We start from the raw sequence: 72089 nt of genomic DNA, 5'->3' as shown, positions 1-72089 counted from the left end.
TGATCAAGTTTCATTATATTATACTAATTCATGCATCAGTTCCCAACACTGCTTCAGAACATTCCTATTTTAAACTCGAAGGTTTTAGAACTTAAAAACTAACACAGTTTCTTTTATATTGTAACGCAGATATTACGGAGGAATAAATGATTTCAGATAAGGATAGCTGTGAAAACATCTTCAGAAATATTGAGGATATTTATAATGAAAGATATGATAATATCTTGGAATTTCTAATGTCGAAGGATGATGATGAAGATTGACCCGTAAGGGTTTAGATTCGTAAGCAAAGTGTTCACTAAAGATTTCATTAGAAACAGATTCATCTGGATTCCTTAAATACCGAGTTTGGTCCTTGTATTTGTTCTTGGTCTCTTTCATGGTTAGCTCAATCCGATTTTCAATACCAAATTTTCCATCGGGTGTTTCCAACACCTCCTTCTTAATCATCAACTTTTGGTCATTAAGACCATCTACAACATGCTGCTTCGTCAGCATTTTCAAAGTTAACGAATTTGGGTCATTGGTTTTCAAACCGAGGTGATTTTAAGAGATTTGTGTTTTTAGATGATTAAACGCGGATGGTAGTATGGTGGAAAAAGGTTCTCCAGTAACGACAGCAAAAGGATACGTATTTATATCGAGATGATAATAAGACTAGTTTTACTGAGAAGTCAAAGTGGAGCTGTGATAAAAGTGGTTAATTTGGAAAGAAATTACAAAGTTATTTTGGGTAATAATAACACTAAAGGAATTTACACTGCTACGTGTTGACTCAGTTTCCGAGAGTTTTCAGGTGTATAACCATATGCAGGAATCTTTCTTCCGTAGACGAGGTGCGACTGGTTCAACTTCTCGATCGAGGCGTTTTCAAGAATCGTGAAAAGTTATGAATACGAACTGTAATCACCAAGATACGAATGAGGTTTAGATAGAATCAAGTGGCAAACTTGAAGATTAGTTTAGTTTCATATGTTATAATCAATATTTTAATTCATTTTACTTGTCCATAGTTAGCAGTCTATTGTTCGATTGTCCAATGGTCCAATAACAGTTCAATATATTCATATATAATTTAATATACATAATTAATACGTATCGTGACCCGTGTACCGGTCTCAGTGTCGATCACAACTCAAAGTATATATATATTTTGGAATCAACTCCGACCCTGTATAGCCAACTCCCACCTTCACATATAGAGTGTCTATGGTTGTTCTGAAATATATATATAGATGGGTCGATATGATAAGTCGAAACCTTGCATACGTGTCCCGTTATTTAAAGTGCATAAAATAAATAAATATATATCATGACCCATTATACAACGTGTTGTCTCAGAATTAATCCGACGTATTGTTGTACATGTGTCCCGACAGTATGTACAGTGCAGAAATTTAAAATTTCGAGAATGTAAATTGCGATAAATTAAATGTTAATCAGTTAGCTGGGAACAGTTAGCCGGAACAGTTAGCGTGGAATCCTTAACAGATTTTTAATTAGTTAATTCGTGTGTTTCTAACAATTTTTAATTTGTCCAATATTTCTTCTTTATGCCACTTGTTGGATTCGGGTAGGTAAAATCCAAATATGAAATTTAAATGGAAATGATTAATCTGGAATGAATGGATACGTATATCGGCGATTGCAAATAGGATAGCAAATGACCGTTGAATCAGATTCGAAAAATGTACAGTGTAACTTATTAATGTGAAATCCAAATATTCCTCGGGTACTACCCACCCATTAAAATATTTTCATCATTAACAGTTTGTACGAGAGAATTTTTAATCACAATCTTTATGAAAATATACTTGCATATATATTTTCATCGAATGTAATCTTGGATTTAATGAGTCAATAAGATATTAAACTCATTTGTTTTATCGTTAATACTGGATTACATGATCTCTAAAACATTAGAGATTTCATAATCACTATGTCGAACGAAGATATATGAGGTAGAACGTTACGTAAAGCGAAGGTAATCGATGTAGAACGATATATAGAACGAAGATTATACTTGAAGTACAGATGATGATATTGAGGCATATGATGTTGATATCCGAGGTACAGATCATGACGTTGAGATTTATGACGTTATTGTGGTTGGTGTGATAAGAGTATTGTCGGCGTTGATGATGGTGGTACGGTTTATGCTGCTGGTACTGCTGCTGGTGTTTGTAACCTCCGCACCAGATTTTCCAAAGCCATTACTCGAGCACGTTGTTCGTTAACTTCTTTTATTATGTCGAGATGATTGTCGATTGAAACGAGCGGGTGAGTAAGATTCAAAATGTGGAATAGTATATAACCGTGACGAGCTATTTTAAAGAAATGAGAGAGAAAGTGGTTTCTCGAACAGGTTTGCCGGTAAGTGCTTCAGGTTCATTGTCAAAAGAATAATTTGGTGGATGGAATGAATCTTCGATGTGAGATAATTTTCGAATAGAGGATGATATTCTAACTTCATAGAATATCTATATATAATACTAAAGATTTCGTAGACTACAGAGGAACCTACGCCATATGTCAAGCAAGTCTACAGATGCGCTAAGATATGAATTTTGTCCATACACTATCGATGCACTATATGCAGTAAGACGTGTCTAGACTTAAGAATGATAAGCAGGCAATTTCCTAAGGATGATAAGCAGATGATTTCCGACTAGAGATGATAAGCAAAACTTTTGACAGGCAGACACGGTCAAAGTCCAGACTCACTAATGTATCCTAACAACTACCAGTTAGACACACTAATGGGAGACCTGGTTCGCTAAGACCAACGCTCTGATACCAACTGAAACGTCCGCGACTAATCCTCTCGGACGGAATCTTCAACAGTTGGTCCCATCGCGATGATCGAATCCAAGTAATGTCCTTAACATGAGCTTATGCACAGCGGAAGACTTAATTCATACCTGAGAATAACATGCTTTAAAACGTCAACATAAAGTTGGTGAGATATATAGGTTTGATGCTAGCAGCGTTATAACAATGGACCACAAGATTTCAAATTTATACATAATACACTCCTCGTGTATGAAAAGTTGTTGAGCACTTGGTAACCATACTTAACATTTAAATCACAGTAGCATATTCTTAAATAAACCCTACACCGTACCAAGTGTAGTAACGAAACGAAGTACTGTGCAACCGTTAAAAACTGGTCGTCCAGCCCGGTTGGGGTTGTCAAGCCCAATAGATCTATCAACAGGATTCGCGTTTACGCTCCTCACGTAAATATTAGCTACCAAGTATAAAGAAATATGCCATGGTACAACTCAACGTAGAATTTATTTTTGATCACTTGTGTCCATAACGTAAATCATTTATAAAAACAGCGCATGTATTCTCATCCCAAAAATATTTAAAGTTCAAAAAGGGAACTATATACTCACCTAATGTATTTTGTAGTAAAAATACATATAACATCATTGAACAAATGTGCGGTTGGCCTCGGATTCACGAACCTATATAATTTGTATATATATATTAAAATATATAATGGAAATTACATAATTTTATTTATTAATATGTATTATTTATTTACATTTGTAGTTATATAGGATTTATATAAAAAATATACTTATATTATATCCTATGTTATATATATATATTTATTATCATGTTTGAAATTTACTAGTTGGTTACATGTAATTATTTATCTAGGTAGGGTTAATATATAGTTATATGAAATATTAAAATAGTTGTAGTATATGTACTAAATACATTTTATACATAAGATATATTATTTGGAAAAATAAATTGATAGTTTTTGATATTAGTTTAGTGAGTTACTAACAATAATAGTTTTATTTATAATGATTATACTAATACTTATAATTCGATACCAATACTAATATTAATGATATTTATGTTAGTTTGTATTATTTTTATGATAACAATGATTATAATAATAACCATAATACACCTATTTTAATAATAATAATAATAATAATAATAATAATAATAATAATAATAATAATAATAAATAAAGAAGTAATTAAAAGGCTACCTTAAAGGAAATTGGCCCAAAAATTTAATATCACGAGAGGGACTCGAACCCTAGACCTCTCGTATACCCGCACCAACGTTTAACCATTACTCTGCTGCTATCTTTTCTGATTTAATTCGTAACATAATTTATCTAATCCCGTTTTCTTTTATTCTGTTTCTATATTTCTTCATGGCCCGGCTGGAATTTCAACAAAATATACGGCCCAATATTTTAAATAAGCCCAACAACTGAGATCCTAACCCAACTCCATAGAACAAGCCCAATCGTTAACAGATTAAGTTTAAGAAAGAAAAAGGGAGACGGAAAAAGAAAAAGAAAAAAAAAAGTATTTGGTTGTCATTAAAATAAAAAATAAGTAGCAGCAACAGCATAGTATTAACAAACCCAGTTCATCGTCTTTTTTTTTTTTTCATGTTTACTCTGTAAATCATAAACCAAAGTAAACAGATTTCTGTGACTTCGATTATGACTTGCGAATAATAATAAAATCATAAAATATAATCTTGAAAAAAAAAAAAAAAAAAAACAGCAAAAAGCTGCTGTCGCTGCTTGTTTTGAAAAAAAAAAATATATGATTTAACTTATGAGAACGTTTTAGATCCAACTCAAAACATGAAATAGTTTATAAATGAATCCTACAAACTTCCTCGATCGTTATTGGCTCCATTTATTCAGAAACGAATTCGAATTTTTGACTAGAACACTCGGGTTGACTTTTTCAATAAAACTTTGACTTCAAGAATTGGTAATCGATAAAACGAATTGGAAGTTCTAATTTTTACAGAAAGATATAGTAATACACTCCTAACGATACCTCATTTACACATTTTGAAATGGTTTGCTAAATCGAATTTTTGTGAAAAAGTTCAAGAACAGGGACGGTTCCCCTTTTTTTTTACTTCCTTCGGTTTTTAATAATCAATCACGCAAAACTTGTGTTGGGTTTTAATTTGATTGATAAGTGTTAGAAGATTTTCAGAGTTGAGTGAATACGTGGTTGTTTTATAGCCAAAATTCCCTCAGACAATAAAATCACGGGTATATAGAAGACAAAGAAAAAAAATCCCATGACAGTGATGGCTATAAATTTATATATTTATATAACTTATATCTTTATTTATAATTTATATATTTTATATCATTAAAATATATATATAACTAATAATGATAATTCTAGTTAATAAAAATGATATTAATATCACTTATTATTAGTTATAGAACTATAAATACCTAATAATAATAATAATAATAATAATAATAATAATAATAATAATAATAATAATAATAATAATAATAATAATAATAATAATAATAATAATAGAAATTCTTATAAAAATAAATATTATAACAATACAATGATATTAATAATATCAATAATGATGATTTTAATGATAATGATAATATTAACAACAATAATCCAATAATTTATACATATCCGATTTCATAATTATATCATACAATTATTAATTCTGGTATTAATATTAGTATACTTATTTTAATTATAACACGAAAAATAATAATATTATATCAACTATATTTTAACTTGTACTTAATACTATACATTATTATTTAGGTTATATTTACTAATTATATAATATATTTATTTTATTAGTAACCTAATTATTTTCAATTCAATTTAATTGATTTGTTTGTATTTAATTTAAGTTAATATGTACACTTATAATTATATTTATATATATACACATATCTATATACACATAAATGTTCGTGAATTGTCGAGCATAATCAAAGGGTAATTAATTACTTGAATATAGTTTCTAAACTGTTTGAGACTCAACATTACAAATTTTGCTTATCGTGTCGGAAACATATAAAGATTAAGGTTTAAATTTGGTCGGAAATTTCCGGGTCGTTACAGATTGAGCTAACCATGAAAGAGACCAAGGACAAATACAAGGACCAAACTCTGTATTTAAAGAATCCAGATGATTCTGTTTCTAATGAAATCTTTAGTGAACACCTTGCTTCCGAATCTAAACCCTTACGGGTCAATCTTCATCATCATCCTTCGACATTAGAAATTCCAAGATATTATCATATCTTTCATTATAAATATCCTCAATATTTCTGAAGATGTTTTCACAGCTAACCTTATCTGAAATCATTTATTCCTCCGTAATATCTGCGTTACAATATAAAAGAAACTGTGTTAGTTTCTAAGTTCTAAAACCTTTGAGTTTAAAATAGGAATGTTCTGAAGCAGTGTTGGGAACTGATGCATGAATTAGTATAATATAATGAAACTTGATCAACTTCATTATATTACAATAAGTCATGTTAAGTTTCTAATGAAATGTGATGATTCACAGTACCGTCATCATGTGCCATGTTACACGACTCTTACATTCTATTCAATCTCTAAACATATTAAGAACATATTGTCTTGATAGTTCGATCTTTTCCAGGATATTCTGGTAATTTGACAAATCAAAATCGTGCCATAACCATTTTTTTTCTAAGAGCATTAGCTATGTTCATACCTACGAATTTCGGAGCATTACTCGCTTGACTTGAGGACGGGAAGAAGAAACGAAGGGACAATATCCCGAAATAGAAATTGGAGTATAAATCGCAGCAAATAGAAGAGAGTATTAACTGTGGATGACAATGATTATAGAAGACAGAAGCAGGAACATCGAAGTATAAGGGAAGATATCAAACTCAACAACCACTCAGAAATTACAAACCGTGTATATCAATACGTAATGCAACGTAAAGACACGGGAGAATTAGAAACATTATAATTCCAAGGAAATCATAAAAGTGAATAGATTCTTCTGGCGGCAGATGAAAGAGAAGAATGAAAGATATGAAAGTTAGAAGTATAATAAGAATCAGGATTGGATGAAGCATATCAAGGAATGAGTAGAGGAAGAAAGAATAAAAGGTGTGGAGAATAAAGAAACGGAGGAGGTAGATTTATAGTGAAATAACCGACAGAGAAATCAAAACAGATTGCCACATTAAATCAAAGAAGATTCTGATCCCTAAAGAGCCAAATCTTGTTACATAAGATTTTCTTTAAATCCCTTAAATTCTGAAAATCAATCCTAATCACGTCATCGGTTAAAACAATTCAATATTCACTCATTTCATTCTTTTGTGATAGCTTCACTCGTGCGCTTCACATGATCGAATCGTTTTATCCATATCTTCCAATAATGATAAAACTCTATTATTACCTCATATTCGTCATGAAAACATTCCTATTGTTATTTATGACAACCTCTACCAAATTTCGGGGACGAAATTTCTTTAACGGGTGGGTACTGTAACGACCCGGAAATTTCCGACCAAATTTAAACTCTAATCTCCATATGTTTCCGACACGATAAGCAAAAACCTTAATGTTGAGTCTAGAAAGTTTGAAATCTATATTTGGATGATTAGTTACCCTATTGACCAAGTCTGGCGATTCACGAACAGTTATGTGTATGTGTAATATATACTTATTTATTGTTAACGATAACAAAGTATTAGATATACAATATTAGGTTTTGATATAAGATTATTATATTCATCGGCGAGAGTATAAGATATTAGAATTTTATAAATATTTGAATTTTTTTTTGTTAAACTATTAATGAGTCATTTTAATAAAATAAAGCTTTTAACGTTTTCTTAAAAGTCGGAGTTTTTCTAGAAACCTTTTGACAAATTGTAAGTGTTAATGGTCTGGGTATTTAATAAAAATGAATATCTAATAAAATGTGTACATTTAAGTATTTTACAAAAGATTGAATGTATTGTTTAAATTAAATATAAAACGTTTTGAATTTAAATATACTTTAAAAATTAACGAGACTTTAATTTACAAAAGTAAATGACCACAACACTCAAAATATTATGTTATATTTTCTGTGGGATTGTTTTTATAATTTAAAAGTCATTATTTTAATAAAGGTACGAGTTCCAAATCGTAAAATGTTAATTTTCTTAGCGTTCGAAACGTTGTCTGAAAAACTGGAACCGGGACTTTAGTCGCGTGACAAAGTAAAAGTACTTTTTGTAAAAATTATATTTTTACCCTAAACGTAAATAAAATATAATATTTAAATAATTATATAAATTTAATATTAATTAATATATTATATTAATTAAATCTGTCGGCAAAGGAATTTAGTGGGATACAGCTGTCAGCCAGAGGCCGCGAGTCGCGGTCCAATTATGCACAACATCCCGCGAGTCGCGGGGCACGAATTTACAAAAAAATGGCTATAAAGCCTGCGATTTTCTGCACTCTGGTACACTTTCATATTACTCCGTTTAACTTAATACACTCCGTATATATTATACCAATACTATTATTATAATTATTATTAAAATTATTATTAATATTAAGATTATAATTATCATTATCTTAGAATTATTATTAGATATAAGATCAACACCAAGTGTATCAATATTAATATTAGTGTTATTTGGAAAGAATATTAGTAAAACTCTATGACTGGGTTCTGCCCAAGTGTTCCCAAAACAAATTTCATGAGTGGGATAAAATTTAGGAGATTATGGGTCATAGCTATGGAAGTTATGGGTATGGATCGGGGGTTTTGCTCGTGAGCTAAACTAGTATTTATCGCCTTCGGGGTGTTTATATACCTTCCTGCAATATTGAATCTCAATATTGATACGTGAGCACTCAAAACTTAACTTTAATTTATTATTAGTGCATCCCTGACTAGTGCTCGAGAAATTAGGATTATGCAGGCTTTTATATTTATTTTTGTGAAAATATATTTTAGGATAGAATCTGAATTAGTTACTCCTGCGGTTAAGATAAGTTATATGATATATATGTTTTTGGAAAGGTGGCGAAAAACTATAAACTTTTCATTTAGATGTCGAATGGATTCGACGGACGGATTTAAAGTCATAGTCAATTGAACTTTTGTACAAATTATTAAAAATGATTATTTTTATTACGACGTCGTTAAAATCATCGTTATTATTATTAGTATCATTATTATTATCAAAATAATTATTATTATCATTATTATTATTATTATTCTCAAGATAATTATTATTATTATTATTATGATTATTATGTTAATCAAAAATAAATAATATTTTTGTCAAAAACTATAAAATTATTATTTTGATCGTTATAATTAATAAAACTATCAATTCATTATTTTTGGTTAACATTATTAACATTAAAATTATTAGTTTGAGTAAAAGAATTATTTTTGGAAAAGAATACTATTATTATTATTAAAAACTATCATTTAACATTTTAAAGTATTTTTATAAAAATTAATATATTAAAAATATTATGGAAATATTATTGTTAACATAAAAATATTATTTTAACATTTAGTATATTTATAAATACATAATATGTTTTATTTGTTAATAAATGAATTACGAAATCATTTATTATAATAAACTTTTGTAAAAAAAAAATATATATTTTAAAACTATAAAATTTGTTATATTTAAATATATGTAAACGGTTATAATTTTGTAAAGATTTTTGGAAGTCTTTTTGAGTCAAACAAAATTTTTATTAACTTTTATATATTAGTCTCGAGCATTAGGATTGTGTTACACTGTAAATTGACTTTATTTGTTAATTAGATATTAATCAATATATAAATATATAATTAATTAGGTTCGTGAATCGAAGGCCAACCTTATAAGTTATCAATGGTGTTATATGTATTTTTACTACAAAATAAATTAGGTGAGTATATAGTCCCTTTTAAACTCTAAATATTTTGGGATGAGAATACATGCATTTTATGATTTACGTTATGGACACAAGTGACTAAAAATATATATTCTACGTTGAGTTGTACCACTGGCATATTTCCCTGTAGCTTGGTAACTAATATTTACATGGGTATTGTAAACGCGAATCATGTTGATAGATCTATCGGGCCTGACAACCCCAACCGGACTGGACGACCAGTATTTAACGGTTGCACAGTACTTCGTTTCATTACTACACTTGGTACGGTGTAGGGAGATTTCATAATAAAGGGAATATGCGACGTTGATTAAATGTTAAGTATGGTTACCAAGTGCTCAACAACTTAAAATATTTTTATTAAAATGTTGATGAATATGAAATCTTGTGGTCTATATTTATAACGCTGCTAGCATCAAACCTATATATCTCACCAACTTTATGTTGACGTTTTAAAGCATGTTATTCTCAGGTACGAATTAAGTCTTCCGCTGTGCACTAGCTCAAATTAAGAATATTACTTGGGACCATTTTAGCCATGAATCAAAGACGTTGCATTCGAGTCATTGAAGTTCAATAGAGATTATTATTAAGTAAATCGCAGATTAGGTCATTTGGATATTGTGAAATGTTAGGCATATATATCAATTTTCGATGTAATGTTAGATTGTCTTTTAAAAATAAATGCAACGTTTGTAAAATGATTCATTTAGAGGTCTATACCTCGCGATGTTATCACATGTTATTGTATTCGTTTCTATGGATTGGGTTGGGTCGTCTCATCTACTCCCTTGATTGTCAGCATTACAATAAGGTGACTTCGCGATGACTTTTCATTATTTGAGGCCGACCGAACAGACCTAGAATCATTAAAATGTCAATCATTATATATATATATATATATATATATATATATATATATATATATATATATATATATATATATATATATATGTGTGTGTGTGTGTGTGTGTGTGTGTGTGTGTGTGTGTGTGTGTATTAACAATAACAATCGGGAATTGGATCAGTAAATACTAACCTCTTGGTCTTGGCTAGGATGTAAGTCACTTCTTGTGCACTTTTAACCAGGAGTCTGTTGACATCGGATAGTATGACGAAACCGTCATCGTCAATCTTCAACATAGGCTTTTTCTTCATTTGAACCTTTACAGTGGTTCGAGGAGGGGAAATCACAGGATTTTTCTTGAGTTGATACTTTACAGTGGTTCGAAGAGGGGAAATCATTGAAGCACCATGATGCAATTTTAGTTCTGTACGCCTCCGCTTTTCTGCACTAATCGGGCCACTTTTGGTTTTATCTCTGAGTGGGGATACAGAAGATTCAGCCAGTAAATCCACTATCTTTTCATTGTAGATCTCGTAAATAGTCAGCTGTATTAAAAAAAACATACAATATAATACATGTAAAACAATATAATAAGTATTAATAACTAAATCAATATAATATATGTTAGAAAATCAAATAGAAAAGTATATGATTCGTTTGGACCTATTTGACCCATTTGACCAATTACCCGTTTCGACCATTTACCCAAACCGACCCAAAACTGTACATATTCGAATTCAGTCATATGAAGTACTAGTAATTAACATTACCTTAATGTCATACTTGTCGCCACTGGTTTGGAAGATTTGCTCGAGAGACCGTGGTATGAGCCCGGGATCCTTATCGCTTCCTATCATAGTATGCGTCTTACCACTTCCAGATTGCCAGGCGAAAATGCACACTTTGTGTCCACGTAAGGCGCTGTGGACGAGCTCTGATGTTTCTTGGAAGATGGACTGCGTAATGGCATCGGTACCGAACACTCTGTCAAACATAAACTCTCTTTTTGAATAGCCTACACAAAGTTGAATAAATTTTTGGTGTCAGATTTTTAAGCCTTCAATCAAAAAATAGATATATTTTACAAATTAAAATTTTATTGTTGGACCAATCTTGACATAATGTAATAGTTAGAGGTTTGTTTTTATTTTAGGAAAGTATATCTCAGAAGGATTTGAGATTATTCTAGATTTGGTCAACTTTGATGGACAAGGTTAATCTAACTATAAAATAGGGATGGTTGTTTCTGTAATAGATGGATTGATTAAGAGTTTTTCTATCAATTGGAGAAGGAAAGGATTTCCAAAACATTATTATTCTCATATTTTTATTATTATTATTATTATTCTGTTTTCAAAAAAAATCTGGTACCAAATTCTTCAATTGGCATCAGGGCTGAGTTACAAGAGGGGTCGTGTTATTGATCAACAGGCCTATAGATCAATCACCAGATTCGAAGACAGAGGGGAAAAAAATAGGAGTGTCAATCGAAGACCAGATTCATGGGGGGACACAAAAATAATCGATACCTCAGCTGTAATCAAGGATACTAACCATCTTACGTTCAAGTGCCCTATCCTAACTGCGACCAATTATCCCATCTGGTAGCTCAGGATCAAAGCTATTTTTAAGGCACGTGGAATCTGGGAATCAATTGGACCTGGAACTTATGTTGATCAGAAAGAGGATAATCCGAAGGAAATCTGGGATGCAATCAAGAGCCGTGAACTTGGAGTTGAACAGGGTAATGGAGGCTAGGCTTCATACTCTGTATAAGCTGAAATTTGAAGCAGCAAGGATGAAAAATAGCGAAGAAAAAAAAAACTGATGATTTTGGAGCCAAACTTTCTGGAATTGACTCAAAATCAGCGGCACTTGGAACCGTCATTGAGGAAATCACATTGGTGAGAAAAATATTAACTGCTATTCCAGAAAAAAAAAAATCTTAAATATGGCATGGAAGCCACTGTTGAACAACTAATTGATCTCAAAATGGTGAAATTCTAAGAAGTTGTGGGTAAGCTAAAAGTGTATGAAGAACGAACCAGTGTAAAGACACATAACAGCCATGACCAACGTTTGTTGTCCTATGAAGAATGGGACAAAAAAAAACGGTTTTGGTCAAGGGAATGGCCAAGACACCGGAAGTAGGGGCCGAGGTCGTGGACATACTTTACATCCCATAAGTTATTATTCTCATATTTTATTTTTGTGTTTTCATAAATCTGGTACCAATTTCTTCATTTATGACATACCTTGTCTGGTGATGACTATGCCTCTGCCTTTGAGTTCATCAGAAGTGGGAAAAATGAGAGTGTTTGTTATTGCAGCTCCAAGACCATCAAGTCGCACACACGGCCTAACGCGACAGAAAACCCTGATTCTCCCCTTTAGCTCCTATCAATTAGAAAGAAAACACTTTTAAATTCATCCACATACCTAAATCTATTTTTTAATATATATATATATATATATACACACACACACACACTGAAAGGACCGCTCCTAATCCATCCGGACGAAGTCCATATCGATTATAAACGAATCACAATAGTTGATTACATTGCGAGGTACTTGACCTCTATATGATACAATTTACAAACGTTGCATTTATTCTTAAAGAGCAATCTATCATTACATCAAGAGTTGACAAGTTTGCCTAACATTTCATAATATCCAAATGACCTAATCTGCCATTTACTTAATAATAATCTCTAATGAACTTCAATGACTCGAATGCAACGTCTTTTGATATATGTCATGAATGGCCCCAAATAATATCCTTAATATGAGCTAATGCACAGCGGAAGACTTAATTCGTACCTGAGAATAACATGCTTTAAAAAGTCAACAAAATTGTTGGTGAGTCATAGGTTTAGTTTCTATATAATAATCATAACATTTAATAAGCCACAAGATTTCATTTAATTAAATGCGCAGGATCATTACAACTGCAAAAATCATTCATACGATGAGTCGCCTGGTAACCGACCTTAACATAGAGCGCTTAAGATATCTGGCATCATACATTCCACTATTCAAATGTATGACAAGGACCCTTCGAAGTACTAAAGCATTTCCACTATTCGAAAATGGGGGTGGTTGGTGCCCGTAGATCTACCTTTAGGATTCGCGTCAATTAGTGTTTTTCACTAATTATTAGATTACCAAGCATAATAACAATAAGTACAGATATCCGGTATAACAAATCAATCGTAGAATGTAGTTTCATGAACTTGTGCTTATTTTGTAAAACATTTATAAATTTGCATGTAATCTCATCCCAAAATAATTTAGATAGTAAAAATGGGACTATAACTCACCATACTGTATTTTGTAGTAAAAATACATATAACATCACTGAACACGCATAAGGTTGGCCTCGGATTCACGAACCTAATTAATTATATATTTATATATTGGTCAATATCTATTTAACAATTAAGATCAAGTCATATATATATATGGTGCCTTACGATATTTATTAAGACTATAATATATTGTCGTAGAACTTAATCACGACTATTATAAATTGTATTTCCATAAGTTCGGGATCAAGACATGTATAAATACATGTAGGGTACAAGGTAAGTTAGCTAGGATAAGGTTAGCGTCCATTTTTATTAATCAAAATCGTAGCTAAAAATAAACAAAAATATCCAATTTTGTTTTACCCATAATTTCTTCGTTACAAATCCGTTTTGAGTGATTCAACTTGCCATAGTTTTGTATCGAACCGTTATTTATTAATCTAAACAGAAAAAGAATATGTTTATAGTCGAAAATACAGCTTATGTGTCAAATACAAGAAGATAGTCATATCCGTCGTAAGAACGACATCTTGATGACTCTTTTGAAAAACATACTTCTAATTAGAGTTTAACCATGGGTTTTGGATATATTTCATATCCATATAAAATAAGATTTTTCACCAAAGTATATCTTTTAATTCAAAGTTTAGGATAGGTTTTTAAAATCAAACCCAAAACAGCCCCCGTTGATCCATGACGGCGTATGTTCAGTTTTAAGGTGTTTTTCGTGTTTACAAGTTTTATATCCTTATGTTAGCTTGACATACTGTCATAATACATGTGTTGAAGTATTTTAAAAGTCAAGTTAGAAGGATTAAGTTTGTTTGCGAACAAGTTTGAAATCATTTAAACTATGTTCTTGTTGTTAAAATTTTACAACACAAAATAAGATAGCTATATAAATATGAATTGAATAAGGTTATGAATAAGGTTACTACCTCAAGTTACTTGGACAAAGTTACTGTAAGAGATGAGAAAAATCCTAGAACCAAAAGAGTGGTGGAGTTGGATTGAATATTGGAAGCAAACTTGTATTTTTGGAAGGATTATTGAAGTTTTCTTGTGTGGTTTTTCTTATGATGATTAAGGGTTGTTTTTGAAGCTAAATGATGGGGAAAATGCTTGGAGATGATCAAGTATGAAGTTAAGAGTATTTTGAGAGAGAAATGGGAGTGTAAGTATGAGAAAATGGGGTGAAGAAATGGTGTTCATTTCTAAAAACGTTTTTAGTTTATAAAGAAAAAAAAGATTCCTAATTTTGTTATTTTGTATAAATATCCATGCTAGCATCCAAATAAGGTTACCTCTCCTTGAGGGCATGAACAAGGGCTGATTAGATATTGATTAGGATGTTGATTTGATGGGTATATACCAATAGTAAATACGTATTGAAGCTGGGTATGATACGGGTGCATATACCCTAGGTATACGTATAGAAATCTTGAGGAAACGGAACGAGAATTCAAGTATAGCTATCTTTTGTGAATATACTTATATTATTTTATGTATATAAGTCCTTTAAAAGTGATAAAATACATATCTATACGATACTTGTATAAGTATTATAAGTTATAAATATCTATGTCAAAGAACGTTACGTATAGTTATCGTTTTAAAAACTTAAGTTAGTAGTTTCAAAATATACTTATAACTCATTGTTATTAATACTCAATGAGATGTTAAACCATCCTTAGATCATGTTAAATATATATAAATATATATATATATACACAAACATATAATTATCGTATGTTATATAGTTTGTGATATCATCGGTCAAATTGGACGGTCAAAGGTTGTGTAAAACTCTTTTCAAAAATATAAGTCTCAACAATTTAGTTTGCTTATCATAACTTTTAAGATAACGTTAAAACCTTTATTCTTATTAAAATAGCTCGTTTATAATTTGACAAAAGTGGTTTCAGATATTTATAAAATTATATACCTTTTTAAAGAAGACGCGACATTACATAATAATAACTATATTAAACTTGATACTTACACCTTGACATGTAGTAAAATATATTATCTTTTACTTTCGCCGATAAATATAGTAATCTTATATCGAAACCAAATATTATATATCTAATACCTTGTTAACGTTATCAATTAATAAGTATATATAGTATATACACATAAATGTTCGTAAATCGTCAGGCTTGGTCAAAGGGTAACTAATTATCCGAATATAGTTTTCAAACTTTCTAGACTCAATATTACAGATTTTGCTTATCGTGTCGGAAATATATAAAGGTTAAGGTTTAAATTTGGTCGGAAATTTCCGGGTCGTTACAGTACCTACCCGTTAAAGAAATTTCGTCCCCGAAATTTGGTAGAGGTCGTCATGGATAACAATATGAATGTTTTCATGACAATTATGAGGTAATAATGGAGTTTTATCATTATTGAGAGATATAGATAAAACGATTCGATCATGTGAAGCGTACGAGTGAAGCTATCACAAAAGAGTGAAATGAGTAAATGAATATATTCGTTTCAACTGATGACGTATTTATTATTGACTTCCGGGATTTAAGGGATTTAAAGAAAATCTTACGTAATAAGATTTGGTTCTTCGGCGATCAGGATCTTCTTTGATTTAATGTGACAATCTGTTTCGATTTCTCTGTCGGATATTTCACTATAAATCCACCTCCTTCCCTTCCTTACTTCCATACCTCACATCTTCTATCCTTTCTCCCTCAATTTATACCTTAAAGTATTCTTTAAAATGCTCCATCCCGTTCTGATTCTTGTCATACTTCTAACTTTCATATCTTTCATTCTTCTCTTTCATCTGCCGCCAGAAGAATCTATTCACTTCTATTATTTCCTTGGAATTATAATGTTTTTAATTCTCCCGTGTCTTTACGTTGCAATACGTATTGATATACACGGTTTGTAATTTCTGGGTGGTTGTTGGGTTTTATATCTTCCCTTATACTTCGATGTCCCTGCTTCTGTCTTCTATAATAATTGTCATCCACAGTTAATACTCTCTTCTATTTGCTGCGATTTATACTCCAATTTCTATTTTGGAACTTCATTCTTTCGTTTCCTCTTCTTGCGATTAAGCATCTCTTGTAATGGTCCGGAATTCACACATATGGATTTTGGAATGATCATTGTTAATGTTTTAAGAAAAAAAAATCGTAATGGCACGATCTTGATTTGTTAAATTACCAGAATACCCTGGAAAAGACCGAGTCATCAAGAAAAATATTTTCTTGATATGTTTAGAGATTAGATAGAATGTAAGAGCTGTGTAACATGACACATGATGATGGTACTGTGAATCATCACATTCCATTAGAAACTCAACATGACTTACTGTAATATAATGACGTTGATCAAGTGTCATTATATTATACTAATCCATGCTTCAGTTTCCAACACTACTTCAAGACATTCATATTTTAAACTTGAAGGTTTCAGAATTTAGAAATTAACACAGTTTCTTTTATGTTGTAACGCAGATATTACGGGGAGATACATGATCTCAGATAAGAATAGTTGTAAAAATATCTCAAGAAATATGGAGAATATGTATAACGGAAGATATGAAGATATCTTATAATATCTAAGATAAGATGATGATGAAAAGTATCATCTTGGAAGGTTTAGAATAAGGAGTAGGGTTCTTACTAACGGTTTCCGCAGGCACTAAATCATTTGGATTCTTTGAAAGCAGATTCAGTCCTTATGATTTATCCACAGCCTCTTTCATACTTTGCTCAATCCGTTTTTCAGTTCCAAACTTTCTATTTTTCTGAGCTTTACCAACACACTGTACTTTATCAACAAACTTTTGACTATTAAAGTCGTTTACAGTTTTTGCTGCTTCATCAATATTTCAAGAACTAGTTCGCAGTTCAGGGTGTTCTTCAGAAACTTCACATCCGAAGTATGAAATTCTTAGGGGTAGACGTTATAGGTATGACTGGAGAAGTTCTGCGAGATTATCAAAATACTAATTGCTGATTTCGTCAAAGGGATGAAGATCTGCTGGTACATCTGCTGATAATGTCGTGGAATATAAAAGGTTCTCCGGTAACGATGGTGAAAGAACAACGTATATATATCGAGGTTATAATAAGACTAGTTTTACTGAGAAGTCAAAGTTAACTTGCTGAAGCTGTGACAAAATTGGCTACTTTGAAAAGAAGTCATAAGGTTGTTTTTGCTAATAAATGGTAAAGGTTTCAACACAGGTACGTGTTAAACTATGAATTTGGGTTCGAGAGTTTTTCAGGTGCATAATCTTTTCTTCCATAGATGAAATGCGGCTGGTTAAATTTCTCGGTTGAGGTGTTTTCAAGAATCATGAAAAGATTTGAACGCTAATTGTAACTGTCTAGGTAAAAATGAGGTATAAGATGAAATCAAGTGGCAAACTTGAAGAATTGTTTAGTTTCATATGTTATAATCAACATTTTAATTCATTTTAATTGTCCAAAGTTAGCAGTCCAATAGTCCGATTGTCCAATGGTCCAATAATTTCATATATAAATTAAATATATAATATTCGAATTAATTAATATGTATCGTGACCCGTGTACCGGTCTCAGTATTGATCACAACTCAAACCATATATATATTTTGGAATCAACTCCAACCCTGTATAGCCAACTCCAACATTCACATATAGAGTGCCTACGGTTGTTCCGAAATATATATATAGATGGGTCGATATGATAGATCGAAACCTTGCATGCGTGTCCCGTTATTTATAGTGCGTAAAATAAATATATATCATGACCCGTGTACAACGTATTGTCTCAGAATTAATCCGACGTATTGTGTACATGCGTCCCGATTTCTAGTGCGTAAAAGTAAATAACAGAAATAAAATTACGATAAATGTAATACGGAATTAACAGTTAGCTAGGAACAGTTAGCGTGAATTCCTATCAAAGTTTATCATAGTTAATTTGTTTGTTTCTAACACTTTTTATGTTGTCCAATATTTTCTTCGTTATGCCACTTGTTGGATTCGGATAGGTAAAAATCCAAATATGAAATTTGAATGGAAATGGTTATTCTGGGATGAACGGATACGTATATCGGTGAATGTAAGTAGGATAGCAATTAACCGTTGAATCAAATTCGAAAAATACACAGTGTAACTTATTAATGTGAAATCTGAATATTCATCGGGTACTACCTACCCTTTAAAATATTTTCATCATTAACAGTTTGTTCGGAAGAATTTTTAATTACAATCTTTATGAAAATATACTTGCATATATATTTTCTTCGGATGTAATTATGAATTTAATGAGTCAATAGGATATTAAACTCATGTGATTTATCGTTATTACTAGATTACATGATATCTAAAACATCAGAGATTACATAATCGTCATGTCAAACGAAGATAAATGAGGTAGAACAATACGTGAAGCGAAGATAGTCGATGTAGAACAATATGTAGAACGAAGATCATATTCGAAATATAGATGATGATATTGAGGCGTGTGATGTTGATATCCGAGACATAGATTATGATGTTGAGGTTTACGACGCAGTTGTAGTTTGGAGTGATAAGGTACTGTCGGCGTTGATGATGGTGGAACGAATTATGCTGCTGGTGCTATTGCTGGTGTTTGTAACCTTCGCACCATGTTCTCCAAAGCCGTCACACGAGCGCGTAGTTCGTTAACTTCTTCTATTATGCCGGGATGATTGGCGGTTGGGACGAGCGGATGAATAAGATCCGAAATATGGGATATTATGTAATCATGACGAGATACTCTAGAGATGAGAGAGAAAATGGTTTCTCGAACAGGTTCGCCGGTAAGTGCTTCAGGTTCATCGTCAAGAGGACAATTTGGTGGATGGAACGGATCACCTTCTTCTTGTCTCCAGTGATTTAGTATACTACGAACCCATCCCCAATTCATCCAAAATAGATGATGGGAAATTGGTTGATCCATTCCGGTGACGCTGCCTTCGGAGCTTGAATGAAAATCCATATCGGCGTAGTTGTCAGAGTCTGAGGAATTTGAACTAGATGCGGAATCCATCTCGTATAGTCGGGGAAATGAATTTTTGGTATGAAATAGTTAATAGGAGTTAGATTTGGTATTTTTCAATACATAATCTACATATGTATATATAATACCAAAATCCCGTAAATTGCGGAGAATCTTTGAAAAGGATAACAATAACAGATATGCTAGAATATTAATCTTGTCTATAAACTATCGATGCACTAAATGCAGTAAGACGTGTCTAGACTTATGAATGATAAGCAGGCAATTTCCTAAAAAGATAAGCAAATGATTTCCGACTAAAAATGATAAGCAAAACTTTTGACATGCAAACACGGTCGAAGTCCAGACTAATTAATGCATCCTAACAACTACTAGTTAGACACACTAATGCAAGACCTGGTTCGCTAAGACCACCGCTCTGATACCAACTGAAAGGACCGCTCCTAATCCATCCGGAAGAAGTCCATATCGATTATAAACGAATCACAATAGTTGATTACATTGCGAGGTACTTGACCTCTATATGATACAATTTACAAACGTTGCATTTATTCTTAAAGAGCAATCTATCATTACATCAAGAGTTGACAAGTTTGCCTAACATTTCATAATATCCAAATGACCTAATCTGCCATTTAATTAATAATAATATCTAATGAACTTCAATGACGCGAATGCAACGTCTTTTGATATATGTCATGAATGGCCCCAAATAATATCCTTAATATGAGCTAATGCACAGCGAAAGACTTAATTCGTACCTGAGAATAACATGCTTTAAAAAGTTAACAAAATTGTTGGTGAGTCATAGGTTTAGTTTCTATATAATAATCATAACATTTAATAAGCCACAAGATTTCATTTAATTAAATGCGCAGGATCATTACAACTGTAAAAATCATTCATACGATGAGTCACCTGGTAACCGACCTTAACATAGAGCGCTTAAGATATCTGGCATCATACATTCCACTATTAAAATGTATGACAAGGACCCTTCGAAGTACTAAAGCATTTCCACTATTCGAAAATGGAGGTGGTTGGTGCCCGTAGATCTACCTTTAGGATTCGCGTCAATTAGTGTTTTTCACTAATTATTAGATTACCAAGCATAATAACAATAAGTACAGATATCCGGTATAACAAATCAATCGTAGAATGTAGTTTCATGAACTTGTGCTTATTTTGTAAAACATTTATAAATTTGCATGTAATCTCATCCCAAAATAATTTAGATAGTAAAAATGGGACTATAACTCACCATACTGTATTTTGTAGTAAAAATACATATAACATCACTGAACACGCATAAGGTTGGCCTCGGATTCACGAACCTAATTAATTATATATTTATATATTGGTCAATATCTATTTAACAATTAAGATCAAGTCATATATATATATATGGTGCCTTACGATCTTTATTAAGACTATAATATATTGTCGTAGAACTTAATCACGACTATTATAAATTGTATTTCCATAAGTTCGGGATCAAGACATGTATAAATACATGTAGGGTACAAGGTAAGTTAGCTAGGATAAGGTTAGCGTCCATTTTTATTAATCAAAATCGTAGCTAAAAATAAACAAAAATATCCAATTTTGTTTTACCCATAATTTCTTCGTTACAAATCCGTTTTGAGTGATTCAACTTGCCATAGTTTTGTATCGAACCGTTATTTATTAATCTAAACAGAAAAAGAATATGTTTATAGTCGAAAATACAGCTTATGTGTCAAATACAAAAAGATAGTCATATCCGTCGTAAGAACGACATCTTGATGACTCTTTTGAAAAACATACTTCTAATTAGAGTTTAACCATGGGTTTTGGATATATTTCATATCCATATTAAATAAGATTTTTCACCAAAGGATATCTTTTAATTCAAAGTTTAGGATAGGTTTTTAAAATCAAACCCAAAACAGCCCCCGTTGATCCATGACGGCGTATGTTCAGTTTTAAGGTGTTCTTCGTGTTTACAAGTTTTATATCCTTATGTTAGCTTGACATACTGTCATAATACATGTGTTTAAGTATTTTAAAAGTCAAGTTAGAAGGATTAAGTTTGTTTGCGAACAAGTTTGAAATCATTTAAACTATGTTCTTGTTGTTAAAATTTTACAACACAAAATAAGATAGCTATATAAATATGAATTGAATAAGGTTATGAATAAGGTTACTACCTCAAGTTACTTGGACAAAGTTACTGTAAGAGATGAGAAAAATCCTAGAACCAAAAGAGTGGTGGAGTTGGATTGAAGATTGGAAGCAAACTTGTATTTTTGGAAGGATTATTGAAGTTTTCTTGTGTGGTTTTTCTTATGATGATTAAGGGTTGTTTTTGAAGCTAAATGATGGGGAAAATGCTTGGAGATGATCAAGTATGAAGTTAAGAGTATTTTGAGAGAGAAATGGGAGTGTAAGTATGAGAAAATGGGGTGAAGAAATGGTGTTCATTTCTAAAAACGTTTTTAGTTTATAAAGAAAAAAAAGATTCCTAATTTTGTTATTTTGTATAAATATCCATGCTAGCATCCAAATAAGGTTACCTCTCCTTGAGGGCATGAACAAGGGCTGATTAGATATTGATTAGGATGTTGATTTGATGGGTATATACCAATAGTAAATACGTATTGAAGCTGGGTATGATACGGGTGCATATACCCTAGGTATACGTATAGAAATCTTGAGGAAACGGAACGAGAATTCAAGTATAGCTATCTTTTGTGAATATACTTATATTATTTTATGTATATAAGTCCTTTAAAAGTGATAAAATACATATCTATACGATACTTGTATAAGTATTATAAGTTATAAATATCTATGTCAAAGAACGTTACGTATAGTTATCGTTTTGAAAACTTAAGTTAGTAGTTTCAAAATATACTTATAACTCATTGTTATTAATACTCAATGAGATGTTAAACCATCCTTAGATCATGTTAAATATATATAAATATATATATATATATATATATATATATATATATATATATATATATATACACAAACATATAATTATCATATGTTATATAGTTCGTGATATCATCGGTCAAATTGGACGGTCAAAGGTTGTGTAAAACTCTTTTCAAAAATATAAGTCTCAACAATTTAGTTTGCTTATCATAACTTTTAAGATAACGTTAAAACCTTTATTCTTATTAAAATAGCTCGTTAATAATTTGACAAAAGTGGTTTCAGATATTTATAAAATTATATACCTTTTTAAAGAAGACGCGACATTACATAATAATAACTATATTAAACTTGATACTTACACCTTGACATGTAGTAAAATATATTATCTTTTACTTTCGCCGATAAATATAGTAATCTTATATCGAAACCAAATATTATATATCTAATACCTTGTTAACGTTATCAATTAATAAGTATATATCGTATATACACATAAATGTTCGTAAATCGTCAGGCTGGGTCAAAGGGTAACTAATTATCCGAATATAGTTTTCAAACTTTCTAGACTCAATATTACAGATTTTGCTTATCGTGTCTGAAACATATAAAGGTTAAGGTTTAAATTTGGTCGGAAATTTCCGGGTCGTTACAGTACCTACCCGTTAAAGAAATTTCGTCCCCGAAATTTGGTAGAGGTCGTCATGGATAACAATATGAATGTTTTCATGACAATTATGAGGTAATAATGGAGTTTTATCATTATTGAGAGATATAGATAAAACGATTCGATCATGTGAAGCGTACGAGTGAAGCTATCACAAAAGAGTGAAATGAGTAAATGAATATATTCGTTTCAACTGATGACGTATTTATTATTGACTTCCGGGATTTAAGGGATTTAAAGAAAATCTTACGTAATAAGATTTGGTTCTTCGGCGATCAGGATCTTCTTTGATTTAATGTGACAATCTGTTTCGATTTCTCTGTCGGATATTTCACTATAAATCCACCTCCTTCCCTTCCTTACTTCCATACCTCACATCTTCTATCCTTTCTCCCTCAATTTATACCTTAAAGTATTCTTTAAAATGCTCCATCCCGTTCTGATTCTTGTCATACTTCTAACTTTCATATCTTTCATTCTTCTCTTTCATCTGCCGCCAGAAGAATCTATTCACTTCTATTATTTCCTTGGAATTATAATGTTTTTAATTCTCCCGTGTCTTTACGTTGCAATACGTATTGATATACACGGTTTGTAATTTCTGGGTGGTTGTTGGGTTTTATATCTTCCCTTATACTTCGATGTCCCTGCTTCTGTCTTCTATAATAATTGTCATCCACAGTTAATACTCTCTTCTATTTGCTGCGATTTATACTCCAATTTCTATTTTGGAGCTTCATTCTTTCGTTTCCTCTTCTTGCGATTAAGCATCTCTTGTAATGGTCCGGAATTCACACATATGGATTTTGGAATGATCATTGTTAATGTTTTAAGAAAAAAATCGTAATGGCACGATCTTGATTTGTTAAATTACCAGAATACCCTGGAAAAGACCGAGTCATCAAGAAAAATATTTTCTTGATATGTTTAGAGATTAGATAGAATGTAAGAGCCGTGTAACATGACACATGATGATGGTACTGTGAATCATCACATTCCATTAGAAACTCAACATGACTTACTGTAATATAATGACGTTGATCAAGTGTCATTATATTATACTAATCCATGCTTCAGTTTCCAACACTACTTCAAGATATTCATATTTTAAACTTGAAGGTTTCAGAATTTAGAAATTAACACAGTTTCTTTTATGTTGTAACGCAGATATTACGGGGAGATACATGATCTCAGATAAGAATATTTGTAAAAATATCTCAAGAAATATGGAGAATATGTATAACGGAAGATATGAAGATATCTTATAATATCTAAGATAAGATGATGATGAAAAGTATCATCTTGGAAGGTTTAGAATAAGGAGTAGGGTTCTTACTAACGGTTTCCGCAGGCACGAAATCATTTGGATTCTTTGAAAGCAGATTCAGTCCTTATGATTTATCCACAGCCTCTTTCATACTTTGCTCAATCCGTTTTTCAGTTCCAAACTTTCTATTTTTCTGAGCTTTACCAACACACTGTACTTTATCAACAAACTTTTGACTATTAAAGTCGTTTACAGTTTTTGCTGCTTCATCAATATTTCAAGAACTAGTTCGCAGTTCAGGGTGTTCTTCAGAAACTTCACATCCGAAGTATGAAATTCTTAGGGGTAGACGTTATAGGTATGACTGGAGAAGTTCTGCGAGATTATCAAAATACTAATTGCTGATTTCGTCAAAGGGATGAAGATCTGCTGGTACATCTGCTGATAATGTCGTGGAATATAAAAGGTTCTCCGGTAACGATGGTGAAAGAACAACGTATATATATCGAGGTTATAATAAGACTAGTTTTACTGAGAAGTCAAAGTTAACTTGCTGAAGCTGTGACAAAATTGGCTACTTTGAAAAGAAGTCATAAGGTTGTTTTTGCTAATAAATGGTAAAGGTTTCAACACAGGTACGTGTTAAACTATGAATTTGGGTTCGAGAGTTTTTCAGGTGCATAATCTTTTCTTCCATAGATGAAATGCGGCTGGTTAAATTTCTCGGTTGAGGTGTTTTCAAGAATCATGAAAAGATTTGAACGCTAATTGTAACTGTCGAGGTAAAAATGAGGTATAAGATGAAATCAAGTGGCAAACTTGAAGAATTGTTTAGTTTCATATGTTATAATCAACATTTTAATTCATTTTAATTGTCCAAAGTTAGCAGTCCAATAGTCCGATTGTCCAATGGTCCAATAATTTCATATATAAATTAAATATATAATATTCGAATTAATTAATATGTATCGTGACCCGTGTACCGGTCTCAGTATTGATCACAACTCAAACCATATATATATTTTGGAATCAACTCCAACCCTGTATAGCCAACTCCAACATTCACATATAGAGTGCCTACGGTTGTTCCGAAATATATATATAGATGGGTCGATATGATAGATCGAAACCTTGCATGCGTGTCCCGTTATTTATAGTGCGTAAAATAAATATATATCATGACCCGTGTACAACGTATTGTCTCAGAATTAATCCGACGTATTGTGTACATGCGTCCCGATTTCTAGTGCGTAAAAGTAAATAACAGAAATAAAATTACGATAAATGTAATACGGAATTAACAGTTAGCGTGAATTCCTATCAAAGTTTATCATAGTTAATTTGTTTGTTTCTAACACTTTTTATGTTGTCCAATATTTTCTTCGTTATGCCACTTGTTGGATTCGGATAGGTAAAAATCCAAATATGAAATTTGAATGGAAATGGTTATTCTGGGATGAACGGATACGTATATCGGTGAATGTAAGTAGGATAGCAATTAACCATTGAATCAAATTCGAAAAATACACAGTGTAACTTATTAATGTGAAATCTGAATATTCATCGGGTACTACCTACCCTTTAAAATATTTTCATCATTAACAGTTTGTTCGGAAGAATTTTTAATTACAATCTTTATGAAAATATACTTGCATATATATTTTCTTCGGATGTAATTATGAATTTAATGACTCAATAGGATATTAAACTCATGTGATTTATCGTTATTACTAGATTACATGATATCTAAAACATCAGAGATTACATAATCGTCATGTCAAACGAAGATAAATGAGGTAGAACAATACGTGAAGCGAAGATAGTCGATGTAGAACAATATGTAGAACGAAGATCATATTCGAAATATAGATGATGATATTGAGGCGTGTGATGTTGATATCCGAGACATAGATTATGATGTTGAGGTTTACGACGCAGTTGTAGTTTGGAGTGATAAGGTACTGTCGGCGTTGATGATGGTGGAATGAATTATGCTGCTGGTGCTGCTGCTGGTGTTTGTAACCTTCGCACCATGTTCTCCAAAGCCGTCACACGAGCGCGTAGTTCGTTAACTTCTTCTATTATGCCGGGATGATTGGCGGTTGGGACGAGCGGATGAATAAGATCCGAAATATGGGATATTATGTAATCATGATGAGATACTCTAGAGATGAGAGAGAAAATGGTTTCTCGAACAGGTTCGCCGGTAAGTGCTTCAGGTTCATCGTCAAGAGGACAATTTGGTGGATGGAACGGATCACCTTCTTCTTGTCTCCAGTGATTTAGTATACTACGAACCCATCCCCAATTCATCCAAAATAGATGATGGGAAATTGGTTGATCCATTCCGGTGACGCTGCCTTCGGAGCTCGAATGAAAATCCATATCGGCGTAGTTGTCAGAGTCTGAGGAATTTGAACTAGATGCGGAATCCATCTCGTATAGTCGGGGAAATGAATTTTTGGTATGAAATAGTTAATAGGAGTTAGATTTGGTATTTTTCAATACATAATCTACATATGTATATATAATACCAAAATCCCGTAAATTGCGGAGAATCTTTGAAAAGGATAACAATAACAGATATGCTAGAATATTAATCTTGTCTATACACTATCGATGCACTAAATGCAGTAAGACGTGTCTAGACTTATGAATGATAAGCAGGCAATTTCCTAAAAAGATAAGCAAATGATTTCCGACTAAAAATGATAAGCAAAACTTTTGACATGCAAACACGGTCGAAGTCCAGACTAATTAATGCATCCTAACAACTACTAGTTAGACACACTAATGCAAGACCTGGTTCGCTAAGACCACCTCTCTGATACCAACTGAAAGGACCGCTCCTAATCCATCCGGACGAAGTCCATATCGATTATAAACGAATCACAATAGTTGATTACATTGCGAGGTACTTGACCTCTATATGATACAATTTACAAACGTTGCATTTAGTCTTAAAGAGCAATCTATCATTACATCAAGAGTTGACAAGTTTGCCTAACATTTCATAATATCCAAATGACCTAATCTGCCATTTACTTAATAATAATCTCTAATGAACTTCAATGACTCGAATGCAACGTCTTTTGATATATGTCATGAATGGCCCCAAATAATATCCTTAATATGAGCTAATGCACATCGGAAGACTTAATTCGTACCTGAGAATAACATGCTTTAAAAAGTCAACAAAATTGTTGGTGAGTCATAGGTTTAGTTTCTATATAATAATCATAACATTTAATAAGGCACAAGATTTCATTTAATTAAATGCGCAGGATCATTACAACTGCAAAAATCATTCATACGATGAGTCGCCTGGTAACCGACCTTAACATAGAGCGCTTAAGATATCTGGCATCATACATTCCACTATTCAAATGTATGACAAGGACCCTTCGAAGTACTAAAGCATTTCCACTATTCGAAAATGGGGGTGGTTGGTGCCCGTAGATCTACCTTTAGGATTCGCGTCAATTAGTGTTTTTCACTAATTATTAGATTATCAAGCATAATAACAATAAGTACAGATATCCGGTATAACAAATCAATCGTAGAATGTAGTTTCATGAACTTGTGCTTATTTTGTAAAACATTTATAAATTTGCATGTAATCTCATCCCAAAATAATTTAGATAGTAAAAATGGGACTATAACTCACCATACTGTATTTTGTAGTAAAAATACATATAACATCACTGAACACGCATAAGGTTGGCCTCGGATTCACGAACCTAATTAATTATATATTTATATATTGGTCAATATCTATTTAACAATTAAGATCAAGTCATATATATATATGGTGCCTTACGATCTTTATTAAGACTATAATATATTGTCGTAGAACTTAATCACGACTATTATAAATTGTATTTCCATAAGTTCGGGATCAAGACATGTATAAATACATGTAGGGTACAAGGTAAGTTAGCTAGGATAAGGTTAGCGTCCATTTTTATTAATCAAAATCGTAGCTAAAAATAAACAAAAATATCCAATTTTGTTTTACCCATAATTTCTTCGTTACAAATCCGTTTTGAGTGATTCAACTTGCCATAGTTTTGTATCGAACCGTTATTTATTAATCTAAACAGAAAAAGAATATGTTTATAGTCGAAAATACAGCTTATGTGTCAAATACAAGAAGATAGTCATATCCGTCGTAAGAACGACATCTTGATGACTCTTTTGAAAAACATACTTCTAATTAGAGTTTAACCATGGGTTTTGGATATATTTCATATCCATATAAAATAAGATTTTTCACCAAAGGATATCTTTTAATTCAAAGTTTAGGATAGGTTTTTAAAATCAAACCCAAAACAGCCCCCGTTGATCCATGACGGCGTATGTTCAGTTTTAAGGTGTTCTTCGTGTTTACAAGTTTTATATCCTTATGTTATCTTGACATACTTTCATAATACATGTGTTGAAGTATTTTAAAAGTAAAGTTAGAAGGATTAAGTTTGTTTGCGAACAAGTTTAAAATCATTTAAACTATGTTCTTGTTGTTAAAATTTTACAACACAAAATAAGATAGCTATATAAATATGAATTGAATAAGGTTATGAATAAGGTTACTACCTCAAGTTACTTGGACAAAGTTACTGTAAGAGATGAGAAAAATCCTAGAACCAAAAGAGTGGTGGAGTTGGATTGAAGATTGGAAGCAAACTTGTATTTTTGGAAGGATTATTGAAGTTTTCTTGTGTGGTTTTTCTTATGATGATTAAGGGTTGTTTTTGAAGCTAAATGATGGGGAAAATGCTTGGAGATGATCAAGTATGAAGTTAAGAGTATTTTGAGAGAGAAATGGGAGTGTAAGTATGAGAAAATGGGGTGAAGAAATGGTGTTCATTTCTAAAAACGTTTTTAGTTTATAAAGAAAAAAAAGATTCCTAATTTTGTTATTTTGTATAAATATCCATGCTAGCATCCAAATAAGGTTACCTCTCCTTGAGGGCATGAACAAGGGCTGATTAGATATTGATTAGGATGTTGATTTGATGGGTATATACCAATAGTAAATACGTATTGAAGCTGGGTATGATACGGGTGCATATACCCTAGGTATACGTATAGAAATCTTGAGGAAACGGAACGAGAATTCAAGTATAGCTATCTTTTGTGAATATACTTATATTATTTTATGTATATAAGTCCTTTAAAAGTGATAAAATACATATCTATACGATACTTGTATAAGTATTATAAGTTATAAATATCTATGTCAAAGAACGTTACATATAGTTATCGTTTTGAAAACTTAAGTTAGTAGTTTCAAAATATACTTATAACTCATTGTTATTAATACTCAATGAGATGTTAAACCATCCTTAGATCATGTTAAATATATATAAATATATATATATATATATATATATATATACACAAACATATAATTATCGTATGTTATATAGTTCGTGATATCATCGGTCAAATTGGACGGTCAAAGGTTGTGTAAAACTCTTTTCAAAAATATAAGTCTCAACAATTTAGTTTGCTTATCATAACTTTTAAGATAACGTTAAAACCTTTATTCTTATTAAAATAGCTCGTTAATAATTTGACAAAAGTGGTTTCAGATATTTATAAAATTATATACCTTTTTAAAGAAGACGCGACATTACATAATAATAACTATATTAAACTTGATACTTACACCTTGACATGTAGTAAAATATATTATCTTTTACTTTCGCCGATAAATATAGTAATCTTATATCGAAACCAAATATTATATATCTAATACCTTGTTAACGTTATCAATTAATAAGTATATATCGTATATACACATAAATGTTCGTAAATCGTCAGGCTTGGTCAAAGGGTAACTAATTATCCGAATATAGTTTTCAAACTTTATAGACTCAATATTACAGATTTTGCTTATCGTGTCGGAAACATATAAAGGTTAAGGTTTAAATTTGGTTGGAAATTTCCGGGTCGTTACACACACACACATATAAATGACAAATGATGGGGTGGTCTTGAATTGTTCTTACAATTAATTCTTCGCTAATCTTGTTTGCATACTCAGACACATTTTTAATTTCCATCTCGCATACTCTTAATTGCTCACTTCTTTCCTGGCAGAACGTCTATAACTTTCCCAGAGCTATATCAGAATCCTGAAATTTTAAACCATTTAATTACCTTCAAGCCAAAGAATAATAATAACTACAATAAATATTATATTATATAAATAATTAAAATATCATACATTCACTTTCTGATTAAGATCATCTATCTTCTGATATGCACCATCTAGTTGTGCTTTAACGATGGCAAATTCATTTTCTTTTTCCCGGAGCTCATTTATCATATTAGTTAGACCATCATCTTTTTGTTTTCTACCCTCGGCCTCCTGATAACAAAAAGAAAAACATCTTTTAAGAGCTAAGTTAGTGATTAGTGACATTATGAAACTATAGAAGTCAAGTTACCCTAGCTGACAAAAGTTGTTCGTTTTCCCTTCTAAGCCTTTCGGCCTTCTCTTCAGATAAACTCAACGCAAGACATAGGGCTTCATTCGTCTCCAATAGACGCTCATTCGTCTCCACTAGACGCTCTATCTCTCGACTACTTGACTCTCGCCTACTTGACAACATTTCATCCGGATCCAACTCCACCGGCAACTTGGGTTTACGTTTCCTAAAAGGATTGTTCAGTTTAAGGAGATAGTCCTTTAACTTATAGCGTTGGATCATTTGATGAATGGTGAAGTTTGAGCTGGAATACGTATCCACCAGCTCGGTCCCAGAAAATAATATCAGGCTCACTTGAATATCTTGTCGAGAATCCGCCAACTTCTGTGCTTTTTTAATGATCTCACATTTTAGATTTTCTTGATCAAGTGCCAGAACCAAATCGTCAGACGGCTCTTGGCCATTGTACATGTTAAAGACCGTTTCCAAGAACATATACACACTATAAAACATGTCCCTAGAAACCTTTCTTGCTTTCTTAAAAAGACCATCACTTTCTTTGCTTGGAACATACCAAAATTCTGTATTCAACAACCACATATCCACAACCCAACCATCCACCCGCAAAAAGGCCAAGCCCCCAACACCAAACAAAGCTGTTTGGTTTGTTATATGACTGTCAATCAACAATATGTATAATAATGCCAACACATATGATGAATTTCAAAGTCTACTTGTAATTAGATATTTAGATATCTAAAGGCAAAACAAAGCAATATTGACCCTAGTCGAAGAGGAGAGACGGTATCCAGCAAGGTTAATGGTTGCAGTCAGCTAGCAAGAGCCCGTATGTGTCAAGTCGGTTATTATTTTCTACTTCGTTAACTGTTGACCCTACAAGAGCCTCCTGCAAGGAGAATGGGGAATATAGTTAAGTATCGTGATGCACATCGAGTTTTGCCAAACAGAGGTCACAATAGGAATTACAGAATCACGTTTATAATTGCAGGTATGTCCTGTAGATGAGCCTCAAAAAATGGGTCCATTGAAAATTAAAAATAAAAAATAAAAATGAAAAATTTAAAGAATGGGTCCAGTAGTTCTGACCCACATGAAGCCTAAAGAAAACATATAAGGTCCCTATGGGTCTTAACGGTTCTTTATGAGATTTAAAAGATAGAATAAAAAATTCATCTAGAGGTTTTACGAGTTTCCCGAGTTTAAGGAACTTTGAGGAACAGATCTTGACCTAACCCGACCCAGCACCAACCCATTTAGACCCAGTGCATTTGTCCTGTCTAAAAAAATCTCTGACCCCGTTTGACCCGTAGCCCGTTTTTTCATAAACTTGTTAGGGTCTCAGACCCATTTGCCAGGTATTATTGTAGGGATGCAGGTAAAGGTAGTAAATCTGAAATCATATGAATGCAATTTTTATTTTGTTTTAGATTCAGGTATTAATGTAGGGCTGCAGCCATTTTTGAAGATTGTTGTAGTTGAACCAGCGACCAGTATGAGCAAGCCATCCTGGATGGGTCGGTCGAGTATTTGGAACTATCCGGGTCCGAAATGGGTCTAGAGCATGTTTCACATGTTAAGAATTTGAAGTCACCGCAACATACATAAATAGGACAGACAGACTAACCTGGAGTTCCTCGGCTTCTAAATACTCTTTCATCTATAAGACAAGTGAAGACAGTATTAGGTAATCTTCCATCCAAGAATCGAATCAAACTGACAATATATATATATATATATATATATATATATATATATATATATATATATATATATATATATATATATATATACACACAGATATATATATATATATACACAGATATATATACACATATATATATATATATATATATATATATATATATATATATATATATATATATATATACACACACACACATATATATATATATATATATATATATATATATATATATATATATATATATATATATATATATATATATATATATATATATATATATATATAAGGATTCAGCGCTAAGTGGTACTTGGTGGGATAAGGGGATAAGTGATTTTGTGATTTTTATATCTTGAGTTCTATATCTCCGATTTTAAAAAAAATTGCTGGTATCTACTGACATTTTGTAGATTCAGATTTTTTTTTTTCAACTATAGCGTTAAGATGCATCTGATGCATGTTATCCTCTGTTTGATGCATTTTAACTGCCTTTCATGCAGCAGATGCATCTTAACAAAAAACAAAGAAAAAATGACTTTTGATTAAAAAAAACAGTGTTTAGGGTTTAGTAATTAGGGTTTAATAATTAGGGTTTAGAAATTAGGGTTTTAGAACGAGTTTTTAAACGAACGGTTTAGAGTTTAGGGTTTAGGGGTTATGGTTTGAGGGTTTACGGAGTAACCCGTAAACCCTAACCCCTAAACCCTAAACTCTAAATCGGGCTAAATCCTAAAAAAAAAACCTCAAAAACGTTAACATGCATCAGATGCATTTTAAGCTCCAGTTGAAAAAAAAAATTATGAATCTACACAATGTCAGTAGATTACGGAATTTTTTTTTCAAATTGGAGCTCTAATGTAAAAGATATAAAAATCTCATTTTACTTATTCCCTTATCCCAAAAATACCACTTATCCCTTGATCTTCCCCCTATATATATATATATATATATATATATATATATATATATATATATATATATATATATATATATATATATATATATATATATATATATATATATATATATATAGTGATAGTACCAAGAGGGAAGAAACCAATCGGGGGGAAGTGGGGGGTAGCAAAAACTTTTTTTTTTCTTCATTTTTTGAAAAAACTTTGTTCACGAACACTATGGAAGGGATAAAAATATGAACATTTAGTAGAGACACTTTGTGAAAAATATTTTTATTTTGGCGGGAAAACACTCGAAGAAGTAATATATAACAATTATCGTGTTTTTCGAGCGTCTAGCTATTGGCGTTTAGATATTAGGGTTTAGATATTAGGGTTTATAGGGTTTAGATATTAGGGTTTAGAAATTTAGGGTTTAGGGTTTAGATTTAGGATTTAGATTGAGTTTTTAACACCTTACGGTTTAGAGTTTAGGGTTTAGAATTTAGGGTTTAGGGTTTAGGGTTTAGGGTTTGATGTTTTGAATTTATGGAATAAACCTAAAACATCAAACCCTAAACCCTAAACTCAAAATCGGGCTAAATTTTACTTCACAAAACATGAAGAAAAAAAAACGTTCATATTCTTCACGAACAATATTATCTTGAATGTTATTTTTGTCCATCGTTTTCCCGCCTAAATAATAACATTTATCACGAAGTGTCTCTTCTAAATGTTCATATTTTCGTGTGATCTTGATGCCGGAAAAAAAAAATTCCAAAAAAAAAGAGAAAAAAAAATTGCTTCCCCCCGCTTCCCCCAATTGATTACTTCCCCATTGATCATGCCCTATATATATATATATATATATATATATATATATATATATATATATATATATATATATATATATATATATATATATATATATATACTAGATTTTTGAGCCCGTGCGATGCACGGGGGATATAATATACTTTACTATAAATGATTTTTTATAAAATTAGTATCAACTTATAACAAATAAAAAATATAATTTTTGAATCAAAAATAATATAATTTTAATTTGTCGAACAATTTTTATTGTATGCTGTTCGATTATTATATCATACATGATTTTATATAGTTCATTTATCCGAGTCACAATTGTTAGTTGTTTCTAAAAATGTGAATACAAACATTTAGAATTAATGATCATTGTAATTAATAGTTAAATGATCTCATAAAAATCAAACATAGTACTAATTTCTAACAAAAGAAGCATTAAACATACATTATATTTCAATGATGTCCAAATCTCAAATACAATCAAAACATTTCCTAATTTTAAGTCTATAAGTGTTGCAACACTTCTTTGAATACAACATTTTTTGTTTTGTTTGATATTTGATTATCCTTGTCTAGAATTAGTATCTTTATTCCTTGCCGATTTGTTACCCATGAAAGTGCAACATACAGTTGTCCATGCGATGCACGGTGGATATAATATAACTGCTTAGAAATATATTTTTTTATTAAATTAGTATCAGCAAATGATTGTGTAATTTATGAGCCCGTGCGTTGCACGGGGACTCATCCGCAAAAGTTATCGAATCTCTTAATTCTATATGAATTGTGCGTTGCACGGAAGCTGTAATTATACGTTTTTAAAATGTAAAACATATAACAATAGCAAATAAATACACTTAGTTTGATGTATTGATTGTGATTAGAATACATCTAAAATAAGAAAAACTCAACGAACAAAGATCCTCAAATACTAAAAAGATCCAAAAATTGTCTTGCATTGAGCACAAAAACTTTTATCGATTTTTTGTATCCTTCCTTTCGTCTATACTTTGAAAATGATGTTATGGATGACATATCGACCTCCAAAGCAACTGGTCAAGAAAAGAAATATGCAAACTTATATCATTTTCATTGGGATAAAAAAGAAAAAAACTCATGATGTCAAAAGATAAAGATACCTAATTCTGTGATCTTAAAAATTACAACATAAATATAAATACATAAAAAGCTACAACATATATAGTTAAATGCTTAAATAAAAGATATCACGTTGTATGCTTTCACCTGATTCAGTCACTTTTGTATAGGAAATGTGAGTACACATGTATTGATAGTTGTAAATAATAGTAATAAAAAAATTCCTCAACGCAAGGCGTAAAGTAAATACTAATCTGAATCACACTTCTATTTGGTCCCTCATAATGCAAGATACAGTATTAAATCTTTATCCCACTTGTAACCAAGACTTTGTATCTAGCAAACCATGATCAAATTTGACCATGAACACACCCAGTTACAATTATTAAGGCAATATTCAAAAGCATCAACTACAAGTTTTAACAAATCCATTTTGCAAATGTTTGCTATTCTTTTGAACAACTATTAAGACATTTTTCAAAAGCATCAACTACACTTTAAACAATAGCATCATCAACAATTTAAACAAAAGCATCAAGCAAATGTCTGCAAAATGTTTAGATATGCGCAAACAGATGGGGCTAGGAAAGTCATCAAGTCGTTTTCCCTCAAATTCACACAAATATCTTAAAATTGTTAAGATAAATCCAAAACAATCCTACAATTCCGGGAAACAATCCTATAATTCCAAGAAACCAAATCTATCAAATAGGTATTTGTCATGCTAAGAAATACGTCGAGAATTTAAATGTATTTTTGCAATATGCAATAAAATTAAAATTATATCGAGGTAATCAAACATAATAAGGATGTTAACAAACGCTATCATTCATTTTGATTTAGTTCAATAAACATATTATTTTTATAATAAACTAAAACTTGTACCCACAACCGGAGAAGTATAAATTTTAGTGGAAACTCTGTCCACATACACGGGCAATTGTTCACAGTGAACATACAGATAACGTTTATTACCTACTTATATATTGATATACATGTATATAATACCTTTGTAGAAGTTGAAAGTTCAGATGAAGAAGGTTCTTTATCAATGTTGATATTTACTCGAAGCTCCAGCCTGCATCAGTGAACGTGTAGGTGGTCAATTTATATGTTGCGTATTACAAAATGTTTGATAAATTGGGTCGGTATAAATACCTGATGTACAACATACTTCTCCTGGTCTTCTTCATCCACGAACAAAGAGTCGATCATCGAATCTTTAATCGTGAAATTGGCATACGATCTACTACGATTATGTTTAGAAATTGTCTTTATACTTAAATACCTCTAACCTTTCTTGGAGTTATACCTCTAACCAGGTTCATGTTTGACGTCATTTCACTGATAAAACAATTTCAAAGCAAAGTTCAGTTAGAACACAACGAATGGCCCAAATATTTTTCTGTTTCTGAATCTAAAAATCAACGAACATCAAGAATATTCATTTCCATGAAACATTCTATTTATCATCAGTATGTACAAAGCTATTAAATACCAATTTGATTATACTTAGACCACACATCTTGCACAGTCCCGTTTGTCGTGAGCTTATAAGCTGCTTTCACATTTTTAAACACAAAATATTACTTATGTTTACAACCGTTGTAAATCAAAATTTCCAAGTATTAGTATAGATATCGAAAGCAAATACTATAATATCGTAACACCGCCAATGAAAATGCATGTGAAATCTAATTCAATAAATAAAAAAAGAAGGGGTTGTAAAGCAATTTCACCTCAACGGCAGTGTCGATGGCGGTGTTCTTCCTGCTTATTCAACTATCGATTCACACCATTTAACTTCAACAACAGCGGTTCCGATAGCAGTGGCGGTGGCGGTGTGGGTAGCGGTGGTGGTGGTCTACCTGTTTCTTGTAGCTATCTATCAAAAGTTAATCGCAAAAGGGATGTACCTGCAAAAGGGATTTTCACTTGCATACAACCTGCAGATTAATCGAAAAGAAAAAGTGATGATAACCTGCAATTGATCATTGTTTTATATATTACAATACCTACAACTCACCTTATTTGTACCGTATCAGTGAATAGATCACTTCATGTATCACTTATTTTATCATCTTATTCATCCCGCCCATTTCAGCACCTTTATTTTACCTCCAAATTACATGTGTTTCGTGACCAAAAGAAAGATACTAAAAATAAATTCATAAATTCATAATTTGTAATTTGTAATTTGTAATTTTGTACCGTTGGTATTGGATAAACTACCTTCATTCTCATTCTTATTATAAACCCAAATCATATAGATAGTAGCCATTTATACCCGTTGGCAAATATTAGCAATAATATTGGTCCACATCAAATATATAGAAGCGAAACTGACCCATAATACTATCCCAGCAAAACTCACCCACATACTATTTAGTTGGGTATATATGTTATTTTCTAAGTAAAGGGGGGTAATATGAGATTCACCCTTATCTACTTGGTTGCTAATATGAGGTTGATCTTTTTATCTTGGTTTTTTAGGCCTTCCGACGTTGATGCATCGAAGATCCCCATAGTAAATCAAATGAGTCTTGATGTGGTTCACAAAATAATCATAAATAATGACTTCTACTGCATCAGCTTCTCAATTTGCCACATCTTTATTCCGCAATTTCATCGGAAACCTGCAAGAAGTGTCCGAGTAAATCAACAACGATTAGCATGGAAAAATTAAGCACACAACATCATCAAACAAAAAAAGACCAAACATACAGTTTATAGGTGTCATTTATTTTAATTATCTAAACACGTATAAAAAATGTTTATAGGTGTACTAAATAAATAATTAAACATAATTAATACGAACGGGTCATGGTCTAAAAATGATAAAACCTAATCAAACATAATTAATACGAACGGGTCGCGAGTTAAATGGGTAAACAACATATATATGCATACATACAAACCTAGAAAAAGCTTAACTTTAATACACAAGGAAAATCAGTCATATGAACACCAATTTAAACACGGAACACTGTAAACGACATAAAATGCTCTAAACCCTAAATTCTATGAAGGCTAATGATTGAAAGCTCAAAAAACCTTTGAATCTGCACGGAAAAGCAAGAATAATTTAAAGTTTTACACATACAACTACTGATTTTAGAGGGAAATACATACAATGTGATTTAGAATTAAGTGTGATGCTTTAAAGCAGTTACCCAAACATTTTATTCACCAACGGTCTGTAATAGAAGTATAATTGTATCGAAATATTTCTGAATTGCTTCCATAGTTTATAACTAACATTTAAGAGCAACAGTCTATCACTACCTATAAATCATAATTTCAATCCAGTGACATGTTAAAGACTCGTAAGGAAGCAATCAACACATTCTTTTCAATAACCCCAATAATAACAAAATTGTGATTCAGCTCAGAAGGTACTAACATTCAGGTTCTATAAGTTATAAGCCAAAAAAAAAAAAGCACTTCTAAGCTTAATTGTACCTTCTTCATTTGTCTGAAGATTAGTATCTGAAAAAAAAAAAAAAAACGAATTAGAAAAAGAGGAAAATTAAATAATCACCTGTATAGATGTCGTGGAGCAAATTAAACAATCATTTGGCTGAAGATTAGTATCTGCAATTAAAATTAAATTGAAACCCTAAGGTTCCTGAAAATCAATAAACGAAGGCTACAAAAAAAGAAACCCTAAAGTCCATAAGAATCAACATATGAAGGGTTTACAAAATCAAAAAGAAAAACATCAACATGCTACCTTTGATTTTGTCGTTTGAAATAATTATATGTTACAAAATTATGGTGAAAAACTAAGAGAGGAAGAAGACGAATTGGAAATGCTACCTGGGTTGAAGATGTGTAGTTAATCGCCTCAAACCCTAACATGTATGTTTCAGTAAAGGAAGCCCTAAATGTAACAGCTAAAGGAAGCCCTTCTGGCACCGCAACAACATCAATAGTGACCTATATAAAGTTCATAAAAATTGGGTCTTGCAATTAAAAGAATCGAATATATAATTAAAAATTGGGTCTTACAATTCAGATACCTGTATATAAATATGTAAAAATTGGGTCTTGCAATTAAAAGAATCGAATATATGGAAATTGCGCCGATTTCTTCAGTAGTTTGTTCTTCACCGATGTATGAATATGTAAACTATATGTTTCTTCCATGATGAACTGTTACGGGTTACAAAGCTTGGAGATTTGTCATAATCTCTTTTGAAGAAGACCGTCATGGGAGAAAAGAAGAGGTTGGGGATTTTTGGATGAACCGGGGAGAGAGAGAGAGTAAATATGAATTTGCTTTGGAAATTGAAAATTTTTGAAATTATTTAGGTACCAAATGTAAGATCCGAATTTTGAATTTGAATTTTGATGAAGTGGATGTGTATGTATATGTAAGTATAGGTTTTTTGTGAGGTAAATTGGAATAGCAACAAATGGGTATATGTATAGGTTTTTATTTTTATGTGAGTGTGACTTCCCTCTTAAGTGGCCCTTAAATCATGGGTTGAATGCCATGTGGCAAAATCAAAATAGATTTATAAGTAGTTATAGATTATAGATATATATATATATATATATATATATATATATATATATATATATATATATATATATATATATATATATAGTGAAAGGATCTAGAGACAACTTGACATACGAGAGAACCCATAGCACCATGTTATTTCACTTTCATGCCGAGCCTTTCTTAGCACCATGTTATTTCACTTATTTCACTCATATTAGTAAATGTATTTTCGTCCTATCGCATCAATTCATTCCTCAACATAAATTAGGGTTTAGGGTTTAGATTTAGGGTTTAGATTGAGTTTTTAACACGAACGGTTTAGAGTTTAGGGTTTAGGGCTTAGGGTTTAGGGTAAAGGGTTTTGGGTTTAGGGACTAAACCCAAAACACTAAGCCCTAAACCCTAAACTCTAAATAGGGCTAAATTTTTAAAAAAAAAATCAGGAAAAAAAATTACGATTTTTTTTTTTTTGAAAAAAGTTGAATTTTCCACGTCAGCATGCCACGTCAGCAGTCTGACTGCCACATCAGCACAGACTGACTGCCACATCAGCATAGACTGAGTCACATGTCAGTCTGTGTTGACATGGCAGCCAATCTGGCTGATGTGGCAGTCAGTCTGATGACGTGGCATGATGATGTGGAATTAAAAATAATTTTAGAATTTTTTTTTCCTAGAAAAAAAAAAATTTCCTGGAATTTTATTTTTTAATTTTTTTCTCAAAGAATAGGTGCATATGGTAGGTGCATGTACATTTAATATGTGAGTTCTCTAGGTTCTCTCCATACCCAAGTTCTCCAAAGTTCTCCATGGATCCTCATCATATATATATATATATATATATATATATATATATATATATATATATATATATATATATATATATATATATATATATATATATATATATATAATCAAGAGGGAAGCACTTTTTTGGGGGGAAGTAATTTTTTTCGTTTTTTGAAAAAACTTTCTTCACGAACATTATAGATTAGATGAAAATATGAACATTTAAAAAAGACACTTTGTGATGAATGTCATTATTTTGGCAGGAAAACGTTCGAAGAAAAAAATAAAAACATTCAATGCATTGAATGTTTTGCTGCTGAGTTTTTTTTAAGGGGTTAGAAATTGGGGTTTAGAAATTAGGGTTTAGAAATTAGGGGGTTATAAATTAGGGTTTAGCTATTAGGGTTTAAAAATTAGGGTTTTGGGTTTAGAAATTAGGGTTTAGGGTTTAGAAATTAGGGTTTAGATTGAATATTTTAACACAAACGGTTTAGAGTTTAGGGTTTAGGGTTTTGGGTTGAGGGTTTACGGAGTAAACCCGAAAACCCTAAACCCTAAACCCTAAACTCTAAGTCGGGCTAAATTCGAAAAAAACACTTCACATAAGATGAAAACAAAACGATGCAAATAAACTCAGCAGCAAAACATTCAATGCATTGAATGTTTTAATTTTTTTATTCGAGTGTTTTCTCGCCAAAATAATGACATTTATCACAAAGTATCTTTTTTAAATGTTCATATTTTCATCTAATCTATAATGTTCGTGAACAAAGTTTTTTCAAAAAATGAAAAAATGAAGAAAAAAAAATTTGCTTCCCCATTCCCCTAAAAAGTGCTTCCCTCTTGATTATGACCCTATATATATATATATATATATATATATATATATATATATATATATATATATATATAGGGTGAGGATCAATGGAGAACCAAAGGTAGTAGAGAACTCATGGAACTCGTGGAGATTCACTAAATCTGCGTGCAGATTCACATTTTTTTTTTGCAGATTTTTTTTTCTTTTCAGATTTTTTTTTTTTTTTGCAGATTCAGTCAATTTGCGTGCAGATTGACGATTTTTTCCAGTTTTTTTTTGCAGTTTTTTTTCTGTTCAGATTTTTTTTTGCAGATTCAGTCAATCTGCGTGCAGATTGACGATTTTTTCCAGTTTTTTTTTTTACAGATCGACTTTTTGTGTTTTTTTTATGCACGTTGAGTCAATCTGCGTTTTTTTTTTGCAGTTTTTTTTTTGCAGATCGACTTTTTTCTGTGCAGATTTGACTTTTTTGTGCAGATTGAATCAATCTGCGTGGAGATTGACGTTTTTTTGCAGTTTTTTTTTTTTTTGCAGATTCACTTTTTTTTCTGTGCAGATTCTCTGTATTTTTTTTGCAGATTTTTTTTTTTGCAGATTGTATTTTTTTTCATAGATTGAAGCTCAAATTCACATAGATTGAAGTTCAATCTATGAGTTCTATGAGTTCTCTACATACTCTAGTTCTCTATGAATCATTTCAATATATATATATATATATGTATATATATGTATATATATATATATGTATGTATATATATATATATGTATATATATATATATATATATATATATATATATATATATATATATATATATTAGTAGGATCAAGAGGGAAGTAACCATTCGGGGGGAAGCGGAGGGAAGCAAATTTTTTTTTTTTTCGTTTTTTGAAAAAACTTTGTTCACGAACATTATAGATGGGATGAAAATATGAACATTTAGTAGAGACACTTTGTGATAAATGTTTTTATTTTGGCGGGAAAACGCTCGAAAAGTAATATATAACAATTATCGTGTTTTTCGAGCGTATGTTGAGGTTTTAGCTATTGGGGCTTAGATATCAGGGTTTAGATATTAGGGTTTATAGGGTTTAGATATTAGGGTTTAGAAATTTAGGGTTTAGGGTTTAGATTTAGAATTTAGATTGAGTTTTAACACGAACGGTTTAGAGTTTTAGGGTTTAGGGTTTAGGATTTAGGGTTTGGTGTTTTGGGTTTATGGAATAAACCCAAAACCCTAAACCCTAAACCCTAAACCCTAAACCCTAAACTCTAAACCCTAAACCCTAAAACTCTAAATCGGGCTAAATTTTACTTCACAAAACATGGAAAAAAAAACGTTCATATTCTTCACGAACAATATTATCTTGAATGTTATTTTTGTCGATCGTTTTCCCGCCTAAATAATAACATTCGTCACGAAGTGTCTCTTATAAATGTTCGTATTTTCGTGTGATCTTGATTCCGGAAAAAAAAATTCAAAAAAAAATTTTTTTTTTGCTTCCCCCGCTTCCCCCCGAATGGTTACTTCCCCATTGATCCTGCCCCTATATATATATATATATATATATATATATATATATATATATATATATATATATATATATATATATGAGAATGTTCTCACTTTAAGTTTTGGTGAGAACAATTTTGGACTACAAGTTAATTTCATGGATTATTAATTAACAAATTAAATTTAATGATATAAAAAACGAATTAAGGGGCATTAATGGAATTTTCGTAACCTCTCCACATTTTTCTTCCAGTATTACGTCGCCTATCTCCATGTATTCCCTACTTTTTCTCAAATTTAGGTAATTAAAGAAGAAACCACGGATTTAAACACCTATTTTTATATTGCATATCTTCTTCTTTTTTTAAGAAAAAAAGATTTTGATAACATATATTCCTTTAATCCATTATTATTTAATGTATTTTTATATTTGGATGTATCCTTTTATTCATAGATGCATTCTTCATATAAAATCAAAGTTTCATCCTTGTATCAAACGACTATGCATGCATCATTATTTTAGAGTGTGATAAAATCGATATGTATTTTTATGCATATTGATCGAATAGGATTTTTCTAGATGTTTTTATGATCTTCAAACAAAATAAACAAACAACATAATGCATGAGCATCTGTAACTACTGACAATTGATTAATATAAATACATCCTTTTAAAACAACACAACTTTAATTAACGCATCCAAACAAAACATGTACATCAATGCATCACATTAAAATTTGTTTTGATATCGCTAGGGAAGAGACGTGAAGGTTTGAAGAGAGAAAGAAATTTAAAGGGGATGTAATAATGCATTGGAGTTAGGATGCATTTAGTCATCCATACAAAATTAATATCGGTTTCAAATAATTTATTTGCAGCAGTATTGAATTCTATCATCACAATAAATATGCAATTTATATCTTAGTAGATCAAGATTCAAGGATGCAACATTAAAAATCACAACACCAAGTAATTGTTACTGTTTGCCTAATCGTTTCTTGTACATCATAATTAAAGCAAATTAAATTAAATAAAAGATGGTCATGGTTGTAACTTTTCAAGACTTCACTAGAACAATGAAGATAATAAAGGCTAAAATTATTTGAGATAATCATGCAAATTGATTTATAATAAATTGACTTATATGCCCTTTACATGGGTTTTTAAAATAAAAAATAATTTAAATTATTTCAATATATTTGTGGCTCAGAAGTGTTCTCACCAAAAGTTAATCCCATAAGAACTTCACATGGGAGAGAACTCTAAGAACTCGAATTCGAACAAAAAACAAGACGGTCGAACATTTTCATCCTTGTTCGAACAAAAGATGCATTACAGTGAAACGACCTCGACTCATAACCGAAAAACGACAATTTTTTTTTAGATCTCACTATGGGATCCCATCATCCCACCATGGGATCAGGTTCTGATCAAATTTCTTAAAAATCACCTTTGATCCCATTTCGGGATCTTTTAATCCCATTCCGGGATCAGGCCCTGACATGGTAGTTTTCAACCAAATTAACACTTGTGACCCGTTTGACTATCAACGCATAACAACTCCGTTCCAACCTGTTTTAATCGTCATGCACCTATAAATTTACAAGCAAAACAAGTTTCGGTACACACCAAAGTGCATTTTTACTTATAGAACGACCCATTACAAAAGAGAGTGATTATCTTGACCCAAAAGATTAAAACGACTATTGACATAAATACTAGAGCGTGTTCTTGGGGATATCTACCCAACATTCATCATGTACACAAAATAAGCGCAAAAGTTTCAAATCTATCCAAAAGCACAAACAAAGCATCTCTAATGATCATTCAAACGATTCCACTTGCTTACCTTTGTCTTGCCCAATTCCTACAAAATGTTAAATTAAAACGGAGTAAGCGAAACGCTTAGTGAATACAATATGTGCATACCTGTTAACAACATTTATATAGATAAACAATTATTCGCATACCACCATCATTTAAATCATACAACACACATATGGTTCCCGATGCGTTCCCAATGCGTTCCCAACGTGAACAGAGATCCTGCCCGATGCGTTCCCAACGTGAACCGAGCCCTCATACCAATCATATAACAAACAACCGCATACCAATACAAATCTTATTAACATGTAAACACACATTGTACTCACCTTAGATTCCAAGCAAGCAAAATCAACAAACACTTCCAAAAAGTCTCTAACAATCTTCTAAGCACAAGTTACCTAGTAACAAGCATATACATACACATATATCACAATATATTCAAATTACAATTAACTAGTACCAATCAAGTCTAGGGTTTTCTTTAAAGACCCACATGACCCATTTTGACACCTTCTTAAAAAAACACAAGACTTGCAAATTGTAAGTCTTAAATCTTACTACTACACATACAAGTCTTTGACTTGTATAAAACTTCTTACTTAATCAACTATTTCTTACACAAACGAATACTTAGATTTTGACTCAAAACAATCTTACAACTTACTAGCTTAATTTTGACTAGTTCATCTTCTTCACAACCCCATTTTTTCTCAAACCTTAGCCCTAATTCGAATTAGGGTTTTTAAGAAATCAAAACCTTGATTTCTAACAACAACAACACCATCTAAGTCATAAATTTCAAAATTAAAGAGTTAATTGTTCATACCTCAAGTTAGGGTTAGAAAACCCCCAAATTTCATGAAGAAGATGAAGAATCAAGAGTTCTAGCGGTGTTAGAAGGTATTAAAGATGCTAGTGATCAACAAAAACCAAGCTGCATGGAAGAAAATCAAAGGATTTGATGCCTTCATCCCAAATTCGCCATCACCTCTTCTCTCTAGACTCTTCCTCTAAAATTTTCTGCATTTTTGGTGAGAATGAGATGCAGCTCACTTTTTATCTAAGTGGGTTTTAATGCAATTTTACCCTTTTGCCCTCCCCCACTTAAAGTCTTGCAAGTTAGGCCCCTTTCTTGCAACTAATGTCCTTTTTCTAACATTGTTACATAATTAAATAATAAATAATAATAGATGAATACCTTAAATAATTTGGGGTCTTACAACTCTTCCCCACTTAAATCGGATCGCGTCCTCGTGATCTAAGCTTGGTGGCTAGATGGGAAGTATTTAATCATAAATTCCTCCGTCTCCCAAGTATGCTCCAAATCTTTTCCATATCTCCATTTAACCTTGTAGGACTTAATCGGCTTGTTCTTAACCATTCGCATTTCCTCATCTACTATATCTACCGACTCTTCCACAAATCCCAATTTATCATTTACCTCAACTTCTTCTAATGGCACAATTGTGGATTGTGCGGTTAAGCATTTTCTCAAGTGAGATACATGAAAAGTATTATGAATCCCCGAAAGCTTCTCGGGCAATTCCAAACAGTAAGCTACTTCACCCACTCTTTCTAGGATTTTGAAGGGTCCGATATAACGAGGACCTAGTTTACCCCTCTTTCGAAATCGAATAATTCCTTTCCAAGGCAATACTTTAAGCATTACCATGTCACCTTCTTTAAACTCTATTCACCGTCTCTTTGTATCCGCGTAGGATTTTTGTCTATCTTGAGCCGTTTTTAAGCGTTCTCGGATAGTCTCAATCTTCTCGTTAGTTTTCATAACAAGTTCGGTCCCACCAATCTCTCGTTCACCAATTTCACCCCAACAAATCGGGGTGCGATATTTACTCCCATATAACATCTCATACGGAGGCATACCAATACTAGTGTGATAACTATTATTATATGAGAACTCCGCCAGAGAAAGATACATATCCCAACTTCTACCAAAGTCTACTGCACACGCTCGCAACATATCTTCCAATGTTTGGATGGTTCTCTCACTTTGGCCGTCGGTTTGCGGGTGGAAAGCAGTACTTAACTTCAATTTCATACCCATTTCTTTCTGAAACTTTCTCCAAAATCGAGAAGTAAACCGTGTGTCTCTATCCGACACTATAGAAACGGGAACACCATGTCGAGCTATCACTTCTTTAAGGAAAAGCGTAGCTAAGGTTTCGGACGACGAAGTTTCTCGAATCGAGAGAAATAACGCACTCTTTATCAACCGATCTACAATCACCCAAATGGTATCATATTGTGTTCTAGCTGTTTTGGGTAACTTTGTAATGAAATCCATAATAATATGCTCCCACTTCCATTTAGGAATTTCAAGTGGTTGCAATTTCCCGTATGGTTTTTGGTGTTCGGCCTTTACTTGTAAACAAGTAATACATTGCTCAACATATTTAACTATGTCACGTTTCATCCCCAGCCACCAATAATCTTCTTTCAAGTCATGGTACATTTTGGTGGCACCCGGATGAATTGAACTTTGATTTATGAGCTTCTTCAAGTAGCATTTGTCGGTATTCACCCATCTTTGGCACCCACACTCTTCCATTAAAAGACAACAACCCATGCGGACTTAATTTAATGGATTCTGTTTGTCCCTTAATTCGTTCTTCATGTTTGTTATGAACTAAAGCTTCAACTTGAATTTCACCAAGCTTTTTAAGGAATTCATTTGTTATGACCATACGTAAAGATTCTACTCGTATCCCCGGGTATTGATTCTTTCGACTCAAGGCGTCCGGTACAACATTAGCTTTACCCGGATGATAAAGTATCTCACAATCATAATCCTTTAAGAGATCCAACCACCTCCGTTGTCAGTTATTCAAATCTCTTTGGTCGAAAAGGTACTTCAAACTCCTGTGGTCCGTATAAATTGTACATTTAACGCCATACAAGTAATGACGCCAATTTTTTTAAGCATGAACCACCGCCGCTAGCTCAAGATCATGTATAGGATAGTTCTTTTCATGCTCCTTTAATTGCCTTGAAGCATATGCAATAACCCTTCCTTTTTGCATCAAGACACAACCAAGACCGTTAATCGATGCATCACAATAAACGGTCATATCTTCGGTTCCTTCCGGTAATACCAACACCGGAGCATGACTTAGCTTATGCTTTAACAATTGAAAGGCTACTTCTTGGTCATTACCCCAATCGAACTATACATTCTTTCGTGTCAACTTTGTTAACAGAGAAGCAATTTTAGAGAAATCTTGAATAAACCGTCGATAAACAGGCTAATCCAAGAAAACTGCGAATCTCCGTAGGTGTAGTCGGTCGATCCCATTTTTTGATCGCTTCGGTTTTCTCTGGATCAACTTTTATACTCTTCTCGTTCACGATATGGCCAAGGAATTGCACTTCCCTTAACCTAAAACTCGCACTTTGAAATTTAGCATATAACTTCTCTATACGCAACGTCTCTAAAACTTCCTTCAAGTGTTGCTCGTGTTCTTTCATACCCTTTGAATAGACAAGGATATCATCAATAAACACAATCACCAATTTGTTTAACATGGGACGACATATTCGATTCATAAGGTCCATGAATGGTGCGGGCTCATTCGTAAGACCAAAAGGCATCACAACGAACTCAAAATGCCCATACCGAGTTCTAAACGTCGTCTTCAAAATATCATCTTCATGGATTCTTAATTGATGGTACCACGACCTCAAATCAATCTTCGAAAAATATTTAGCACCTTGAAGTTGATCAAATAGGTCGTCAATTCTTGGTAAAGGATAACGGTTCTTTATGGTAACTTTGTTCAATTCTCTATAATCAATGCACATTCTCATGCTGCCATCATTCTTCTTTACAAATAGTACAGGTGCTCCCCACGGTGAATTACTTGGACGAATGAACCCTTTATCCAATAGTTCTTGAAGTTGACTCATTAGTTCTTGCATTTCAGTTGGCGCTAAGCGATAGGGAGTCTTAGCAATAGGTGCAGCACCCGGAATCAACTCTATGCGAAATTCTACTTGTCTTTCAGGAGGAACACCCGGAAGATCATCCGGAAACACATCTTTATAGTCCCTAACTACCGGGAGATCTTCGATAAACTTTGATTCTTTTCGAGAGTCAACAACATGAGCCAAAAAGGCTGCACAACCACTAGACACAAGACGACGTGCACGAGCATAAGTGCATATAGAAGCGGGTCGTCGCTGTCCTTCTCCTTGAATAATTACTTCTTCCCCACTTGGGGTTTTCACCCTGATAATCTTTTCATCACACACGATATTAGCTCCGTATCGACTGAGCCAATCCATTCCTATGATCACATCAAACTCACCCATAGTCATGGGGATTAGGTCAACAGTAAACAACTTAGAATAAATATCAATATTACAATTTTTGTATACGCCTACTACTAACTTAGGTTTATCATCCGCTATTTCTACTTCTAGTGGAGATTCAAGGCTTAGCAACGACTTATTTAAACAAGGAGCAAACCTAATAGCAACAAATAAGCGGTCCGCTCCAGAATCAAATAACACTTTAGCAGGTTTTGAATTTACAAGAAAGGTACCTGCTACTACTTCTGATGACCTACGAGCTTCATCCACAATCATCTGAAAAGACCTACTCTTTGGCGTGCCCGCCGACTTTTCTAACCTTCTTATCACCTCCTTCCGTTGCTCTTCCTTTCTCTCGGACTCATATAACTTAGGACAATAGGCCTTTCGATGCCCTTCATCATGACAATTGAAATAAATAGTAGCTTTGGGAATATTAGACTTACAATCCCTTGAAATGTGGCCCGGTTTGCCACATGTGAAACACACTTGACCTAGGTTACCACCTCCGCCTTTCCTCCCTTCATTACCTTTTGTCTTTTTATTAGGCGAACCGCTTTGTTCAAACTTCCTCTTCGAGTTGAAATTTTCCTTCTTATACGTTATCGCACCCTTCTTAACAAGTTCATTTTCAACATCCCTCGCGGCATCAAACAAATCAGGGAAAGAACGAAATTGAGATATAATTTGCCTCTCTCTAATCTCTTCACGAAATAAACCATGAAACAATCTATATTTCCCCATTTCATCATTAATATACTCAGAATTGAATTGAAGTCGATCTATAAAGTGAACTCGAAATGTATTCAAGTCCATGCTCCCTTTATGAGTATTTTGGAGTTCAGACTTCAATCGTCCCACTTCAGCCTCTGATCGGAAATTTTTGAAAAATTCACGCTTGAATTCTCCCCAAGTCAACCTCTCTGCGTAGTCATTCCCTTGTATCACAAGAAGATCATCCCACCATCTTTGAGCAACACCCCTTAAAATACACACTCCAAACGTAGTTTTCAAGTCCTCAGGACATCGCGTTGTCCTAAAGCAACCCTCAATATCAGAAATCCATCGAGTGCTCTTGATGGGATTAAGGTCTCCCTCATAAGTGGGTGGATTGCTAAGTTTGAAGTCTTTTAACCCATAAGGCCTTGAAGTAACAATCTCACGATTCACAGTTTACCTCCCTTCGACCCTTAAATTACCGGCTTCATTTAAAAGTTGGGGCATTCGCTTATCAAATTTCTCTTTAATCATCGCGGCGATAGAAGAGTGGACAGCCTCTTTCATAGTTTCCTTAATTTGCTTTGTGATGAACGGGGAGAAATTACGGAGAGCCAGCCCTATTTGGGTCTTTAAGTCATTATCGTCATTGGAATAAACCGTCTCATAGCTAGGGCTATGTACACGTTCCGTATCTTGAAGGGTTTGGCTTCCCTCATCATTATGGGTCAAGCCACGATTCTCTTCATTCGTTGCCATACTGAAAATTGAAAACTAATTAGTTATCGTTAATTCTCATAACCTCTACACATATGCAATCCTCCTAGTTATGCCATGTCCCTTCGTTCGGTACCCGACATATCATGTTTGTGTGACAAGTGCAGGATTGTAATAGTGATGATCAGGCACTATTACAAGCACACACTTTATCACCTTCGCACAATGTATAAAGTACTTTACATGAAGTTGGATGACATTCACGTAATTAAACGGATTTACACATAAAAGCTCATATAAACAAGTATCACAAGGCATGTCATCACTTTGCATTCGGTCCCATATATTTTGCACATAACAGTTAAATTGCCTACGGTTTAAGTCTAGGAAACCTATTCTACCATAAGCTCCAAGATCCCTTAAACATGCTCTGATACCACCTGAAACTACCTCGACTCATATCCGAAAAACGACAATTTTTTTTTAGATCCCACTATGGGATCCCATCATCCCACTATGGGATCAGGTTCTGATCAAATTTCTTAAAAATCACCTTTGATCCCATTCCGGGATCTTTTAATCCCATTCCGGGATCATGCCCTGACATGGTAGTTTTCAACCAAATTAACACTTGTGACCCGTTTAACTATCAACGCATAACAACTCCGTTCTAACCTGTTTTAATCGTCATGCACCTATAAATTTACAAGCAAAACAAGTTTCGGTACACACCAAAGTGCATTTTTACTTATAGAACGACCCATTACAAAAGAGAGTGATTATCTTGACCCAAAAGATTAAAACGACTATTGACATAAGTACTAGAGCGTGTTCTTGGGGATATCTACCCAACATTCATCATGTACACAAAATAAGCGCAAAAGCTTCAAATCTATCCAAAAGCACAAACAAGGCATCTCTAATGATCATTCAAACGATTCCACTTACTTACCTTTGTCTTGCCCAATTACTACAAAATGTTAAATTACAACGGAGTAAGCGAAACGCTTAGTGAATACAATATGTGCAATAATGTTAACAACATTTATATAGATAAACAATTATTCGCATACCACCATCATTTAAATCATACAACACACATATGGTTCCCGATGCGTTCCCAACGTGAACCGAGAACCCTACCATCAAACCAACCATCACAATGCGCATGTGTCTACCATGGATCCCGATGCATTCCCAACGTGAACCGAGATCCTACCCGATGCGTTCCTAACGTGAACCGAGCCCTCATACCAATCATATAACAAACAACCGCATACCAATACAAATCTTATTAACATGTAAACACACATTGTACTCACCTTAGATTCCAAGCAAGCAAAATCAACAAACACTTCCAAAAAGTCTCTAACAATCTTCTAAGCACAAGTTACCTAGTAACAAGCATATACATACACATATATCACAATATATTCAAATTACAATTAACTAGTACCAATCAAGTCTAGGGTTTTCTTTAAAGACCCACATGACCCATTTTGACACCTTCTTAAAAAAACACAAGACTTGCAAATTGTAAGTCTTAAATCTTACTACTACACATACAAGTCTTTGACTTGTATAAAACTTCTTACTTAATCAACCATTTCTTACACAAACGAATACTTAGATTTTGACCAAAAACAATCTTACAACTTACTAGCTTAATTTTGACTAGTTCATCTTCTTCACAACCCCATTTTTTTCTCAAACCTTAGCCCTAATTCGAATTAGGGTTTTTAAGAAATCAAAACCTTGATTTCTAACAACAACAACACCATCTAAGTCATAAATTTCAAAATTAAAGAGTTAATTATTCATACCTCAAGTTAGGGTTAGAAAACCCCCAAATTTCAGGAAGAAGATGAAGAATCAAGAGTACTAGTAGTGTTAGAAGGTATTAAGGATGCTAGTGATCAACAAAAACCAAGTTGCATGGAAGAAAATCAAAGGATTTGATGCCTTCATCCCAAGTTTGCCATCACCTCTTCTCTCTAGACTCTTCCTCTAAAAATTTCTGCATTTTTGGTGAGAATGAGATGCAGCTCACTTTTTATTAAAGTGGGTTTTAATGCAATTTTACCCTTTTGCCCTCCCCACTTAAAGTCTTGCAAGTTAGGCCCCTTTCTTGCAACTAAAGTCCTTTTCTTAACATTGTTACATAATTAAATAATAAATAATAATAGATTAATACCTTAAATAATTTGGGGTCTTACATACAGAAAATCATGTTCTACATGTTCTGTTCGACTTGCACCATTTTTGTTCAGAGACGCCTTTTTTTGTTCGAATTCCTGAAATGTAGAACAAAAACATGTCAAACTTCTTCCATTTTTGTTTCTACTTCCTACAATGTGTTCGAAATGGATATGTTTTGTTCGAAATCAACTTTTTTTTAAATAAAAAAAAATTAGCCCAATTTAAAGTTTAGGGTTTAGTGTTTTTCCCTAAACCCAAAACACTAAAGCATAAACCCAAAACACTCAACCATAAATTCAAAACTCGAAAGCGTTCGTGTTAAAACCCTAAATCTAAAAGTTAAACCTTAAGATATAAACCCTAAATGTTATTGTGATTTTAATAACATTTATTAAAATCACAATAACATTTAATAATGACACTTTGTTGTATGATCAAGGGGGAAGTAATCAATCGCAATAACATAATAACATCAATCACAATAAACATACAAAAAATATCGATAATAATAAATTTCATAAACATAAACAAAATAATATATAATAATGGTCAATTGTTCATATAATATTTAGCCATTCATTATTATTATTATTATTATTATTATTATTATTATTATTATTATTATTATTATTATTATTATTATTATTATTATTATTATTATTATTATTATTATTATTATTGTATATAAACTAATTAGAAAATAAAGAAATGTAGTATCATTAAAATTTTTGTTTTTTAGAAAAAAGGAAAAGAAGAAAGCATTTGTACAAAAAAAAATATTTTTTAAATATGCATAGTTCTATGGTTTCACAAAGTGTACGTGTATTAGTACGTACGTGTATATAATAATATATATATTATTATATATAATAATATATATATATATATATATATATATGTATGTATGTATATATGCTACTGTATTACGTAGTAGTAAACCACCGTATGCTGCGAATGAAGATCATTATTATCGGAATCTATGTGGTATACTAGTTGGAGTTCTGCAAATTCTTGTTGGGAGATCAACTCCAAATATTGGTTGCCCGTGTGATACTCATCATACATATCAGTTTTACAATCTGAGATGGTTTTAAACCAGTAGGCACGTGTTATGGATTTAACCATAGTGTGCCACACATGTGACATTAGAGTCGTGCATTGCACATGAGGTGTTGAGAGTTCAAAAGTTGTTAACTGATAACCGTCAATTTGTCATCTTGTGACCTAGCAGTAGTATATAGTTAGGATCCATTGTAACACAATAGTTAGCTTATAATTTGTAAAGTGTGTAAACACTCTCTCCCTCTTTTCTTTGTATTTCTTGAACTATGATTTGAGTAATATTAGTAATAGTTCAATCGTTTCAACACTCAAGCCCCGATTCTTAATTCTAAGGCTTTCAGTTTGATTCGAGTTCTTCTTCAATTCAATAGAATCCAGATTGAACATAACAATTGGTATCAGAGCCACACTTTTCTGGACCAATTTTTTTTATGGATTTATCCGATACTAATCCCATACCAAGTCACAAGCCCAAGTGTAGAACTCACTCCCAAAAGCTAGCTTTTAGGAGGAGGGAACACCCAAGCTTATAAACCATCTTTTGGTGTGCACCCCATCTGATGTGGGATCATAATAGCACGTTGGTGCATGGCTGAAATCTGAGTGCAAGTGCCATCAGAAAAGACGATTATACGATAGGGATCTTGATATTTGTTGGTAAAGTTGTTACATCATCAACAAAAATATAAACTTATACACTTTTTACTGTACTTTATCACATTATTATATAAATAAATAAAAAATATTACTGGTAAGTAACAAACCTCAGGTGGCTTACATCCTGCCTAAAAAAAATTTCTTCGTCTCTTATAGCCATCAACCGTTTATGTTCTTTTTTCGTTTTAGAATGCTTAGCGCCCATGTTTCAAGCCCCCTACGGAAGAAAAAAAGAAACAACGTTGGAGAGAAATACAAGAAAGTATCGAATGAGTTAATATATTGATTTTTTAATTGAAGTGGGACATGAGGTATAAATTGGCTATGGAGTTGTGTTGCTACAGGGGTATGGATGATAATATGGTTACGGAGTACAGCTGTTTTTGTTTTTCCGTTAAAGAATTTATAAATTCAAGACGCGTGCAAGTGTTAGTGTGCAATGTACAAGTTATTATAGCTGAACTCTACTGGATTTAATAATTTTAGCTTTGAAAAAAAAGGATTTTGACCATTGAGAGTCAGAGATCGTTAAATGTAAGCTGTATGTATGCTAATATGTTAATATGGTACTTGTAATATGGTACTTGCATGCTCTGCGTATGCTATATTAGTAATGGTTTGAATTACATGGACAAGTCTTAAGTCATGTGATGCATTTTGTAAATTGATGTTTTTTCACAATTTCGTGAAAACTCATATTAATATATTTTCTCTTTTTCTCCACACACACAAAAAAAAGTGTTATGTAGGTGTGTGAACGAGTTACTCTTACTTTTTAAGTTCGTCTAAAAATGTGTTCGGCTCAGCTCCCACTAGTTTAAATCAAATACAACAAAAACAGACTAACTATATAGGAGTAGTAATGTTCTTAAAAAAACAACTCTAAAGAGAAATGACGATTAGCATACTTCACAGAGTAATCACAAATCAATATACACTTGAAAGGGAAAGAGAGTGAAGATAGAGAAATGGGGTTGATGGAAAAAGATATCTTTTTAATGAAATTAAATATTTGTCATAGGCTTTTGATGTAATGTCTCCGAATTGGCTTGCTGACATAATGATCTTTACGTGACATACATTATAAAGAAACATTGGGAAGTGGTGTTCATTTAATATGTGACAATAATCTAACGGGTAATATCCTCGATCCAGTGGGTAATAGAGGGGTTTGTAATTCACATTTGAATTTGAACGTGTATATGAATTATATAAAGGAACCATGTTAAAGAAAAAATCGGCATCTGTGCCTGTAAAGGAAATTTGTAATCCGTGAATACCCATCCCATAGTAAACCTTTAGATTTGCAGGAAATGGTAAAAATTTACCACACACATTTAATCGTTAGCAAATTAATGATGTATATCTGCTATCCAACAAGTAAACCCACATTGAGAACTCTTAACATTAGTTTGATAATCGAAAATGTAAATCTATATCTATAATGATATTGCAATATTGTTAACTTTTAATAACATTGAGAATTCTTAACATTAGTTTGCAGTCCTATCCACTAAAAGTTAAAAAAAACAAAAAAAAACAAACAGTAGTAACTTTAAAGTATGTCATTGGCTAAATTAATATAAAAGTCAGTAAGCTTGATGAAAGTAAAAAAGAGACGGATTGTGGGCCAAGGTATAGCAAATCATATGGAACATTACCCCTTATAATACAAAATATTTACACTAACACCCAACAACTTGGGAGGGCCACTGCCCTCCTTTGTCTCTACATAGTTCAGTCTATGATATTACCAAACAACCTCAAAGTCAACCTAGAAATTACATTTAGGATTTCTAACCCTACTAGTGAAATGACCCATGAAATACGAGTTTGTTTAAACGAGCTAATTTAATAACATGTTTTAAGTTTTAAGTGAATGTAAATGCTAAAGTCATTTATTGTAATGACCCGTTTCACTAAGAAATTTGTCGTGGTTTTTAGAAATATATAGAGACATGCATTTTTGCATACATATGTAACGTAATTAATTTCTAAGGCTTTCAGTTTGATTCGACTTCTTCTTCAATTCAATAGAATCCAGATTGAACATAACAATTGGTATCAGAGCCACACTTTTCTGGACCAATTTTTTTTATGGATTTATCCCATACTAAGCCCATACCAAGTCACAAGCCCAAGTGTAGAACTCACTCTCAAAAGCTAGCTTTTAGGAGGAGGGAACACCCAAGCTTATAAACCATCTTTTGGTGTGCACCCCAACTGATGTGGGATCATAACAGCACGTTGGTGCATGGCTGAAATCCGAGTGCAAGTGCCATCGGGAAAGACGATTATACGATAGGGATCTTGATATTTGTCGGTAAAGCTGTTACATCATCAACAAAAATATAAACTTATACACGTTTTACTGTATTTTATCACATTATTATATAAATAAATAAAAAAATATTACTGGTAAGTAACAAACCTCAAGTGGCTCACATCCTGCCAAAATTTTTTTTCTTCGTCTCTTATAGCCATCAACCGTTTATGTTCTTTTTTCGTTTTAGAATGTTTAGCGCCCATGTTTCAAGCCCCCTACGGAAAAAAAGAAACAACGTTGGAGAGAAATACAAGAAAGTATCGAATGAGTTAATATATTGATTTTAATTGAAGTGGGACAGGAGGTATAAATTGGCTATGGAGTTGTGTTGCTACAGGGGTATGGATGATAATATGGTACGGAGTACAGCTGTTTTTTTTTTCGTCAAAGAATTTATAAATTCAAGACGCGTGCAAGTGTTAGTGTGCAATGTACAAGTTATTATAGCTGAACTTTACTGGATTTAATAATTTTAGCTTTGAAAAAAAAGGATTTTGACCATTGAGAGTCAGAGATCGTTAAATGTAAGCTGTATGTATGCTAATATGTTAATATGGTACTTGTAATATGGTACTTGCATGCTCTGCGTATGCTATATTAGTAATGGTTTGAATTACATGGACAAGTCTTAAGTCATGTGATGCATTTTGTAAATTGATGTTTTTTCACAATTTCGTGAAAACTCATATTAATATATTTTCTCTTTTTCTCCACACACACAAAAAAGTGTTCTGTAGGTGTGTGAACGAGTTACTCTTACTTTGTGAGTTCGTCTAAAAATGTGTTCGGCTCGGCTCCCACTAGTTTAAATCAAATACAACAAAAACAGACTAACTATGTAAGAGTAATCATGTTCTTAAAAAAACACACAACTCTAAAGAGAAATGACGATTAGCATACTTCACTGAGTAATCACAAATCAATATACACTTGAAAGAGAAAGAGAGTGAAGATAGAGAAATGGGGTTGATGGGAAAAGATATCTTTTTTAATGAAATTAAATATTTGTCATAGGCTTTTGATGTAATGTCTCCGAATTGATTTGCTGATATAATGATTTTTACGTGACATACAGTATAAAGAAACATTGGGAAGTGGTGTTTATTTAATATGTGGCAATAATCTAACGGGTAATATCCTCGATCCAGTGGGTAATAGAGGGGTTTGTAATTCACATTTGAATTTGGACGTGTATATGAATTATATAAAGGAACCATGTTAAAGAAAAGATCGGCATCTGTGCCTGTAAAGGAAATTTGTAATCCGTGAATACCCATCCCATAGTAAACCTTTAGATTTGCAGGAAATGGTAAAAATTTACCACACACATTTAATCGTTAACAAGTTAATGATGTATATCTGCTATCCAACAAGTAAACCCACATTGAGAACTCTTAACATTAGTTTGATAATCAAAAATGTAAATCTATATCTATAATGATATTGCAATATTGATAACTTTTAATAACATTGAGAACTCTTAACATTAGTTTGCAGTCCTATCCACTAAAAGTTAAAAAACAAAAAAAAAACAAAAAAAACAAACAAACAGGAGTAACTTGAAAGCATGTCATTGGCTAAATTAATATAAAAGCCAATAAGCTTGATGAAAGTAAAAAAGAGACGGATTGTGGGCCAAGGTATAACAAATCACATGGAACAGTACCCATTATAATACAAAATATTTACACTAACACCCAACAACTTTGGGAGAGCCACTGCCTTCCTTTGTCTCTACATAGTTCAGTCTATGATATTACCAAACAACCTCATAGTCAACATAGAAAGTACATTTAAGATTTCTAACCCTACTAGTGAAATAACCCGTGAAATACGAGTTTGTTTAAACGAGACAATTTAATAATATTTTTTAAGTTTTAAGTGAATGTAAATGCTAAAGTCATTTATTGTAATGACCCGTTTCACTAAGAAATTTTTCGTGGTTTTTAGAAATATATAGAGACATGCATTTTCGCATACATATGTAACATAATTAATTTCTAAGGCTTTCAGTTTGATTCAACTTCTTCTTCAATTCAATAGAATCCAGATTGAACATAACAATTGGTATCAGAGCCACACTTTTCTGGACCAATTTTTTTATGGATTTATCCCATACTAAGCCCATACCAAATCACAACCCCAAGTGTAGAGCTCACTCTCAAAAGCTAGCTTTTAGGAGGAGGGAACACCCAAGCTTATAAACCATCTTTTGGTGTGCACCCCATCTGATGTGGGATCATAACAGCACGTTGGTGCATGGTTGAAATCTGAGTGCAAGTCCCATCCGGAAAGACGATTATACGATAGGGATCTTGATATTTGTCGGTAAAGCTGTTACATCATCAACAAAAATATAAACTTATACACTTTTTACTGTATTTTATCACATTATTATATAAATAAATAAAAAAAATATTACTGGTAAGTAACAAACCTCTGGTGGCTCACATCCTGCCAAAAAAAAAAATTTCTTCGTCTCTTATAGCCATCAACCGTTTATGTTCTTTTTTTGTTTTAGAATGCTTAGCGCCCATGTTTCAAGCCCCCTACGGAAGAAAAAAAGAAACAACGTTGGAGAGAAATACAAGAAAGTATCGAATGAGTTAATATATTGATTTTAATTGAAGTGGGACAGGAGGTATAAATTGGCTATGGAGTTGTGTTGCTACAGGGGTATGGATGATAATATGGTACGGAGTACAGCTGTTTTTGTTTTTCCGTCAAAGAATTTATAAATTCAAGACATGTGCAAGTGTTAGTGTGCAATGTACAAGTTATTATATCTGAACTACTGGATTTAATAATTTTAGCTTTGAAAAAAAAGGATTTTGACCATTGAGAGTCAGAGATCTTTAAATGTAAGCTGTGTGTATGCTAATATGTTAATATGGTACTTGTAATATGGTACTTGCATGCTCTGCGTATGCTATATTAGTAATGGTTTGAATTACATGGACAAGTCTTAAGTCATGTGATGCATTTTGTAAATTGATGTTTTTTCACAATTTCGTGAAAACTCATATTAATATATTTTCTCTTTTTCTCCACACACACAAAAAAAGTATTCTGTAGGTGTGTGAACGAGTTACTCTTACTTTTTAAGTTCGTCTAAAAATGTGTTCGGCTCGGCTCCCACTAGTTTAAATCAAATACAACAAAAACAGACTAACTATGTAGGAGTAATCATGTTCTTAAAAGAAAAAAAAAACACAACTCTAAAGAGAAATGACGATTAGCATACTTCACTGAGTAATCACAAATCAATATACACTTGAAAGAGAAAGAGAGTGAAGATAGAGAAATGGGGTTGATGGGAAAAGATATCTTTTTTAATGAAATTAAATATTTGTCATAGTCTTTTGATGTAATGTCTCCGAATTGACTTGCTGATATAATGATCTCTACGTGACATATAGTATAAAGAAACATTGGGAAGTGGTGTTCATTTAATATGTGGCAATAATCTAACGGGTAATATCCTCGATCCAGTGGATAATAGAGGGGTTTGTAATTCACATTTGAATTTGGACGTGTATAAGAATTATATAAAGGAACCATGTTAAAGAAAAAATCGGCATATGTGCCTGTAAAGGAAATTTGTAATCCGTGAATACCCATCCCATAGTAAACCTTTAGATTTGCAGGAAATGGTAAAAATTTACCACACACATTTAATCGTTAGCAAGTTAATAATGTATTTCTGCTATCCAACAAGTAAACCCACATTGAGAACTCTTAACATTAGTTTGATAATCGAAAATGTAAATCTATATCTATAATGATATTGCAATATTGTTAACTTTTAATAACATTGAGAACTCTTAACATTAGTTTGCAGTCCTATCCACTAAAAGTTAAAAAACAAAAAAAAAACAAAAAAAAACAAACAAACAGGAGTAACTTGAAAGCATATCATTGGCTAAATTAATATAAAAGCCAATAAGCTTGATGAAAGTAAAAAAGAGACGGATTGTGGGCCAAGGTATAACAAATCACATGGAACATTACCCCTTATAATACAAAATATTTACACTAACACCCAACAACTTTGGGAGGGCCACTGCCCTCCTTTGTCTCTACATAGTTCAGTCTATGATATTACCAAACAACCTCAAAGTCAACCTAGAAAGAACATTTAGGATTTCTAACCCTACTAGTGAAATGACCCGTGAAATACGAGTTTGTTTTAACGACACAATTTAATAACATTTTTTGAGTTTTAAGTGAATGTAAATGCTAAAGTCATTTATTGTAATGACTCGTTTCACTAAGAAATTTTTCGTGGTTTTTATAAATATATAGAGATATGCATTTTCGCATACATATGTAACGTAATTAATTTCTAAGGCTTTCAGTTTGATTCGACTTCTTCTTCAATTCAATAGAATCCAGATTGAACATAACAATTGGTATCAGAGCCACACTTTTCTGGACCAATTTTTTTTATGGATTTATCCCATACTAAGCTCATACCAAGTCACAAGCCCAAGTGTAGAACTCACTCCCAAAAGCTAGCTTTTAGGAGGAGGGAACACCCAAGCTTATAAACCATCTTTTGGTGTGCACCCCATCTGATGTGGGATCATAACAGCACGTTGGTGCATGGCTGAAATCTGAGTGCAAGTGCCATCGGGAAAGATGATTATACGATAGGAATCTTGATATTTGTCGGTAAAGCTGTTACATCATCAACAAAAATATAAACTTATATATTTTTTACTGTATTTTATCACATTATTATATAAATAAATAAATAAAAAATATTACTGGTAAGTAACAAACCTCAGGTGGCTCACATCCTGCCAAAAAAAAATTTCTTCTTCTCTTATAGGCATCAACCGTTTATGTTCTTTTTTCGTTTTAGAATGCTTAGCGCCCATGTTTCAAGCCCCCTATGGAAGAAAAAAAGAAACAACGTTGGAGAGAAATACAAGAAAGTATCGAATGAGTTAATATATTGATTTTAATTGAAGTGGGACAGGAGGTATAAATTGGCTATGGAGTTGTGTTGCTACAGGGGTATGGATGATAATATGGTACAGAGTACAGCTGTTTTTGTTTTTCTGTCAAAGAATTTATAAATTCAAGACGCGTGCAAGTGTTAGTGTGCAATGTACAAGTTATTATAGCTGAACTCTACTGGATTTAATAATTTTAGCTTTGAAAAAAAAGGATTTTGACCATTGAGAGTTAGAGATCTTTAAATGTAAGCTGTATGTATGCTAATATGTTAATATGGTACTTGTAATATGGTACTTGCATGCTCTGCGTATGCTATATTAGTAATGGTTTGAATTACATGGACAAGTCTTAAGTCATGTGATGCATTTTGTAAATTGATGTTTTTTCACAATTTCGTGAAAACTCATATTAATATATTTTCTCTTTTTCTCCACACACACAAAAAAAAGTGTTCTGTAGGTGTGTGAACGAGTTACTCTAACTTTTTAAGTTCGTCTAAAAATGTGTTCGGCTCGGCTCCCACTAGTTTAAATCAAATACAACAAAAACAGACTAACTATGTAGGAGTAATCATGTTCTTAAAAAAAACACAACTCTAAAGAGAAATGACGAGTAATCACAAATCAATATACACTTGAAAGAGAAAGAGAGTGAAGATAGAGAAATGAGGTTGATGGGAAAAGATATCTTTTTTAATGAAATTAAATATTTGTCATAAGCTTTTGATGTAATGTCTTCGAATTGGCTTGATGATATAATGATTTTTACGTGACATACAGTATAAAGAAACATTGGGAAGTGGTGTTCATTTAATATGTGGCAATAATCTAACGGGTAATATCCTCGATCCAGTGGGTAATAGAGGGGTTTGTAATTCACATTTGAATTTGGACGTGTATATGAATTATATAAAGGAACCATGTTAAAGAAAAAAATCGGCATCTGTGCCTGTAAAGGAAATTTGTAATCCGTGAATACTCATCCCATAGTAAACCTTTAGATTTGCAGAAAATGGTAAAAATTTACCACACACATTTAATCGTTAGCAAGTTAATGATGTATATCTGCTATCCAACAAGTAAACCCACATTGAGAACTTTTAACATTAGTTTGATAATCGAAAATGTAAATCGATATCTATAATGATATTGCAATATTGTTAACTTTTAATAACATTGAGAACTCTTAACATTAGTTTGAAGTCCTATCCACTAAAAGTTAAAAAAAAAACAAAAAAAAACAAACAAACAGGAGTAACTTGAAAGCATGTCATTGGCTAAAGTAATATAAAAGCCAGTAAGCTTGATGAAAGTAAAAAAGAGACGGATTGTGGGCCAAGGTATAATAAATCATATGGAACATTACCCCTTATAATACAAAATATTTACACTAACACCCAATAACTTTGGGAGGGCCACTGCCCTCTTTTGTCTCTACATAGTTCAGTCTATGATATTACCAAACAACCTCAAAGTCAACCTAGAAAGTACATTTAGGATTTCTAATCCTACTAGTGAAATGACCCATGAAATACGAGTTTGTTTAAACGAGACAATTTAATAACATGCTTTAAGTTTTAAGTGAATGTAAATGCTAAAGTCATTTATTTCAATGACCCGTTTCACTAAGAAATTTGTCGTGGTTTTTAGAAATATATAGAGACATGCATTTTCGCATACATATGTAATGTAATTAATTTCTAAGGCTTTCAGTTTGATTCGACTTCTTCTTCAATTCAATAGAATCCAGATTGAACATAACAATTGGTATCAGAGCCACACTTTTCTGGACCAATTTTTTTATGGATTTATCCCATACTAAGCCCATACCAAGTCACAAGCCCAAGTGTAGAACTCACTCCCAAAAGCTAGCTTTTAGGAGGAGGGAACACCCAAGCTTATAAACCATCTTTGTGCACCCCATCTGATGTGGGATCATAATAGCACGTTGGTGCATGGCTGAAATCTAAGTGCAAGTGCCATCGGAAAAGACGATTATACGATAGGGATCTTGATATTTGTTGGTAAAGCTGTTACATCATCAACAAAAATATAAACTTATACACTTTTTACTGTATTTTATCACATTATTATATAAATAAATAAAAAAATATTACTGGTAAGTAACAAACCTCAGGTGGCTCACATCTTGCTTAAAAAAAATTTCTTCGTCTCTTATAGCCATCAACCGTTTATGTTCTTTTTTCGTTTTAGAATGCTTAGCGCCCATGTTTCAAGCCCCCTACGGAAGAAAAAAAGAAACAACGTTGGAGAGAAATACAAGAAAGTATCGAATGAGTTAATATATTGATTTTTTAATTGAAGTGGGACATGAGGTATAAATTGGCTATGGAGTTGTGTTGCTACAGGGGTATGGATGATAATATGGTTACGGAGTACATCTGTTTTTGTTTTTCCATCAAAGAATTTATAAATTCAAGACGCGTGCAAGTGTTAGTGTGCAATGTACAAGTTATTATAGCTGAACTCTACTGGATTTAATAATTTTAGCTTTGAAAAAAAAGGATTTTGACCATTGAGAGTCAGAGATCTTTAAATGTAAGTTGTATGTATGCTAATATATTTATATGGTACTTGTAATATGGTACTTGCATGCTCTGCGTATGCTATATTAGTAATGGTTTGAATTACATGGACAAGTCTTAAGTCATGTGATGCATTTTGTAAATTGATGTTTTTTCACAATTTCGTGAAAACTCATATTAATATATTTTCTCTTTTTCTCCACAAAAAAAAGTGTTCTGTAGGTGTGTGAACGAGTTACTCTTACTTTTTAAGTTCATCTAAAAATGTGTTCGGCTCGGCTCCCACTAGTTTAAATCAAATACAACAAAAACAGACTATGTAGGAGTAATCATGTTCTTAAAAAAACACAACTCTAAAGAGAAATGACGATTAGCATACTTCACTGAGTAATCACAAATCAATATACACTTGAAAGAGAAAGAGAGTGAAGATAGAGAAATGGGGTTGATGGGAAAAGATATCTTTTTTAATGAAATTAAATATTTGTCATAGGCTATTGATGTAATGTCTCCGAATTGGCTTGCTGATATAATGATCTTTACGTGACATACAGTATAAAGAAACATTGGGAATAGGTGTTCATTTAATATGTGGCAATAATCTAACGGGTAATATCCTCGATCCAGTGGGTAATAGAGGGGTTTGTAATTCACATTTGAATTTGGACGTGTATATGAATTATATAAAGGAACCATGTTAAAGAAAAAATCGGCATCTGTGCCTGTAAAGGAAATTTGTAATCCGTGAATACTCATCCCATAGTAAACCTTTAGATTTGCAGGAAATGGTAAAAATTTACCACACATATTTAATCGTTAGCAAGTTAATGATGTATATCTGCTATCCAACAAGTAAACCCACATTGAGAACTCTTAACATTAGTTTGATAATCGAAAATGTAAATCTATATCTATAATGATATTGCAATATTGTTAACTTTTAATAACATTGAGAACTCTTAACATTAGTTTGCAGTCCTATCCACTAAAAGTTAAAAAAAAAACAAAAAAAAAACAAACACACAGGAGTAACTTGAAAGCATGTCATTGGCTAAATTAATATAAAAGCCAGTAAGCTTGATGAAAGTAAAAAAGAGACGGATTGTGGGCCAAGGTATAACAAATCACATGGAACATTACCCCTTATAATACAAAATATTTACACTAACACCCAACAACTTTGGGAGGGCCACTGCCCTCCTTTGTCTCTACATAGTTCAGTCTATGATATTACCAAACAACCTCAAAGTCAACCTAGAAAGTACATTTAGGATTTCTAACCCTACTAGTGAAATGACCCGTGAAATACGAGTTTGTTTAAACGAGACAATTTAATAACATGTTTTAAGTTTTAAGTGAATGTAAATGCTAAAGTCATTTATTGTAATGACCCGTTTCACTAAGAAATTTGTCGTGGTTTTTAGAAATATATAGAGACATGCATTTTCGCATACATATGTAACGTAATTAATTTCGTAAAAAGAATCCATATTTCAATTTTAATAATATAATAATTATAATTATAATTATTATATTAAAAGTAAATAATAATAATAAAGTTCGCTCAAAATTGAGTATTTATATTTTAATAATAATAATAATAATTAATAATGATAAATGCCTTTTAATTTTTTTTAGAAAATTAAAATTACTATTTATAAGAGATTAGTATTTTCTTTTATAGAAGATTTCGTATTATTCATTAATCAAATTAATATATAATTATGATATCATCATTATAAAAATTAAAGTGTAATTAGTTTGATGATGACATTATCATCTTAGAGCTTTATATGACTATATACAAGATTATAGGCGTACCCAATCATGTCGTGTGTAGCAAAAATGGTACTGATGGTCCCATTCGAATGGACATTCACAATGGAAAGCCAAAAATAATGGTAATGGGCCCGGTTATGAAAAGCCTATAATAAGTCCAGAGGCCCAGCAAGAAACTGCTTTTGATGTGGAACGTCCTGACGATCCGACTTTCTTTCACTCGGCTTGATTTTCTCAAATTAGACGACATCGTTGCCCTACTGTGTATGGTAGATCATCTTGTGCAATTTCCAAAAAAAAAAATTGCCCAAAAATCCAAAGCTCTAGCACATAAAGATGTGGTGGCATCTGCACACCGTAGTCTGGCTAAAAGCAACAAGAAAACGAAAGGTAAAGCTAGGGACTTTTTGGAGGATGTTAAGGCGGGAGCTGTAGATATTACAGATAATGAAGAGGTTGATCTTAACCGAGATGAAAACGCGGACGAGTATACTCTCAAGCCCATTAAAGTTTACGGTAAGCTTTTGAATCCCAAACATATCTTAATAACAAGGAGGAAAATAAGGTATTTGGGAATTTTTTTAGAGGGTTTGTTCGATAGTAGTGAACGCCTGAACAAAGTTAAACAATGATGATCGCTACATGGAACTCTAGGAGACTTGGGAATAAAAACAAAGGTAGAACAATGTACAATTTGATCAATAAATTTTAAGGTTAATTTATTGCTAGTCGAGAAACAATGGATGAGAATGTATCCCCTAGTGTTCTTAAAGAAGAATGGAGAGGTGTAATGTTTGATGGAGAGCAAGTTTCTAACCGCTTTATTCCTTCAAAACTTCTAAAAGAGATGGACGTATGGCGGATATGGGTCACTTTAATTTTCTAGGGGAAATGGTATGGGATTTTGGTTTTTCCAAATGTGTCGGTTGGATATGTTGAGATTCAAGTACAATCTCTTAATAATTTAGAATTTGGTAAGGCATATGGTTTTCGAGCTTGTCAAAGATGATGTTATTTTGTGGGGGCATTCGGGTGAAAAAGTGTTCACGATTGAGGAAGGGGTGCGCGTTATGTTGGCTTCTAATTTAGATTTAAAGTTCCAGTGGGTTAAAGTTGCTTGGATTAAACAAGTGCCTTCAAAAATTTGTTATTTTAATTGACTAGTGATTAAAGGTAGGGTGCTTGTAAAGGAGGTGTTGAGTTATAGACAATGTCTTCGAAGTGGCACGGACGACAAGTGTGGTGGGTGCTTGATGCATGAACGACAAGCTTAATGTCTTCCAATGGCTAGTAAATGCAAAACATGCGAGTTCCATCAATTATTTGTTTGAAGGGTGCAGGCGTGTAGCCGTGGGCACTTTTGTGATCAAGCTCTTCGGCCTAGTTAAAGTCAATCTAATCTCCTTTTCTTTTAAGTTTATGTTGCTACTGATTCGTCATTTTGTATGGATGAGATTTAAATGAGATTGTCCATGGTTCTCATGTTAATGGTTGTTGGTTAGTGGGCTAGAGTGTTGTAAAGCCCATCTTTTCCCCTTGTTGTATCTCTAATTTTTCACTAAATTTATTTTATATTGCAGTTTTTCGCCAAAAAAAGTTTCAAATTAAGAAAAAAATCTTATATGAATTTGGAAATCAATGGGAAATGATGTTACTAACAAAAGTATTTTTAAAAGGCAAATTTTAAAGGCACAATAGAAAACCGTAGTCTCTGTATCTCAGTAAGAGCATTGATAATTAAAAAATATGAACTGGTGTATGAACTAAGAATGACAACGGATATCCGATTTAGTGGATATCCACCCGATTCACCCAATTATTTGCGGATATAGACGATCTAAATAGATATTGATACAGATATGGATGAATCAAAATGAATATGAATATGGATGAAAAGTTTCATCCATTGATGAACTCACTTTCATCCGAAATAACTAAATGGGATTATATATTGCGAGGCCACCCAAGTTTAGTGTTATATGTTATTAAGCCACACATATTTTAAAATAATTTTTTATGCCACTCAAATACGTCGTTTTATGTTTTTAGGCCACTCATTTTTAAAAATGATTATGTAGAACACTCATATTCATACGTTGTTTTATATATGCCAAAACAACCCATTGAAAAAATATAAAGAAACGGAAACATCCGTGTATTTGAAAGCAACTAATTAATATAAATAATATTAAATAGAGAAATACTCTTGTAAATGTGTTATTTTACACTTTTTCGATGAATTTTTAGTCGAAAATTAGTATATAAGGAACAATATACTAACTTGAGTAGCCTACAAAACACTTTTCAAATATGAGTGGGCTATAGACATAAAATGATAAACTTTGGTGCCCTACAATAATATTTTTAAATTAGGGTGGCCTACAAACACTAAACATGAAAATTGGGTGGCCTCCCGATATATAATATATATTTCTCTTTGAGTAAGCAAAGAAACTCTCTTATGAACGAGCACATTGGCTCCCCCATAGAAGGTAAAACCCCGGGTAATTAAACCCCCCGAGCGCGAGACCTGGTACCAGGTGAATTGCGCATTATGCGCATCCTCTGGTTACACTCCTCTTTTGAACAATTTGGCATAGCCAGGAATTGAACAAAGGTGATGTGCTTCATTGAGCAACTCGGTCGATATATAATCTCTAAATAAATATATAAATTATTACTCGAATTAATATCATTTATGTAGTGATGTTTTATTAATTATAGTCATCTTTCTTTATATTTTCTTGAAAAGTATAAATTTTTTCTTATATTTTGTTTTATATAAATCATCAAATGTATTTATCGTACTTTGGTGGTTTAAATGTGATTTCATGTAACTAAAAAGTAAGCAACTTACAGGTAATCGATATCTTTACACGTTTAATAGGCTATTTGTTGACTATTTGTTATATACATTAGTAAAAATGTGACTTTCGGTCGCATAAACTATTAAATAATATTACTTTTGATCGTATATAGTGAATCACCGCTTATAGATGTTAATATAAAATAACTTTAAATGGATATGGATGATTATCCATTAACCCGCTTCACTCGACGGATATGGATATGGATGGATGAAATTTTTATAAATGGATATGGATTAAAAAAGTAAATAAATATGGATATGGATACGGTTTCACCCGATTCTTATCCGATCAATTGTCATCTTTAGTAGGAACAAGAGTTTTAACAGTTATTAGTTATACATTATATATAAAGTATAAGAGCCAACCCCATTTGGTCGGTGTCTACAGTAATTCGCTGACGTCGGTTTTTTTTTCTTTTTGAAGAAACTTTGTTTTTTTCACCTAAATTTTTTGACCCAACGAAGTGGGCAATCAGGCCACTTTCTAGTTATACATACAACCTAATTTGCAAAATACTGTTCATAGCAAGCTAAATTATCCTTTTTATATTTTTATTTTAATTTTTAAAATAAATCGAAACTATTAAACGTTATATAACTAAATAAAAACTATACATTATTCTTATATCCTAAAATCAATAGTACTGTTCATGGCAGTTTTTTCTTTTTTATTCTTTAAGGTCCATTTTTCTTCATTATTAACTTTGTTTTTTCCACCTTCACCGCTCCCATTGTTCAATTAGGGTTTTTTTTCTTTTCCTTTTTGGTGACCGATTGGAAGAGGATTCTCCCAATTAATCGAATCCTAAAATCAATAGTACTGTTCATGGCAGTCACCTACTTTGTTTTCTTTTTTGTTCTTTAAGGTCCATTTTCCTTCATTATTAACTTTGTTTGGTTTTTCCACCCTCACCGCTCCCATTGTTCAATTAGGTTTTTTTTTTCTTTTCCTTTTTGGTGACCAATTGGAAGAGGATTCTCCTAATTAATCGATTGGGAAGAGTGATTGGATTAACGTTTACAACAATCATTGCAAGCAGTTCTTATCTTTTCTTGTTCCGAGTTTTTGGTGACTTTTCGAAGGTAGCTTCAGTTTTTGTATCTTTTTTTTTTACTTTTTTTTCTATGTATCTACGTGTCGTTAATCGACAGTGTAAGTAATTAGAAGGGGGTGTAACAACCCGAATTTTTCCGTTAAATACTTAATGACCGTTAGTTAAATTCTACGAATTTATACACCAAAACTTTTTCTTAGAAAATACTATTTTTAATATGTGCTACATATTACTTGATTTCATACTTTGATTTAAAAGTATGCGAGAAACTTAGAAAACGCAAGAAAAACGTACGGTTAGTAAAAACCGAAAAAACGTCTTTAAGACAACGAAACGATTGATAATTCACTTTTAATAATTATTTTATATAATTATTATGCTTTAAAGATACTTTTAATTTATTAGAAGTTTTAGAAATTTAAAACGCGCAGAATTCACTAAAATGCTCGGTTAAACATTCCAGTTTTCGGTTCTGGTTAATGACACTTAGCAACGAATTAAATAATTATTATTTAGAAAAATTATTCTATATAATTTATGTAAATTAGACTTCTTTTAAGATTAAGAGGATTTAATCTATATTTAGAATCCGAAAAATTAACGTTTAGCTATTCCGTTCGCGTTTTCGAGTCACGGAACTCAACGACACTTAACGAAACACCATGAAACTTAACTAGCAACTTATTTGAGCCCAATGACCCCTTTTTAACCCCTTGGACAAAATCCATTCCATGGGGGGGGGGGCACCCATACTTGTTAAATTGTGGGCTTTGCTTAATTAAACTTCATGCCATATATAAATGAATGCATAATTAGACCTAACCACAAAAATACATACACATTATCCCTCCCTCCAAAATCCATGACCTAAATCAACCCCCCACACCCTCTCATCTCCATCGATCACTTCCTAGGCCAAGAACACATCGATTAGTTGCTTGCTTGCTTGCTCGTTCGCGAATTTGTGTTCCTCTCATTCTCCTCTACGCGTGGATACAAGTAATTTCTTGATTGGTGGTAAAATCTCACTAACCCTAATATTTTTAGATCTGATTATTATCAATTTCATAGTGTAATCAAGTCTAGTTCTCAATTAAATGCTATTAGAGTTGTCGTTTGTCGTTAAATTGCTTGATTGTTGTCGTTTGCATGTATCACGAATTTGTATGCTATTGATATGATCAAATTGGTTTATATACTGATATTTTATGTTATCTAGATGAATAGGTGTCGAAAAATTAATAAGTTTGGACTTTGATTTCGCTTGATTTCGTTATCGTATGCTCAAGTTATGTGTAATCGAAGATTTGACTAGGTTATGCATGTAATCCGAATTTCTTGATTTATGTGCTTTGTGATTTAGATATTGAAATATGTACCATTATGTTCCTTGTGAAAAATTATGCATGTTGGACTTAATATTTGCGTCAAAAGCTTTTGTAATGCTCTCGGTGTGTCAAAACGAAGATTCGTGCTTTATAGTGTGTTGAATCTGTTTTCAAAGTTAGAAAAAAATTGCTAGAGTGAACTAGAAGTTGATTGAGGCTATGATCTTCTGGAATATGTTACTTTGTATGTTCCTTGATGTTTTCCTTTTGTATGCTAACTTCTGAAAGAAATTTACTACCATTATCATCCTCATCAAACTCCTCAACGTCCTTGGCCATCAAACACAGCTTTTTACCAG

The 72089-nt window shown here is 32.2% G+C and overlaps 1 protein-coding gene and 2 long non-coding RNA genes across 3 annotated transcripts; all 3 read right to left on the bottom strand.

Annotated features, from left to right (window-relative positions):
- Nucleotides 1–35505: 35505 nt before the first annotated feature.
- Nucleotides 35506–37794, bottom strand: LOC139858819 (uncharacterized). Its single transcript, XR_011763087.1, has 4 exons — nt 37466–37794; nt 37022–37070; nt 36735–36804; nt 35506–35680 (listed from the first exon to the last, which is right to left on the bottom strand). It is a non-coding gene; the product is annotated as an uncharacterized lncRNA (long non-coding RNA).
- A 228-nt stretch (nt 37795–38022) lies between these two features.
- LOC139858817 (uncharacterized) lies at nt 38023–39964 on the bottom strand. The gene is made up of 4 exons (XR_011763086.1): nt 39749–39964; nt 39546–39665; nt 39268–39320; nt 38023–38362 (listed from the first exon to the last, which is right to left on the bottom strand). It is a non-coding gene; the product is annotated as an uncharacterized lncRNA (long non-coding RNA).
- Nucleotides 39965–46440: 6476 nt separating this feature from the next.
- On the bottom strand, nt 46441–46854 carry LOC139858899 (uncharacterized). Its single transcript, XM_071847738.1, has one exon. The coding sequence runs from the start codon at nt 46852–46854 to the stop codon at nt 46441–46443; it is 414 nt and encodes a 137-aa protein (XP_071703839.1).
- Nucleotides 46855–72089: the final 25235 nt, after the last annotated feature.

Source organism: Rutidosis leptorrhynchoides, chromosome 7 (genome assembly GCF_046630445.1).
Source record: "Rutidosis leptorrhynchoides isolate AG116_Rl617_1_P2 chromosome 7, CSIRO_AGI_Rlap_v1, whole genome shotgun sequence".
Lineage (NCBI taxonomy): Eukaryota > Viridiplantae > Streptophyta > Magnoliopsida > Asterales > Asteraceae > Rutidosis > Rutidosis leptorrhynchoides.
The sequence above is the reverse complement of the archived record's forward strand: the minus strand, read 5'-3'. Positions and strand labels throughout refer to the sequence as shown.

Coding starts and splice junctions, on each gene's coding strand:
- LOC139858899 (XM_071847738.1), bottom strand. CDS start 46,854: ATGGTAATGCTTAAAGTATTGCCTTGGAAAGGAATTATTCGATTTCGA.